The sequence below is a fragment of the Triticum aestivum genome, chromosome 2D (assembly GCF_018294505.1).
Source record: "Triticum aestivum cultivar Chinese Spring chromosome 2D, IWGSC CS RefSeq v2.1, whole genome shotgun sequence".
Lineage (NCBI taxonomy): Eukaryota > Viridiplantae > Streptophyta > Magnoliopsida > Poales > Poaceae > Triticum > Triticum aestivum.
The window spans coordinates 35,214,288-35,284,744 of NC_057799.1; the positions used below are offsets into that span (position 1 = coordinate 35,214,288).

General features: G+C 46.1%; 5 protein-coding genes and 1 non-coding gene across 7 annotated transcripts; 3 read left to right on the top strand and 3 right to left on the bottom strand.

Annotated features, from left to right (window-relative positions):
• The first annotated feature begins 6,156 nt into the window (after positions 1-6,156).
• On the top strand, positions 6,157-9,532 carry LOC123051345 (uncharacterized). 2 transcript variants are annotated; one of them, XM_044474207.1, is made up of 5 exons: positions 6,157-6,489; positions 7,517-7,607; positions 7,688-7,955; positions 8,579-8,730; positions 9,204-9,532. In XM_044474207.1, exons 2-4 carry the CDS (start codon positions 7,524-7,526, stop codon positions 8,725-8,727), a joined length of 501 nt encoding a protein of 166 aa, XP_044330142.1. In that variant the 5' UTR covers positions 6,157-6,489; positions 7,517-7,523; the 3' UTR covers positions 8,728-8,730; positions 9,204-9,532. The 2 variants fall into 2 exon arrangements, with proteins under 2 accessions (XP_044330142.1, XP_044330141.1); XM_044474206.1 differs by lacking the exon at positions 9,204-9,532 and having other exon boundaries at positions 8,579-9,078.
• A 2,871-nt stretch (positions 9,533-12,403) lies between these two features.
• Positions 12,404-19,115, top strand: LOC123051347 (uncharacterized). The gene is made up of 6 exons (XM_044474208.1): positions 12,404-12,645; positions 13,835-13,890; positions 14,321-16,351; positions 16,509-16,695; positions 16,780-17,202; positions 18,963-19,115. The coding sequence occupies exons 1-6, from the start codon at positions 12,552-12,554 to the stop codon at positions 19,004-19,006; spliced, it is 2,835 nt and encodes a 944-aa protein (XP_044330143.1). The 5' UTR covers positions 12,404-12,551; the 3' UTR covers positions 19,007-19,115.
• TRNAR-UCG (transfer RNA arginine (anticodon UCG)) lies at positions 17,934-18,007 on the top strand. The gene has a single exon. It is a non-coding gene; the product is annotated as a tRNA-Arg (tRNA).
• Positions 18,597-20,578, bottom strand: LOC123051348 (probable pectate lyase 4). The gene is made up of 5 exons (XM_044474209.1): positions 20,154-20,578; positions 19,726-20,077; positions 19,369-19,579; positions 19,201-19,269; positions 18,597-19,115 (listed from the first exon to the last, which is right to left on the bottom strand). The coding sequence occupies exons 1-5, from the start codon at positions 20,467-20,469 to the stop codon at positions 18,891-18,893; spliced, it is 1,173 nt and encodes a 390-aa protein (XP_044330144.1). The 5' UTR covers positions 20,470-20,578; the 3' UTR covers positions 18,597-18,890.
• Positions 20,579-28,733: 8,155 nt separating this feature from the next.
• On the bottom strand, positions 28,734-31,820 carry LOC123051349 (GSH-induced LITAF domain protein). Its single transcript, XM_044474210.1, has 3 exons — positions 31,439-31,820; positions 29,123-29,249; positions 28,734-29,033 (listed from the first exon to the last, which is right to left on the bottom strand). The coding sequence occupies exons 1-3, from the start codon at positions 31,672-31,674 to the stop codon at positions 28,950-28,952; spliced, it is 447 nt and encodes a 148-aa protein (XP_044330145.1). The 5' UTR covers positions 31,675-31,820; the 3' UTR covers positions 28,734-28,949.
• A 3,497-nt stretch (positions 31,821-35,317) lies between these two features.
• LOC123048545 (uncharacterized) lies at positions 35,318-37,540 on the bottom strand. The gene is made up of 3 exons (XM_044471628.1): positions 36,845-37,540; positions 36,410-36,725; positions 35,318-35,666 (listed from the first exon to the last, which is right to left on the bottom strand). Exons 1-3 carry the CDS (start codon positions 37,358-37,360, stop codon positions 35,629-35,631), a joined length of 870 nt encoding a protein of 289 aa, XP_044327563.1. The 5' UTR covers positions 37,361-37,540; the 3' UTR covers positions 35,318-35,628.
• Positions 37,541-70,457: the final 32,917 nt, after the last annotated feature.

The following is a 70,457-nucleotide window of genomic DNA, read 5'->3' on the forward strand; positions in this document are numbered from 1 at the left end:
AAACGTCGCAACATAACTGGGTGATTACAAAGATGCTCTACAGGTGTCTCCGATGGTGTTTGTTGGGTTGTCATAGATCGAGATTAGGATTTGTCACTCCGTGTATCGGAGAGGTATCTCTGGGCCCTCTCGGTAATGCACATCACTATAAGCCTTGCAAGCAATGTGACTAATGAGTTAGTTGTGGGATGATGCACTACGGAACGAGTAAAGAGACTTGCCGGTAACGAGATTGAACTAGGTATTGAGATACCGACAATTGAATCTCGGACAAGTAACATACCGATGACAAAGGGAACAACGTATGTTGTTATGCGGTTTGACCGATAAAGACCTTCGTAGAATATGTAGGAGCCAATATGAGCATCCAGGTTCCGCTATTGGTTATTGACCGGAGATGTGTCTCGGTCATGTCTACATAGTTCTCGAACCCGTAGGGTTCGCACACTTAACGTTCGATGACGATTTGTATTATGAGTTATGTGATTTGATGTGCCGAAGGTTGTTCGGAGTCCCCGATGAGATCACGGACATGATGAGGAGTCTCGAAATGGTCGAGACGTAAATATCGATATATTGGAAGGCTATATTCGGACATCGGAAAGGTTCCGAGTGATTCGGGTATTTTTCGGAGTACCGGAAAGTTACGGGAATTCGCCGTGAGAAGTAATGGGCCTTATTGGGCTTTAGTGGAGAGAGGAGAGAAGGGCCAAGAGGTGGCCGCGCCTCCCCCCTGCCCAAACCGAATTGGACAAGGGGTGGGGGCGTGGCCCCCCTTTCCTTCTCCCTCTCCCTCTCTTTCCTTCTCTCCTACTCCGAATAGGAAAGAGGAGGGGAATCCTACTTGGACTGGGGAGTCCTAGTAGGATTCCCCACACCTGGCGCGCCCCCCTTTGGCCGGCCACCTCTTCCCTCCCCTCCTTTATATACGTGGCCAGGGGGCACCCCAAAGGCACTCAAGATTTGTCTTAGCCCTGTGCGGTGCCCCCCTCCACAGTTACACACCTCGATCATATCGTCGTAGTGCTTAGGCGAAGCCCTGCGCCGGTAACTTCATCATCACCGTCACCACGCCGTCGTGCTGACGGAACTCTCCCTCGGCCTCAACTGGATCAAGAGTTCAAGGGACGTCACCGAGCTGAACGTGTGCAGATCGCGGAGGTACCGTGCGTTCGGTACTTGGATCGGTTGGATCGCGAAGATGTTCGACTACATCAACCGCGTTACTAAACACTTCCGCTTTCGGTCTACGAGGGTACGTAGACACACTCTCCCCGCTCGTTGCTATGCATCACCTAGATAGATCTTGTGTGTTCGTAGGAAATTTTTGAAATTACTGCGTTCCCCAACAATAAGAACTAAACCAAAGATTCGAAGAAGAAATACGAGGCTATAAGTAATCATGCATATAAGAGATCAAAACTCAAATAACTTTCATTGATAAAATAGATCTAATCATAAATTCAAAGTAACAAACACACCGCAAAAAATAGTTACATCAAATAGATCTCCAAGAGACCATTGTATTGAGAATCAAAAGAGACAGAGGAAGCCATCTAGCTACTAACTACGGACCCGTAGGTCTACAATGAACTACTCACGCATCATCGGAGAGGCACCAATGAGGATGATGAACCCCTCCATGATGGTGTCTAGATTGGATTTGTGATTTCTGGAACTTGCGGCGGCTGGAATTGTGTTTCGTCGACTTCCCTAGGTTTTTTGGAATATTGGGGCATTTATAGAGCAAAGAGGTGGTGCGGGAGGCGGCCGAGGTGGGCATAACCCACCAGGGCGCGCCTGGTCCCCCAGGCGCGCCCAGGTGGGTTGTGCTCCCCTCGGAGCCCCCCTCTGGTACTTCCTTGGCCCAATTTGTGTCTTCTGGTCTAAAAAAATCTCCAAAAAGTTTCGTTGCGTTTGGACTCCGTTTGGTATTGATTTTCTGCGAAGTAAAAAACAAGCAAAAAAACAGCAACTGGCACTGGGCTCTATATCAGTAGGTTAGTCCCAAAAAATGATATAAAGTTGCTATAAAATGATTGTAAAACATCCAAGAATGATAATATAACAGCTTGGATCAATAAATAACTATAGATACGTCGGAGACGTATCACCAAGCATTACGCTTAATGGATCAATCGTTGTCTCATATTGTCTTCGGTCCTCATAGATGTCTCCACATGTCACGTCGGAGGTCTCTGATTTCCTAAACAATATGTGTTACCTATGTAGGTCTTGAGATCATGTTGCCTGGGCCCTTAAATTGGAAAACACGCATAGAGTTCACCACAAAATAAGAACTTACTAGACATATCATAAGACTACAAACACGAATGATGACATATAGAATATGCACAAATGAATCTTACCACTCACCTACATGTCCTACGCTTAGGGGGAAATACTCACACATCTCAGAGAATAACCAATCATCTTAGAGAATGAACCAATGAAAATCATATCAATAATACTGTGAAGATCCACAATAAGATGAATAATCAAACAAGTCTCAATCTCCAGATGAGTATGAATAGAGTTTACAACCCAATCTTACAACTTGGAGTTCCTCTTACAATAGTGACGGTGGAATTGATGATTGAGATAAAAGGACCAAAACTAAGAAGATCTGGTGGTTCTCTGAATCTCTTCTCTTTATGTTCTGGATGTGGTGGCGGCGGCTAGGGTTCTCTTCTGGTCCCCGCCCTTCACGAAAGTGTCTTGTACTGGTAAGGTGGAGGCCCAAGCACTTCATACCACCATCCATAAGAGCATGCCCGCTCATATGGAAGGCCGCCTTTTACTCGGGTGCGCCTCGTGGTCGAGCCTCCAATACAGAAGTTGCTGCATTTGGCTTGATTTTGCAGTAATTCTCCTTGGTTTTCTTCCACATATGACATTTCCTGCCACGCAATGAAAAACAGTTTTTATTCTCGCTTGAAAGGTTAACGTTAGAAATTACCGAGAAGTGATATAATTCCGGTGAAAACCAAATGAAAACCCCTTGCAAACAATCTTAAATTCTTGAGCCATCATGAATGTGTAAGACCATATCTACGCATTACGTCCAAATATAATGAAACCGAGATCCTATATGCATCTAAATAGCGTGTCCACAGATCGAGATCCTCTCTGCACTATCTAGACTTTAAGTGTAAACAAGTGTAATTGCACTTAGCAAGATGACATACGGTTATGAAATGGGGACTATGAATTGTCTACTAAACCATAATCCTTAGTGGCAACAATTCAATGCAAGCCTTCTTCACTTTCTGCCACTGCGGTAGATTAATTGCAAGATTGAACCCAACTAATGCACATCTCTACCACTATTGATTTACCAAAAAAAACTTTTGTGATGATACGTGTTTGTCACAGTAGGTCATGTTTTCTGTCATGCATGTACATCCGTGACGATTTTATAACAGAATCAAGATAGTCATACATGTGCTGTCGCGGAAGTGTTCCATGATAATACTCCATTTATTGTCACGTAAGTGATGATAAATGGTGCATCATGGAAGTGTTTTTGTCAAGGGTAACTGGCATGTGGCATCCACCATAATGGGTCATCGTTAAGCTATTGGGTGCCGATTTTGGATCCGATACCCGTTAATAGCCCCGACCAATGATGATTTTCCACGTGTCAAATGTCATCCATCTAATGGACAGGACGCGCCAATGAAACGTCGACACGTGGAATGGCCCAACAATGGCCCATTTAGGTTAAAAGGGCTGGCCCAGCCAAAGGCCCACAAAATTTGGTCTGATACTAGTGGGCCGGCCCGTTAACAGTCTGCCATGTCTTTTGGCCAAATTACTTCCCATATGCAGATCTGGCCTGTTAACAGTCCATTATGTTTTTGGGCCTAATGAAGGCCTGGTTTGTCTTTCGTCCTGTGTAAAGGCTCATTGTACAGTTTGATCCAGTTTGGCCCAAGGTTTATTTCGGCCTCTTAGCGGCCCTTAGTACAATTGGGTCGTTGTCGGACCGGTTTCACTGTCGACCATTTCACAGGCCGTGCTGCAGTTGGGCCCATTTTCTGGTCTGAAGTGACTTTCGATCTCATAACGGACCATGGTCTTCATGGATAAAGTTCAGTCCAACCTGACTATCGGCCTGTTAAAGGCCCGTGGTATAATTGGGCCTAATTACGACCCGATTTTGCATCTGACCTGCTTACAGCCCATAATGTGATTGGGCCAACCAAGGCCCGAGATAAATTTTGGTCTGTTATCGGCCCGTCATGTAATTGGAAAAATCATGGGCCGAGGTATATTTCGGCTTGCTGTCGGCCTGCGAAATCTTCGTCACAATTCGGACCAAATCTACTTTTCAACGTGTTAAAATCCTATGGTACTTTCTGGCCCAACCAAGGCCCGCAGTTTAGTCAACCTATTAAAGGCCCGAAACTACATCGGGGCCAATATACGTTTAGGCCTGCTAATGGCCCGCGATGATTATGGGCCCATGTGAGGATCGGGGGCACATGCTGGCCCGATACTTGTACTTGTTTCGGCCCATATATGGCGAGTAGCGGGCTGGCCAGTTTGCGTGGCGTATTTTTTTACCGCTAACGGACCGTTAACATTTTGGCCCTTTGGCCTCCATCGGAGCTTTCAGCCTTTTCAGAGAGTGATGATAGCATATACAGTAAACATGAATTAACCTATACTATGTTTGTCGAATAAAATAGAAAAAATAGGAAATTGCACTGAACTAATATGTTTGTCCAATAAAATTCAATAAGTATATGCCCAAATTGTATGTAATTGACACCAATATAGCATGAATCATGCAAAAAATTGTCGTTACATTTGTGACATATCAAGAACCCAATGGAGAGTTTCCTTCCTGCCCATGCTCGCTCACTCACTGTGCCGCTCACCACGCGTGTCTTGTCCCAAAGATCCATGGGCCAAGATGGGGGAGTCCGCCGTGGCGGTGGCATGAGCAGAGTCCACTCCCACCGCTGCCACCACCAACCTAGTCGCAATGCTCTACCACATCTTGCTGCCTATATTGCCCCCCTCACTCTTGACAGTGAGCGGAGGGACGAAAATGGCGATGTTGCAACCAGCAAAGGCGGATGCTGGGATGGCGACGAGCCCATGTCGTGACAGTTGTCACGTGGTGCTGGTACTTCAACGACTCTATACCATGGTGGGCGGCAGCCGGTGCTGCAACCGACAAAGGAGGATGTTGGAACCGCCACCTAGCGATGCCGTGACCGACGGCTAGAGATGCGTCGACTGACAAATGGAATGCGGGGACCACATATAAGGATGATGGAGCCGGGGCCCAGGTGCGAGGATGTTGGAACCGCGAGCCGTCGATGCTACAATTGGCAACCGGGGATGTAGCGACCGACAAATGGAATGCGAGGACCACAAATGAGGATGATGGAGCTAGCTGTGAGGATGTTGTGACTATGACTCACAGTGTTGCTACCACGGCTGACATGACTGCGAGGGGAGCACGTGGTACTGGAGAAGGGGGACATCGAGCTGCTGCCTACAGTGACTACCAAAGTTGGGTGCGGCGAATATTACGAGGACGATGACCCTTGTTGACCCCAAATACCCTCAAACAGTTTAAGGTGGGTGAAATTGAACACTTTAAGGTAAGTGGAAATGTCAAATTCTGCAAATACCCCCAAACCAACCGTTATCTCTGAGTTGGTATGTGCGCGACCCTTCCTTCCATCCTCTACTACGCAATCCCCTCCCACATGTTTTTTTACGATTTTCCCCTAAACCACACGCACATTAACTCAACCCCCTTCCCTTGATCTCCCATGTTCTGCATTAACTTAAATCTTACCAAAACCTCAACTAAATCAAAAAAAATCTTGTCTTTCTTACCCGTATCTAAATCAAATCAAATTTTACCAAAGACTAAACTAAATCAAAGCTTTTATTGCTTTTCTTCTATTCATCTATTCATACTCAAAACAAATCAAATCATATCAAAGCCTGAAATATAATGTACCTGTAAAGAAATATAAGAGCGTTTAGAACACTACTTTAGTGATCTAAACACTCTTATATTGCTTTACGGAGGGAGCACTGTATAAGGTTACATCGAACATGATTCATGAGCAACTAAAATATGTATATTTTCGTTGCAACACATGAGCAATTAGATAGTACGCTTCGACCCGACTGTACAGTGGACCTCAAACAGAACACTTCGATCCCGACTCGCCGCGCTAGGACTGTCTCGACCCACCGCCGCCGCCAGCCCGCCCAGCGCCGCCGCGGGCAGTTCCTCCATGGGAAGCACCGGCTAGCCGCCTCCCGTTCCCCCGCCAGCTGCTCCGCCTGCGCCTGCCCCTGCTCTGCTCCGCCGCCCGCTCCTCCCTACCCCCAGCCGGTGCCGCCTGCTCCTCCCTACCTCCCGACGCCGCATTCGACCGTCCCCCACGCCCCGACGCCCCCAGTCCCCGGCGCCGGCAGGCAGACGCGGTCGCCAACGCCAACCGGTTGCAGGTAGCGCGGTGTTCTTCTCCATCCTCTACGTGTTACAGTTCAATTCGTTGTCAAAACTGCATCATGCCCCAGCCCCACACATAGTCCGCATGTATGATTTGTTAATTTGGTTATATCGGCACAATTCCTGATGAACATAGATACAACCCAACCCTTTGCGCATATAGGGAGAGATGAGAAGGCTGTCCTATTTTTTTCTGTTTCCTGACTAGTATTGTTCAGTAACAAAGATACATTTTTTAGTATGTTGTGCTTGTGCCCGTGTTGTTGTATGTACCTAATTATTCAATTTCCTAGTGCCATTTTGCTAGTATGCTGTAGAGACGAGAACATCATGTCATGTGAAATGCCTTTTCAGCGGACGGGGACGTCATAATGCAGACGCCAGATATACATCATTTGCCATGTCTATGTACCCATCAGGATGCTTCTCCACACCATATAGCCAGCTGCGTTTGAACTAGTTCACTTTTCCCTCTTATGTAAATTCTTCTTGCTCTACTCTATTCTGAGCCACATATATGCATAAATTCTTTTTTTAGGGGATATATACATAAATTCGTTATGGTCCATTGCAACATTGATAATTGCCTCAACTTCTTTATGATCCATTGTTAACATTGATAATTGTATTCCCTAAAAAAATTGATAATTCTATTTAATTCTCTTAGATATTTAACTATTTCATTTATCAACCAGCTTATATACTTGTGGAAGATTTCCTTGGTAAGATATACTAATTCACCCTGCAGTTAGTATATTGATAGTAGGAACTGACACTAAACGTTTAAATAGGAGAATATGAACTGCAGCCTGGGGTAATTAGAGCTATTTATGAGAGACAGAGTCTCCTACTTTGTGTATTTAGTGTTTGCACTTTGTGCTTCTATCACATAACTTGGATCACCCTTGAAATCAAAACCTTCGAAGATTTTGTGGGTATCTTGTTATTGTATGTTACATGTATTTTTTTAAGTAATTTTGTATAATAAATTAATAATGAAAACCAATTGACATTATTTTGCAGTTTTAACATGGATCCCAACATGAAGCAGCTTCAAGGGACTCTGATTGACATAGAAACAGACGCAGAGCAACTTCTTCTGGCAAGGCATCAGGTCTGTTGGTGCTACTGGCTTGCTATTCATGCTAAAAGTCTCAGAATTGATTTGTTTTGATCTGTTCTGTATATGATCAGCTGGTGGAGAACGATAGAATGAGGAATGCTAACAGGGAGGCCCTAACTGCCCTCCGGAAAAGAGCCAAGACAACTAAAACCAGTGTCCCATCTCCATTTGAGATCGTAATGAAAGAGATGGAAGGAACTTCTGCCAAACAGCTAGTAAAGGAGATATGCTCAACTTGCGGGAATCACGACCCCAAAGAACATACCTGGCTAATGTTTCCAGGCTCAGATATTTTTGCTCGTGTTCCATTTCATGTAGCGCACACTGTTCTGGACAAAGGTATTTACCTTCTTGGATCTTGATCCATGCAATCTGATTTATTTCAATTTACTATTGAAGTAGGGTTGATACTAGTTTGTACCAACGACTCTGCCATCGATTTCAATATTCCGGTTGATCATGCTTTCAAATTTATTCATGTGTGTTGTTAATCCACTATGAGGTTTAAATTAGTTATTGTGTTTTGTTGTATTACTTGTATTCACCAAAAAAAATCATGTTGAGCTTAAGTATGTGAGCTTTCGATGCCATCGACATGTGAAGTAGTGATTGGAGTCCCTGTCTGTTCTGTTCTAAGCTTGCATTTTATCTGCAACCTCTTCTGAACGCAAACTGTTACCATGATATGTTGCAAAAGCTTTGTTTAGCCGAATGCATGATTTATCTTCAAAAAATTATGTCTCTGATGCTCATGGTCTTGATTATCACTGTTTTTGCTAAACTTTTGGGGATTTTTGTTTCCAAGTATATCTTGTTGAAGGAGCGTTTCCACTTTAATGTTCAAAATTGGATCTCTTTCTGTTTGAACCCTTCAATTGTATATATGCTTGTCTAAACGATGCAGATTGTGATATATGTCTGTTCAAGATTGGGCTGATGATTGTGATATCCAAACGATGCAGATCAAGAGCATCTGGACTACGACACCAAGAAGCTGCAAAGCTTTGTCAAGGAGAAATCGTTTGCGATCTCCGAGAAAGGCGCCCTTGCGGACAAAATCAGCCCGGGCATCGTGAGATCCCTCGTCAGCCTTGCAGATAAACCTAAGTAGTAGGTACACGCCGCAAGGGGCAAATGAATCATGTCTGTCGGTCCCAGTCCTCAACAGCTCGAACATCTCCTAAGATGAAGCTTCTGCCGGGTTCACCAATTGTGTTTACTAACAGCCCTGATGTTTTACCCGCATCTCGGTTTGGTTTCGCCGCGCTGTGAGATTAGGCCGTTGCTACGAACGAGAGAATTGTAGTCGGCCGACATTTAACCCTTGTTACCTATCATCACTAGGTGTGGTGTGTTGGCAAACCTGAGTCCTGAGCCTGAACCTGTTCCTGTACCCTGTTATCTTCATTCAAATGAAGTCATAACAGTATCATGCCGGGAAAGTTTTATCTATTTATCCGTGTACCGTCCTTGAGTGAGGACATGTTTTATACGGCGGTTGGGAAAATTCCCTTTTTCTCTTGGATGACACGTTTTATCTTTGGTTTGTGGTGAATCTAAAATTCAAACCATGGTTTCCATGCGCAGGTAGATATGAAGTCAGGTTGAGAAACATGGGGAGGCACTGACGATGAATGTAATGTGCCTGGACATGGAGAGCCATGCTGTTGGCGGATATTGCCGGCACCTCACCTGTAGGAGGCCTATGCATGTACTGTATATAGAGCGGCAATGAGGTTGGCAACCTTCAATGGTGCGAAGGGCAAGAGATACCTTGGCCTTTTGGTGCGAGGGTGAGGGGGACTGGGGAGCCCAGCACAGCACCTTTTGTTGTACAGGGAGATGTGGGCTATCTATCTCTGGTGACCATGATCGACTGTTCTCTGCAAGTAATTAACTGATGAGCTTTGCGATGATGATGATGGCTGGCCGGCTGGCTGTAGCTTGGGACTGTGCCATTCTTCTTCTGTCTGCAATTCTGCATCGTTCTTGTGCATATTGTGAGTAGTATCTTTTCTTTGTCGTTAAATGCGACTGATGCCAAGTCATCTTCTTCTTTTGTTCTTTTGGGAGGGCCATTACCAGGCAGACGTCTGCGTCTGGCGGGTGGGCCGGTGTCGGTGCGGCGGATTAGCTGATCAGATCCAACCCACCTCTCTGACTTAACACAAATGCATACACCTTAACTAAGTGCTCAGTGCTGGTTAAGGTTAAGCATGAGAAAGGGACGGCGATGGCCGGCACGCATCACATGACGACAGAGAGAGAGAGAGAGAGAGAGAGCCGAGGACGCATGTGATCCATACGTTGACGTCTCCGTCCGCTTGCTCGCTCCTCCCGGTAGTTAGCTGTACCAAACCCCAACGGTCCAGATCGTCCGTGCATCCCGGCATTAACGTACGTGCACGCCGCGGAAACAAAAACAAAATAGTAGTACTAATCAATGAATCTGGATGCAAACAAACTTTGGATTTGATTTTCCGCTCGGCACACGAGTTCGCGCAATGAACGTGCTGTACGGCCTTTCGCGGCTCGTCTCATGATGCTGCCGTGGCGCCGCTTTACATCTTTTTCTACGTGGGATTACAGAAGTGGATTTATGATTGCTGGTTATGGGTGGGGATGATGGAGGAACAAAAGGGAATGGGGTCGTTTTGGATGGGAAAACCGCAAAGAGCGCCGTGTAGGGCCTCCTTTTGATTCAAGGAATTTCATATGAGTTTTAGAGGATCTCAATCCATAGTTTCTTATGGAAGCCCAGGAATCGGGTGATCAAATTCCTATGGAATATATTTCAAAAAAAAAAATTCCTATGGAATATATTTCAAAAAAAAAAATTCCTATGGAATACATTCTTTGCCCTTCATTCAGTAGGAATCTTACGAAATCTCTCCCTCTCCCTCTCTCTATCTCTCTCTGGATCAACCCAAAAAATTCTGAAATAACAATATAAGCGTTTGTGGCACTCTTATATTATGAGACAGGGGGAATACCTATGCGGTATGTTCAAAACAGATAATGAGTGAATACTATTTACACTGTTCCCATTCGATTATGTCTTTTCTAGTTCTCTAACTGTGGTTGAATTAGGAACTGGAACTTTCCGAGTCTGTACAAAATACATGGATGTGCGTCTATAGATATTTTGAATTTGTTTGAACATGTTAGTATTTTTCAGAAAAATTGGTCTCGCCAAGCCAGATCGTATACTAGTTGAAAAAAAGAGAGTAAAAGATGGCTCGAGGAGTACTGAAAACGGGTGCAAAGAACTTAGGGCATCTTCAACGGCAACTCGTAAATTTTCCTCCCGCGTCACAAACCATATGAAACTCATGCAAAGACAACAGGTTTCATAGAAACCGGACAAATTTCATTACATTTTGGACATATTTTAACTAAAATAGCTAAAACTATGTGCACGTCCGGCCGCGCGGAGCTCCACTCCCACGACACGGATACACTACTGCCGGTCATGGCGGATCCCATTGTCTTTCCCATGTCCGGCAATCCGCTCGTGAACTAGCGTGAGCCCCAGAGGTATATCCCCCCCCCCCCCCCGGTATCTTCCTTATGTCCGGCTACGCCGCTCATCGGAGTGGCAAAATGGGGTGCTTCAGCCGGGAGGGGGGGATTGGGGGCTCCGCATCCGTGAAGCCTAGGCGGGGGTCGACGCTGGTTTGCACTGAACTGGGCAAGACACCGGCTGTGTATGGCGGCATCGCCTCGGCGGAGGCCTTCATGGGACCCAAGCGGTGGAGGCCTCCGGTGTTCTACTTCTAGATGATGGCGGGGGGCGCGGATGTGCTGGACATCGCGTCGTCAACCTCCACCGACAGGGCGCGATCACGGACATGTTGATGACGGATAGCGCGAGCAGCAAAAGCACGGGAGGAGCGGTGTGACACAGCGTCATCCACGGCAGGCACGATACCTGTGCTGCCGTGGTCCACTACGTGCCGGCCTGGAGCAACACGCCACTCCTCGGCGAGCTGGCTTGGAGTGGCGAGTTGCTAAATGACGCGCCGACTTGGAGCTTCTGCCTCCGTGAGCTAGCCGTTTGAATGCGGGCAGTCTGTGGTCGTTTGAATGCGGTGAGGAGGCGTGTTCATCCAGGCGAGCAGCGGACGACACTCTCTCGGCCGGCGTGTCGCTTCAATGCCCGCAGTGAAAGGTCGCTTCTGTCTGCCGCCGCCCTCTCATCCAGTCAAATCGCGGGCATCAATGTTGCGTACTGCATGCTTGGCGACCGACATGAATGCGCCACGGCAAGCAGTGCGGCATGTAGGATGAAAAGCGTGGGAGGGGCGGGTGGGGGGTTTGGATGGGCCAGGGCGGTCAGAAGCGGGCGTGGCAACGGTCCGGACGGCCTCAAAGCCCTCATGTTTGTCTCCGGTTTGCGGGGAAGACACGTCCGGACCGCCCCGTAGAACGATACGGATCCACGTCAGACAGCACGATCCGAACGTATGCACGTGATTTGAGAGTCCCAGTCGGAGATGCCCTTTTTGGCATTATTTTGCTTGCCCCACCCACTTTTGCCTAACTTTTAACAGTTACTCGTAATTATAAAAGAAAACACATCACAACATAGTTCAGCAACCGCAAATTGAGGCTTACCCTGGACGTTCTACCCCGTGCCATGTGCAATTTACTCCAACAAATTTATTTACTAGGCTTCTGGAGAGCCAACTGCCGATAAAAGACAAAAGCACGAGGGCTTGACTGCAAAAAGAACAGTCCCCCTACCTCTTCCCTACAGGCCAGGGCCACGGGTTCAACAGAGAGAGAGAGAGAGAGAGAGAGAGAGAGAGAGAGGGGAGAAGCAGAGTTTCCTTGCTCAGCCTCCTGCCCGTGCTCACTCACTGCTCACCTCACCTCCCCCGTCTTGTCCAAAAGATCCCCGGCCCATCCCCCCTACCCTCAGCGCCCGCCGAGATGGGGGGACTCCGCCGCGGCGGAGGCACGGACGGACTCCACTCCCACCGCCGCCGCCACCCCAGTCCCAATGCTCCGCCCCATCTCGCCGCCGGTACGCCTCATCCATGCACTCTTCTTCCCCCTCTGCTCATTTTATCTCCGAATCCTTATCTTGGATTTGCTCATGGGCGCTTCAATGTCGAGCCGGTCCCTTCCAGAGATTTCGTTTTTCCTTACCCGCTTTTGGAGCGGCAGCTTGGGGTTCATGTGACCGGCCATCGGCATTAGCTCCTGGTCTAAAAAGTTTTGCTTTTCCTCTTCCCGTTTTGCTCCTTACCCCCATCCTCTCCCCCCTTCTCCTCCAAGCAATGCGTTCCCCATGAGTACAGAGTTCTGGTTCCAGGGCCTTCATCCATCCTCACCGGGGAAGGGACAAGAGAGAGAAAGAAAGGAAGATTCATGGTGATGCCCGCCTTGTCTTTTCGGAGACACCATCGAATCACTTCTCCTGTAGTTAAATCATCCCGCCCACGACATTTTCGCGCGAATTCATGGCGATGTGCTTTGGATTCTTTCCTGGTCGCCACTCGCCGCTTAGTAAATTATTCCCAGTCCCGCCAGATCACGCGAAACAGGCCGTATTTCCCGGAACATGGCGCCATTCTCAAGGTCAGAAACTGTGCCAACAAACGTATACTATCCCAGTGACGCGCCCACATGTTCACGGAGCACCATGAAGCTTCGTTGACAATAGGGATTCGGTATTCCAATCAGCACTAATTTTTTTTAATATGTCAGCTTAAGCAAACTCGGGTTGTTTAACATCTGACAGGTACATTTTACTGTGCTCGCTAGCTGGGCTAAACAGTGTGTTGGGAGTAGTAAATCTGTACTAAAAGTAAGCCTTGTCTGGCCATTGTGTCGGATCCAAGTTAACAGTACTACGTACTCGTATATGTACCTACGCACTATCCGTTGGATGGTTGGTCGTACATAGCTTAGCTTGTTAGGAGTATTTATGTATATCTTGCATCGTTGCTGATTCCGGATCTATCTATCACTGTCCTGCGCCCACCCACCATTCATCAGCTCTGAAAGTTTACTGGCACAGAGTGGTTTCAGAGATATCTGCCATTCTCACCACAATCCTAGCTTAGCAACTACTCTAAACATATTGGTAATAACATATCGGTTCTCCCTTTCCTTCTGTGTTACCTCTGATCGCGATGCGCCTTGTTACTTTTGCCACCCTGAACTGTCCCTGTGGAGTTTATTCATCGGTGTCTTTATCTTTGATTCAGGAGTTGGATCCTCGAGCAAACAAGGAGGTGGACCTGGGATGCATTCCAATTCTTTGGTGAGTGGCCTAGTTTTCATCTTTTAACCTTTTTACCATGATGTAGGTAAAGCAAAGTTCCTAAGATAAGCCTATGAAAACCATATAGCAAGTTAGCAGTGGACTTAACTGAGGCAACCACTTGCACAGCTTAAAGTAAAAGCGGAATTAGTTAATACTTTGTTGTAGTAATTAGTTTGAGCATGTAAAAAAGGGTTAAGCATGTCAAATGCTCTATTGTTTTATAGCTTTTGTCTGCACGAAATTTTATTAGAGAACCAATTTCTTGTAATGTGCAGATTTTAGCCAAGTGCTTCATGGTTCAATTCTCTGTTCTCTTTTGCTACTAAAGCTATATCTTCATTTCTTACTACGCAGTTCAGTGTGTGATATCATTTCAAGAGCAAACCAGCAATCTCCGATCTAATGTTTTTTTTTTTCCTTTTCTCAGTTTGATGGGAGCAGGCTTTGTACACCCAAAAGAGCTGGTCGCACCCCAATGAAAATGCTAATAGATGACGACGTCTATAGAGATGTCACTGCTAGGCACACATCGCCTGGTGTTGTGGGAAGGCTCATGGGCCTTGACATAATGCCTTCACTTGGAGTGCACAACCAAGATACATGTAACGGGGACCGTTCACAGGGCAGGTCACCAGGGAGTTGCAGTGATAAATCAGGGAATTATAGTGACAGACATGCCTTCTCGGGAGACGTTCCACGTAGGGCAAGCACTGATGAGATTCCGGAATTCAAAGATGTTTTCGAAGTAATGGAGACCACCAGAATGAAGAACCGAAACCGTAACACTTGTTCTGGACATGACAGGGTTAACAGTGCTGACCTCAATTTTGTAAGGCAGAAATTTATGGATGCAAAACGTCTTTCTGCTGATGAATCTTTTCAGAGATCGAAAGAGTTCAATAGTGCGCTAGAGGCATTGGTATCAAATAAAGATGCTCTCATGGAAATTCTTCAAGAATCCAACAATGTTGCCGCGAGTGATCTGTCCGGCCTCGGTTGTCCTCCATCCTCTGGCGTAAACCGGATCACGCTGTTGAAACCATCCAGAAGAAGTAAGTTTATTGACGCAGATATTGTCTATCCACCAGAAGATGACACTGAACGGTGCTTTCACTCACCAAAAGAAGCAAAGCATTCTCCAAGGAAGCCTCACAGTAACTTTTCTAGTGAAGCTCCCAAAGTAGAAACTGGCTCTTTCAGACAAAAGTTGTCTAGGTCAAGCTACAGGGAGAGCATCGATAAGCGTGTTTCTCCCACTCGGATTGTTGTCTTGAAACCATGCCTCGATAAAAATCTGAACATGGAAGGGGCATTTCCAATAACCAATGACATGTTCTGCTCCAGTTACAGAAGGACTGAAGCATGCCTAGATGATGGCATTCAAAGGCAGCATGCAGAAGAATCCATGCCTCAGATCTCCACAGCATATCCCGATGCACGGCGCCAAAGAGCACAGGGGTCCAGAGAAATTGCCCGAGAGGTTTCGACACAAATGAAGACAGCTGCTGTCAGGGGAGTTGCAAATGGAAAACAGAAACTCAGTCCAGATATTGGGACGTCCAACCGGGATGAGCAGGTGTCTTTGTTGACATCCATGGCTAAGCTAAAAAGTTCGGCAGCATTGCAAAGATCTTCTGGTGTACGTGATGCTCCGGATGGTTCTTGCGCAGGGACTTCACCGACACATTCAGCTAAGAGATCAATTAGGAAGGAAGCAAGGAGACGCCTAGCTGACAGATGGAAGACGACCCAGCAACATCAACATCCATCACCAGATGGTAATGCTACATTCAGCACACTTGGGGACATGCTTGCTCTCTCTGACAAAGAGACCTCAAAGTTTACTTCAGGGGCAGCAGCTAGCCGGCCATGGCCAGAGGGTGAGTCACTTAGGGATGTGATGCCAGGATCATGTGGTTATCCTCTTGGTATCAGCAGCAATGATGGCTGGAAAGATGAGAACATATGTGGCTTAACAAGGTTGGAGTCTGTTTCTACATCATCCATCAACCGAGGCAGTCCAAAATCGAGCAGCAGAAAAGCAAGTAACAGGCATGGTGAATATTCTATGGCAGAGAACGTCATCGGATCAGGGCCTTATAATTCTGAAGATATGCATCAGGACAGACCAAGGAGATTGTTAGTCAGAAGTTCGACGCATCGCTCTGATGAAAGCGATGTGCAGTCTCTGGATGAAGTGCAAAGTGTGGTGACCGAGCGCGAGATCCATGTGAATTTTGAAGAACCAACTTACACCGGTGCAGTGCCAGAGCTATCTGAAACTGGAGGAAGACTTGTGCACGGTGGAAATTCTGACCATTTGGATAGCAGCCATGCAGTTCCAGAATGGCAGGGGGAGGCTCAGGCTTCTGCACAGAACATGATGCTGGACCAAGAGCACGCATTCGCAACAGATGACCATTTTATTGTACCTAGTCCTAGATATTCAGCGTCTCAGGTATGTTTATTTTATGCTGAGTCAAGTTTCTTCGAAGTATGGCTAAGCATTATTTGCATATACTATATGAGTTTATGATTTCCCACCCATCTGTTCAGTAAACTGAAGGTTTTTGGTTGGTCTATGAATTACTAATCTATAGTTCTGCTGCACTCAGATTGAGGGGAATGGGCAAGATCGATGTGATGACAATGAAGCTCCATCCGATCATCTGACAGAATTAGTATCCGTCGTGAGCTCCAACGAAGACGAACAGCCGAGTCCGGTGTCTGTCCTCGGATCGTCGGTGGACGCCGAGGACTGTTGTTCAGGAGGTTTTGAGAAAATAAGTGCAGACCTTCAAGGCAAGTGCAGAAACATGCACACTGCCAAACCACCTTCCTGTCACTGTCCATATCACTCACTTGACTTGCTTTTGTCTGTTACAGGGCTGAGGATGCAACTTCGGCTGCTCAAGATGGAGGCGACGGGCAACGCAGATGACGAAACCGACCTCGCTTTGTTCAGCGACGACGATGAAACCGCCGCGAGCTGCGAGCTAGCCAACGAAGGCGTGCCGACAGTGTCCCGTACTTTCCGGGATGAAGACGAGAGGGACTTCTCTTATGTGGCTGACATGCTCACATTTCTAGCCAACCAGAGTTCTGAGCATGATCTCCTGCTCGGCGTGCGCTATCTGTCACCGGGGTCTCCGGCGCGCGGCGACGCGTACGATGAGCTCGAGAGGAAGTACGGCGAGCTCGTCCCGTGGGCGCGGCCCGAGAGGCGGCTCCTCTTCGACCTGGCGAAGGATGTGCTCGTCGACGTGGTCGCCTGTCTGACGCAGTGCGGCGGTCAGCAGGGGCTGGCGGGGAAGTGTCGGCAGGGCATGGAATGGGACAGGGAGAGGGTCGTGGAGGAGGTGTGGGAGAGGGTGCGCCGGCAGCGGCGCGAGACGGAGTGCTTCCAGGAGGAGAAGCTGATGGGCGTGGGGTGGCTGGACTGCGAGGATGTCACTGATGAGATCGTGGAAGACATTGGGAGCATGCTGGGTGAGGATCTCCTGGAGGAAGCCATAGCTGATCTCTATCTGCTGGACCTTTTTGGTTAAGGGATGAGCTTTCATGCTGCATTTTTGCGATAAATAATAAAAGCGCCCTTTATCGAGAAAAGGAAGGAGGTTCATTTCGGCGATTTCGTGCACCAGGAAATATCAAGATTTGTGAAAGAAATGCTAGTGTTTTGGGTCTTGCTCGGTTTAAGCAAAACTCTGTAGCTTGTTTATGCCAGCCCAGGTAGACAGGTGGCTGATGCAAATGTAATATCCCAGTTCCATGTATCTAGTAATATATTCTATATATAGCGACGATAATTGACGGCGATGAATGTAATTATTTATAATTTCATATATATGGCAGCAGTCATTTTTCTTCCTTCTGGTTAATGTGCATTTTCGAGTATGGATTCAGTAGTCAGCTGGTGATATGTTGATGCCATGAGCAAGGTTTTTCGTTTGTTTGTTGTATTGGTGAGCCGTTGCTCTCATCAGTTTTCTCCTTTCTGCTGGGATATCCAGCGAGGAGGGATGGTGAGTACATCAAGTGACCGCATAGCGCAGTGGATTAGCGCGTCTGACTTCGGATCAGAAGGTCGTGGGTTCGACTCCCACTGTGGTCGCCACTATTTTTCCTTTTTTTTGGTACTGCATACTAAAAATTCCATTAGACATGACCAGGTCGTAATTATTTTTCGTACTGCATACTAAAAATTCCATTAGAAATGACCACTCAACTCCTTCACGCTCTGTTGTTTTGCTATCGATTTGCATTAAAAATCGCTACTTAATTCCTCTTCTGTGAATTCTGTCTAGATTAGAAATGACCAGTTGCTCCCTCTCACCACTGTGAATTCTCTCTTCTACAGATTAACGTTTTCACCACCATTAGAAATCACCTCTTACTCTCTGCAAATTCTCTTTTTTTTTCATGCTCTGTTTTTTCTGTTATTGATTTGCATTAGAAATCACCACTTAATTCCTCTACTGTGGTCGCAATTATTTTTGTAGCCAATGCTAACATTTCCATTAGAAACCACCTCTTAATCCCTCTACTGCAAATTGTCTGTTTTTTAGTTCACACTGTTTTTTTGTTATTGATTTGTATTAGAGATCACCACTCAATCCCTCTACTGTGAATTCTATTAATTTATGTTAATAATCTGCATTAGAAATGACTGCTTGCTTCCTCTCACCACTGTGAATTCTCTCTTCTGCAGAATAACTTTTTCATGCTCTAATTTTCTCCATTGTTCTTAATAATTTGCATCAGAATCAGCAGTCACTTCCTCTATTATCCACTAAATTCTGACCTCTACGCGACAACTGTTCCATGCTCTCTAATCGTTGAAGATCAATCGTATCACACGCTAATCGCTTATTACAATTCTAGCAGAGAACTACTGAATAGAAGCTCAAACACTTTTACTTGAATGAATCAATGGCCGATCAGGCTTGCAGTTCTCGGGTCTGAACTCTGAACCTGAACTTCCATGATTTACAGCGCTAGCAGTCTGGGGGCCTGGGCACAGGCTGCCACCCAGCGCAGAGCTGAATGACCTCCTTGAGAGCCGGCGACGCCGCCTCCATCGTCCACCTGTCGTAGTACTCCTCCGGCCTGAAGACGCACTCGGCACCCGGACCGTCGACCAGGCACGGCAGCGCCCCATGCAGGAACGCGTCGCCCTCCGACCGGATCCACCCAGCCACCGTCTCTTCTCTGTCAGCAGCCTGCAGCAGCATTCATCAGTATCTGTAACCAAGATGTATGCAAATGCTCAGCCTCGTATCATCTTGTCTGAAGATGCAGGTATACCTTCTCCGGCATGTACTTGAAGACCGTCTTCTTATGCCCTCCTTCGTATATGTTGCACTGGGACACAATCTGCAAATGGAGGTATTGACTGATTCATTAGAAACTGATGATCTCCAAGTAAGTGTTGCCGGTTGCAAGCATTTGGAACAGTGCATTGAAATGAGCCACCTGAGCTTCGACACCGGCGCAGACGGCGTATATGCCCCAGTCCCTGGTGTAGTTGTTGTAGAGGTGGACCTTGCCGAAGCGCAGGCGCGGGTGCCTCTGCCGCGTGCCGTCGAAGAAGCAATGGTGGATGGTCACCCTGATGCACCTGTCGTCGACGTGCGTCGGGTCCGCGCCGATGAGCATCGTCTTGTCATGCCTTGCAAAGTGGCATCTGTGCAAAAATGCAGTCACATACAGGCACATGTTCATCAGCACAATTGTCAAAGGAAATTAGTGGAGAACTGAAGATTGCGTGATGTTGTACACAGAAATTTACTCTAGTTGGTGTTAGGAGGGGCGGTAAAAAAAAGGAACTACCTGGAGACGGTGATGTCGGTGCTCTGGCGGGTGATGTCGATGAGGCCGTCGTCGTAGTCGGCGAGGGAGCAGCGGTCGATCCAGATGTTGGTGGAGCCGGGCTTGATCTGGATGCCGTCGACGTCGTGGCCCCGGCCAGCCTCGAACTGGAGGTTGCAGACGATGACGTGGTGGCAGTCCTTGAGCTGGAGCCCCTTGCCGGTGAGCCGGACCCGCTGGCCCCGCCCGTCGATGGTCTTGTGGGAGGAGACCCGGAGGTAGGTGTGGAGGTGGATGTCGCCGGACACCTCGAAGACGATCCACAGCGGCTCCTTGGCCCGGCACGCCTCCCGCAGCGTCCCGTGCCCGTCGTCTGCGCGCCGATCGATCAATCGGTCAGTTCCTGACAGGGTTCCGGAGCAAGATTGAAGGCGGGTAAAAAGGGGGACCTTGGAGGGAGGTGACGTGGTAGAGGGCGCCGTGGAGGCCCCCGATGGCGCGGCGGCCGAAGCCCTCGGCGGCGGCGGCGAGGGCGCGGAGGGTGCGGTCCGCATCGGCGTAGGGCGTCCGCGGCTGCGGGGGGCGGTGGGCCTCCGTCGTCACCGTCCCCGGCCCCGTCTCGGCGTCCATGCCGGGGCAGGGGAGGTAGGCTGCGGCGGCGGCGGCGGCTGGAGTCGGAGGAGGACGCGGGGGCCGGGGGTCGGGGGAGGGGAAGGAGATCCAGCAACAGCAGAGGCGGGAGAAACAGGAGGCACGGGCGCCCATGAAATTCGGCCGTGTCGGTGGAATTTCCGCCAAATGTGGTGAGGAATCCACACACTCACTCGCTCAGGACTCAAACGTCTCGACCCAAGTCTTCTTTTCCTCTCTTCCAATAAAAGAAGAAAAGTCTTATTTATCCCTTGTGAAACACGGACGCAGACGCACCGTTAAAGCCCACACCCACTCCACACCCTATATGAGCACCTCGAGAGAGTGAGCCACTCAAAAAATAACAACAAAGAACCTCAAATAAATTCAGAAAATACGCAAGCAGCTATATCTACAACTTGAATCCGAGAAGGTTCCCTAATCATTTAAGTTATTCTTAGTTCACATTTTTTTCTCTCTTTTGAAAGGCAATGGAGTGCATCTTTCTTTGCTTTGCCTTTTTGTTTTCTCTTTGCAGACAAGTAGTTCTTCTTTTGCCCTTCTATTTGTTCTCTTCAATGTTCGTCCCCTTCACTTCCATCGGTATTCAAAAAGTATCGGGCCGTTGAAAGTGTTACTCTGTTCCTGATCTCATACGGACTCATCGTGAACAGTAAAATCGGGAACACAATAAGGGGGGAATTTTTTTTGCAATTGACATTGCTTAGTGTTTACCTACGTGTGAATTTCCATGAATGATGAATGAACTGCACTAGTGCTAGCCTGGATACAAATAAAACAAAATCAGTGCTTCAAGATGCTTTTGGAAATAACCTTTTTGGAGTATTGATTTTATTTTTTATACGGAGCGTGCCGATTGTTTTTTCATCACGAAAATTTGCACATGAGCAACACATCCAACCATGATTGTTCTAAAAAAACATCAGATATTATGAATTCTTTTACTTTTTTGGATTTTATACTATTTCGTGTATATGTGCTCGAGGAACAAAATCCGTTGTCTTTGGAAATAAAGAGACATGCCACACAAGACCCCTCTATCATTCAACGTAGCTTTCATTCCTACAGGTCCAGTATTTAATGATCTAACTGTTTCTTCGAGCTGACCCACTGCCATTTAATGTTTCATGATTCTTTTTAGAGGAAAAGAATAGCAGACCCCGGGATATTCAATTATGTTTTCGATCTCACATGCGCCCGGGCAAACAGTAATGTTGCAGAATAGCAAAAAAAAAGATGGTTTCCCCGGCAAAATGTTTGAATGTTCTAACAGCATGCAGCAATTCCATAAAAAATTGACACTCATGGTGCTCTAAATAAAGAAACAAAATCAGTGCTTCAAAAAGGTTGAAAAAACATGTTCAAGATGCTTTGAACTTGCGGAAGGATGGATGATAGAGGGCTCCCGTATTCAGGCATGTTTGGTTCATATGTTCAAGATGCTCTGACACATTGCTAAATTCAGGCATGTTTGGTTCGTATCCACACATTGCTAAATTCTCGTCACAAGTGTGGCAGCTGTTTGTTGCCACGCTTCCTTAGATACGAAGCAAACAAATTCGGTCCCAGTTTTATTATAGGGTCCTGATAACGCCCACACGTGTGGCATACTAGACATTCGCCCACACACCGTATGTGGCGTGAGCACAAGGTAGCCCACACGGGCTGTGTGAGGGCGAACATTAGAATTGCCCACACGTGTGGGCGCAGCTACTTCGTGCCACACGTCCAACAAGTACTACACATCCCCACCCCACGCGTGTGCCACGAGGCAAATATGCCCACACGTCCTAGCGCAGCTACGTTAGGTACCCGTGGGATGACGATTTAGTTGCCATCCAGGATGGCAGATGTAGTTATCCGAGATGGCAAATGTTGTTGTAAAAGCATGGCAACTCTCTCTGTTTTGGTTAACTATAGTTGCCATGTCTAATTTATGGTAGTTGCCGCGTGTAATCAAACCATAGTTGCCGTGCGTGATTAACTACTTGTCACCTATGGTCAAACAATAGTTGCCATATGCGTTTACCTAGTTGCCACGTGTGGTCCAACCATAGTTGCCATGTATGGTTAATCACAGTTGCCATGTGTGTTCATCTGGTTGCCACGTACGCGCAACTGCAGTTTGCCGTCTAGCAACGAATCATAGTTGTCATGTGTGTTTACATAGTTGCCATGTATGCGCAACTGCAGTTGCCAGCCAACAACGTACGGGTGTCGTGTGGGTGAAAAGCAGTTCGCTCACACACGCGTGGACTAGGTGGTTGTTTGGTTAGAAACTAGTTCGCCCACACAGCGCAGCTGGCAAACCGCGTGTTGCAGGGCGTGTGGGCGAACTCTCTAACACCCACACACCAGCCCCGTCATGCGTGGCACGTAAATTCTGTCTCAATGTGTTAAGATTCATGCAAACTGCACTGGACGATGACCCACGCGTGTGGGCGAGTTGCAAAACTACCACACGTGTGGCAGTTATCATTTGGGTTATTATATATATGCACATATTTTTGCCAAAACTTGCCACAGTTGCGATGATCAGCATGTTCACCACACTTTCTTTCTGTCTTGCCACAACTTAGGAAAAATATCTCTACTATTAAAGGAGAATCGAACGTCGTGATGGTTCGATCTCCCACAACCCTCCTACTATTCCCACTTACCCCGCACGATAAAAACGATTTCCACTTCCCCCGTACGAAAAAAAGAAACCCACGTACAATAGAGCAGCCACGATCGGGCACACGTCCTTCTCCCCATCTCTCACCGGGATAATCCCCTCCCGATCCCATCTGTCTACCTAGAAAAATCCCTCGACCGTCCAGCCCGAACTGCCGCGCCGGTGAAGGAGCCCACAACGAGGAGTCCCTCGATCCAATCCTCGCCCTCCCCATCGCCGTCGGCCCCGTTCCTTTTCCCTCTGTTGGCCAGCCCGAACCGTCGCGGCCCTCGCCGTCATCGCCGGCGACCCCGCCCCTCTTCCCTCCGCCGTCCAGCCCGAACCGTCGCTGCCCTCGCCCTCTCCTCCATCGCCGGTGGCCCCGCCCCTCTTCCCTCCGCCGTCCAGCCCGAACCATCGTGCTGGTGCAGGGGCCCAGGGGACCCACGTGAAGACAATGGCGTAAGCCGCGTCATCGAGGTCGAGGGGTCCCTCAAGCCAATCCTGGCCCTCGCCGGCATCAGCGGTCCCGCCCTTCTCCAGGGGGTCAGTTACTCAATCTCGGTCATCCGATTCATCTCCGTCGAGTATGTCACTGGTGCGGACGCTGCGTCAGACAACAACAACGCAAGCTCATCGCTAGCTCATATGAGTCTTTGGTCGAAGCCCTCCTGCCGCCGCTCTCCGCATGTTTCTTAGACAAAGGGAAAGACGAACACCGGCGTCAGCAAGGTTGTTATCCCATCTCTCTCTCTCTCTCTCTCTAACTTTCTTATTTTTTTACATCGTTGTCACAATATTGATCTGTGTTGCTATTGTTGTCTGAGTGAAGTGACCGCTGTTGTTGTAAGAATAGAAGTGAGCTGCTGATTTTGAATAAAATTGACTTGCTTGCAGATTCTTGTACGGGCAGAAGAAAGGTAGAATTGACTTGTGTACGGACTATTGTATGGATGTCAATGGCCGTCACCCGTCAAAGGAAGGTGACGCCAGATGTTGTGGAGGTGACGCACTCTGCCGATGAGGAGCTCCGTGTCAAAGACGGTGGTGGCTGACGAGCAGAGTCTGCTTGTTGAGGAGGTCATCCACCGTCATGCACATTCCTGGCTTTGGAACAACTTGGACTTATTTGATTTGGTTCAGTTCGATTTGATTTGATAGTTGTGGTGGTGTTAAATTATCAGCCGCCGCATTTTTTTGGCAGATCTTTACTCCAATGGAGTCCCTGAGGTTGAAGTAGGAGAGGAAGAAAAAACACATCATTGCATATTTGGGTTTAGTGATAATGCTTCCATATGTTCTTGATCCCCGAGATACGACTTACCTCTATATGTACTTTTCTTGCTGGTGGGACATAACTAGAACTAATATTTTGTGTGGAACATAACTAGAACTAATTTTTTGTGTGGTTTTACCATGTTTTAATTGTTGAAAAAAAATTATAATTTGATGCCCCTTTTTTCCTTAACAATTATAAGTTGGAGTAAATCCTTGTGTTTGGCTTCAATTTTTTGGTTTGGATATCTACCCAACATTAAAACTGCCTGTTGTACAAGGGAAGTTCCATATTTGCGAGATAATTTTCTATAATGCAGAACTGTAAGAATAACCCTAAGAACCATCTTTACAACCTGATGTTACTTAATAATAAATAATGAGTTACCTATACAAGAAGATTTAAATGCTTAGCTTTTCATGCCTTAGTTAGAAATAGATGTGTGATTTCAAGGCTCGTACTGACTTTTCGTTATCCTGCTTTTCCTCTCAAAGGCTAGAGAGAAATCATTCAAGAAAGCTTCATAGTTATGTAAGTGTTCAGAATTTTGTTGCTAATGATTATTTACCTCTGTTTGCATGATGTTATGTAAGTGATTCTCTCTCTTTTTCTTTCTTTTCCACGTCTAAAAACTGCACATATTGACTGTGAGATGAAATTGTCATTGTTCATAATTTAAATGTTTGACACAAGGCCGGAGCCTAGAATGCTAGCTTCTTAATGCTACTTCACGGGTTGCCATGTCGATGTTTCCCCTTTTAGACGGAGATGGTCGTGTCAAAGGTGTCAATGGCAAGGTTCTTCGCCATGTCAGGCCTCTCCTGTGCCTACCTCATGAAGATACACCACCAATACATTGAGTTTCCACTGGTTATACTTCTTTACCGATGTAAAGTAGTTAACTGATGGTTTTGTTGTATACTCTTTGGGAAGCCATTGATCTGGTACTATAGACTGAGGACGAGCTGAAGAAAATGTGAGCCATGGGAGGAGAGATTTACTGGAGCAAGGTGAACAACGGTGGCAGCGACCAGATAGGAGACGTCGGGAATGAATGTTTTCTCGTTCTTGGTGCTTTGGCTGTTGTACACTAAAGTGGATGGGAGATCTGCAAGTTAAAGTAAATATCATGGTATTCCTCTCACGCACCTTGTTGCATATACCCTCATAACCTCTGTAGCTCTGCCTTTACCGTTCGTTGTCTTCTCTGTTCCTGACAAGTATTGACTTCTCTTTCACTTCCTTGCTTGTATATACATGCTATGATGTATTGTAATATAGATTGGATTTCATATACATGTACTATATTGATTTTAAGTGTTACACACATGGCTCTTGGTCGTGTTCTTCTGATCTAACGGCTCTGCATCTAATTGATACGACAACATTTCTTGTTCATGCTGTAACTATGATCATGCTTTAAGTAATTTTATTTACTGATGTGAATGCACTCATGATCTGTGTGGCTTTGTGTTAAAGTGTTCCAATATTATTTTTGTGTTGTTATCAAGTAGGTAGTTCTGTGTATTTTTGTATTTTTTTATGGCAATTTCTTTGACCTGGTGGATGATTCAAATCCATATAGCTTGTGAGGTGATGGCAGTCTTCGGCGGCATTTTCATCTGTATAAGTTTAAATGTCTTTCCTATAGAGAAATAAAATGCAGTCCACTTAATTTTCAGAATAACAACTCTTGGTGACTACTATTTGTGAATTGCATATAATCCTTTGCAATTTTTGAATAGTTAACACAAGGTATTCGTTCATATCCTTAATTGTTCCATTGTGATGGTACTTGCATTACTCTCTGTTTGCAGATATATTCTTTTATGATTTGTTCATAATAATTTCTTGAGGACAACAATTTAGGTGGAAGATATGCTACAGACTAGGTGGTAATAATGCCCATCATTTACAATTGCAAAACTCTTAATAAATGTCTTGATAATCTCAAATAATAAACTACTGATTATTTTTCCCGACATTCAGAAATGCATAGTGAGCTATATGTCTTCACCCCAAGTAGTCTCAGCCATAAGGCTTGGCTACTAAAAGCAAGGGCCCCAACTCAAAAAAAAAAGCAAGGGCTCCGATCAACAGTATGGATCTCTAACCATAAAAGAACATTAAGGATTTGCACATATGTCCTCACATTGATTATGAGATTATGAAGGGAATTGAACTATAAAAGGACATTTTAACTTGTTTCTTTTCTCGTTTGATTTTTTTCCGGGAGTTTTTAACTTACAAGAATCATGCCATCTACAATGGTATGTGTGAAACTATGTCTTCTCGTAAAGATAGCGTATGTATTCTTTTTATCCTTTGAATAAAGAAAAATAAGATTCATATTATGTACTCACTCCGTACTTGTTGCTCAAGCGGATGTATCTAGCACTACTATTTAGTGCTAGATATACCCGTTTGAGTGCCAAGTAAGTATCTAGCACTATTTAGTGATAGATATATTCGTTTGAGCGACAAATAATTCCAAACAAGAGGGAGTAGGTTTTAACAGCTATGTCATATAATTATTGTTGGTAAGATTGGTGGTTACCTTTTAATTTTGAAAAACAAGCATGGTATGTAAATTGTTATGGAGATTAACATGATTTTCCCGTGTTAAAGGACAACTCTTCATCCCCAAGAGAATATTATTCTCTTCATTGTATTATGCCAACCCTTGTGGAAGGCCATGGGAAGGTAGCTTAGAGCAACTCAACCGCAGCGACCCAAATCGTCTGCCTTACATCCGCGCGGATAAAATACAACGCCCAATGCACGAACCCATTTCTATTTTCTGTCCGTTTTGTGTCCACTCAGACCTATTTTCGGCTCAAATTTGGGTCCAAAGCAGACACAAAGCGGACGTTTGACCCACTTGTCATTCACCCACCCATCCTTTCTCTCTCTCACTGGCCCACTGAGTTGCTCCACCGAATGCCAATCACGGTGGTGCCGCGCGCCACAGACGTGCACGACCGCGCCGCCTAGCCGCCTTGCTGAAGACGTGCACCACCGCGCCGCCCGGCCGCCTCGCCGGAGACGTGCACCATCGCACGCTGGAGCATCTAGGCCGACGGAGCGTTGTAGCTACCTCCACGGGACACCCGCTCCGACGCCGAGGCGGCTGCCCTTCGGCGAGACCCACGGTGGCACCAAGGGCGAGGAGGTCGATGCCACCCCTTCGGATTTTGTGACTGCGTCGTCGCGCCCAATGTGCCGCGCCGCCATCTCGCTCCCGCACCCGTCTCTTCCCGTGCGCCTACACTGTCGCCGTGATGCCGCTGGACGCGAGGAGCAGCACCGCAGTGCCTGCGCAAGGCGATGGCGGACGCCGCGGGGACACGCGGGTGGTTGCGAGAGGACGCGGACGAGCGGCATCACGAAGGCGAGCGGGTGCGGCGGGCACTGCGGGAGGTCGAGGCGGACTGCGCGGGTGGGCGCTACGGGCGACTGCGCAGGCAGCGGCGGGCGCGGGGACACGACACTGCAGGACGCGGGCCCGCGAGCGAGGCGCGGTGAGCGAGCGCAGCTGGGCGGGGCGGGACCTGCAGGCGCGGGGCGCAGCCGAGCTGGAGGGTGTGGCGGGGAGGGAGCTATGGGGTGGGGCACGGCCGAGCAACATGGCATGGCGGGGCGAGCTGCGGGGCGGGACGGCGCCGCGGGAGCTCGCCGTCTAGGTGTTCGACCGAATGTCGGGGCCGACATGCCATAAAATGCATCCGGGCCCGTTGGGCGCACCGGCCGATCCAGACAAAAAAGCAAACACGAACAGGCGGACGAGCAACCCAAACGGATGAAAAACAAACAAAACATACGTCCGTTGGAGTCACCACGTTGGAATTGCTTTTAAATGATTCAAGAATATCATCAATCCTGATAGTAGAGGGGATCGGAGTTAGGGAGGCGTTTTTTTTTACATTTACATCTAATTTTTATTTATTAGTAAATAGGGGCGGGTTGACATTATTCTTTTTTGTTAAAGCATTTTTTAACCCGTGGCAACGCACGGGCACTCAACTAGTACATATAAGCTATGAACCAAACATGCCCATATGTTCCCCCAAATGCATGAATGAGAACTTTTGGTTACAATATATTATACTCCCTCTGTCCAGAAATACTTGTCATCAAGATGAATAAAAAGGGATGTATCTAGATGTATTTTAGATTTAGATACACCCCTTTTTATTCATTTTGATGACAAGTATTTTCGGACGGAGGGAGTATATGTGAGCGCTACACATATGTGAGCACAAGCTAATCAATCCCCAAAATGTCATCAAATGTCCAGTTGCGAGAATAGCTAATCCGGCCTGGTCACGCTCGTGGTATTTCCGCAGTAAATTGTCAATGTAGGACAGTCATGATCAACAAGTCAGATAAATATAATACGTACGTAATAATAACTAAAAGGAAAATATCTAAGACAAAGACGCAAGAGAAAGAATCCCACTAGGTGGAGGGATACACATCCGTGGCAATCCAAACAGAACAAAGTCAAGCATTACCCAGCAGACGGTGGACACAGACTAAGAAACAACAGACCACATGATATAATGACAAAGTAGCCATTTTATTTATGTACAGGTCACACAAGAACAACACACAGTTGCAAACTATATCATATATTCATATCAGGCAGTTCATGTGAGCGCTCTAAGCAGGCACGGCAAAACTTGGCTCGGTCCAGCTGGTTGGGTCGACGACGATGCACGGGTCGTCCTTCTTGAACTCAGCCACCTGCAGAGTTCATCAGAGGAAAAGGAGGATTACACATAGAAGCAGAAGCTCAAGAAAACAACATGCTTGACAGGGATATGATGCCAAACCATTTCTCCACAGCTGGGGCAGTAGTGCTGTTTGTGCCAGAGGCAGTCCATGGAGGGGCACAGGAAGCACACGCCCAGAAAGAAGGGCATCATGCAAGCCACAACTGATGCGACGCTCGGCTTCGACCTGTTCAATGTGTAACGAAAAAGGCTTAGCATCAATGATTTCAATTACATTTCACTATCATGGCAAGTACTCCAAGGAATATTGCGTTCACGTCTCCCTCGCCTATCTATTCACACTTCCGCACGCAAAACTACAAGACTGGTTATTACTCCCTCCGCAAACTAATATAAGAGCGTTTAGATCACTACTTTAGTGATCTAAACACTCTTATATTAGTGATCTAAACACTCTTATATTAGTTTACATAGGGAGTAGCAATCAAATATACAAGTAGGATAGACAAGCCAAACTGAACTATAACAAAATATTGTTTTTCCACAAAAAAGATAATGAAAGTAGCTCCTCGCTCTTTTCATGGCTATATGCTGGAGTTGAGGTAGAAGTGGCTGACATCAAGCAATGTATGGACAGAAATACACGATACTACCAGAAAATGGTACTAAGCCGGACTCCTCAACACAGGATAATGCTCATTTAAGTTTGCCAGTCAACCAAAATCCCCAGAGAACGCACTAATGGTATCCCCAAAAGGTGTTACAGCATTGAGATAAATGACACTAGGAAATGCGAATAGAATAATAAGATGCTATCAGGCTGCAGGTAATGTATTACTTGGAAGGTCTTTGCATAACAGAGAAATGCTAGATTAAGGTTTGGTTTGCTAATTAATAAAAACATCTTTCCAACATATCTGCTACTAGCATTCCTAAAAAAAACCCTGCAGAATACAAGATAACAAATAATATAAATACATACATTAGATGTCATGGTATATGTCTTGAGGCTAATGCTATTTCAAGGAATCATTGGTCTCACCAAGCAGGGTTCAACATCAATTCAAAGTCAAAGCTGAACTTGGGATCACGTTTGGATAAAGCTCATATAGTCTTGAGCTATGTGTTTGGTTTGAAGGGCTAAATAATATTAAAATAAAATAAAGAACACAACTAGAATTGGAATGATGGTGTGTCCAACTAGAATTGGAAAACAGAAGCTACAAGTTAGAGATTCCGTTTGCTGCTTGGTTCTATTTCGGATGTTCTGTTTGGAATGGTATAAGAAATGTGATCAGGCATGAACTATATGGAGTTCAAACTGTTTCATGTATCCCTCACAATATCACTAGCCAGCATCTCTAATGATTTTATCCCGTTGCCCGCTAAAACTGGAGAACTATAATGTTTCTATGTTAGAGTCAGGTCTTTTGACTTTTAGCATTCAGAAATCATCCATACGTTCTAGTGATAAGAGGAGCACAGGATGGTGGCATAGAAGGTTGATGATTGTGTGGCACCCTTGACAGCAGACTCTTTGATGGTCATCCGGATATATCTTCAACACATAATTTTGTTCACAAAATTAAACTTGAATCCATCTAAGCTAAATATTACTCAAATGTTAGTCAGAATCATGGGTACAAAGAATGTAACCAGAATGAAACTCCACTTTAATAGTTAACATATCCTCTAACTCAGCATCATAATAAGTGTCAATCCTCATGGGTCTCCCACTAAACAATTTTGAAGAGTATTAACAATCTTATGATTTTGACTATTGACAATCATATTGCACCATCAACCAGGACATCAATGCAGAATATAAACAAAAACTCGGGGGCTCTAACATGCTGGGGCAAAGAAGTTGCAGAACTACTAATGTTACCTAGCACCAGAAAAACAGAATAAGGAAGTACGATCTTCACAGAAAATTTTGTTCACCAAATCAACTTGAATCCATCTAAGCTAAATATTACCCAAATGGAAGTCAAAATCATAAGATTACAAAGAATGCGACCAGAATGAAACTCGCTTTAATAGTTAAGATATTCTCTAACTCAACTTGACAATAAGCGTCAATCCTCATCACCTCTGCTGCTCTTCCATAGGCCGCACTAGACTTCCGGATAACCATCATCTCTATCTTTCACGCCTATCTATCACTAGAACATCACTATTCTGAACCCTTTCACTCGAATCAAGCTAGCCATCAGAACGCACGAAGGAAGAGGGACAGCTAAAACAAAATTCGGTCAGCATCAATTCACAAATCACTAGGTCTCATCCTCGAATCGCACCTAAACCTCATAGATGTCACATAAATTCCCCAGACAAACGGCGCAAGATAAGCAACACGGGAGGGGAAAAGGGGGGGAAGGGGAAGGAGGGGGAGATTAGGGGTTGGTCCCTGACCGGACGGAGGTGACGGCGGCGTCGCCGCAGGACTGGCAGTGGAAGGGGGCGGGCGTGTCGCGGAACATGGTGTGCTGCAGCGGCACCCCCTTGGGCGCGCCGGCGTAGATCGCGTTCGGCGGCACCCGCCCCGCCGCGTAGGGGTCCGGCGGGTAGTAGTAGCTGCCCTGGGCCTGCGCCGGGTTGTACGGGATGCCGAGGGCCGGCTCCTCGCCGGCGGCCTTGGTCGTCGCCATGGTCGCTGCCGGCGGGCGGGGATCTGGGCCGGGCGGTGCGCGGTCGCCGGTCGTGGCTGGGGGTTCTGCCTTCTGTGCCGTGCGATGACAGGCAGGCGCGTCGAGGCTTGAAACGGACGGCCGGGATGATTTATATCCCGTCGTTATGAAAGTCCTTTCTTCTCCGTGTTGAAAAAGGATACGCGATCGGTTCGGCCACCTTCCATGAAGGAGCCTCCCGCCTTCCACTTTCCGTGTCTGACATGCTCTAGGCTTGTGAGCCGTTTGCTACATACGTACGCTTGTGAACATGTTGCAATTACCGTAGAGCAATTCTAGAAGATCTCCACATAACATTGATCGCCTTATGTCACATGGAGCGTGCTTCGTGATAATTTGGAGGCTGCCGATGTCGTCGCGCAAAATTTTCAGTCGCCATAAGCGTGGCCTCCAGAAAATGTTTCCATGCGGGACCCGTAATTTGGTCATTGAGAATACGATCTCTTCCTTCTCCACCTCAACGATGTCGGTTTTCTCAAACTAGGTTTCAACAAGGATCTCAAAAAGGATTTGAAAAACCATTTAAACTACGTTTTCTGCTAGAATTTGAACTACGGGATCTTCTACCGTTTGGAAGTGGCCTCGCATGCGCGGGGGGGGGGGGGGGGGGGCTTGGCTGATGTGACTTCAGCGGACACGTGGTGGACGAAAGCCTATGTGATGTGGGATAATGCCATGTTTTTAAGGCAGAGTGTGGCGTCCATTTTTGTCTAGGCGGTCGTCAGCATGGGGGCAAACTAGTCGTGGGCGGCGGGGAGGCGCGTGCATCCGACAACTGATTCAGCCTTATGATGACCGTCCTTCTCGACCCACTTGGAGTAGTCCCACACCCTCTCCACATAATTTTCTCTCGGCGCGGTCCCTCTTCGGTCTCACCACCGAAAGGTCCGCGACAAGGGCGCAGTCCCGACATTATTGATAAGGGTGAGTGTGAAGATGATGGGGAAGGAGATTGGGGTGGGCTCACAACCAACAAAGTGCACGATAGGGGTGTGGTAGACTGGCAGCGACGGGGTTGAGGGGAGATAGAGCTTGGGTGATGCCAAGGAAGGAGAGCAATGAAGGTTTATATACCTGCGGATGGTCGCGCCGCGACGACAAACAAGGACGAATTACGCACGTGCAGGGGGATACGGGTGCGTAACACGACGACTGCTATTAATTGGCACCGTTTCCTGGTGGAAAAGCGTAGGTGCGGAAACGACAATCGTACGACAACACCATTGACCGGGCTACGCGTAGGGAGGAGGCTACAAAAAAGAAAACCTTCCCGCGCAAACGATTGCAGACGAGGGCCGCTACATATTAGTGCCACAACCTCTAAAATATGAAGGCACATGAGTTTGATTTTGGAGCGTTCTCCATACATTATACAGGTCGAGGGGGTGTATGATTCTCCTAGAGCGGCTTTTTAGACCATGATTGCCATATGAACGGTTATTATGGCGACGAGGTCAATATGGCGCACAAATTGCCTATGCGCCACAAATGCACCAGGTCAATAAGGCGCACAAATTGCCTATGCGCCACAAATGCACCACTGGCAATCCATCGGCTACCCGCGCTCACTAACGGGCCGACCCATCATGGCCGGCAGAGCGTTCCCCTCGAGCAATTTTAGAAAGGATCGGGAAACTTCTGAGCCGGTTTTTTCTGTTTTTTGGTTATGTTGCGATTTATATTGTAATTATTTTTTTCAAAATCACGATTTTTTCAATTGTTTTGGTGAACATTTTTCAAAATCCACCGACCGTTTTTGAATCGCCTTCATTTTCCAGAATCCACGATATTGTTTTGAACCTGCTATCATTTTTCTGAATTCACGAATACTTTTGATTTTTTTTCAAATTCACCAATGTTTTTGAATTTGTGTGAACATATGATGTATTCAATTATTTATTATTTTTTACAAATTAAAAATAAACTCACCAAAAGTCAGTTTGTCTAATTCACATCTAGATGTTTTTTAAGGATGTCACATCTAAGTTTTCACAAATATATAGTGCAGCAACAAGAAACAAAAAAAACTAGGAAAAAAATAGACCACAAACAGAGTGAAAATCAACTTAGATGTAACATAACTATGTCACATCTAGATGTGTCCTAGACGGACCCATAAAGTAGACATGTGTTGTCGCTGTCTCTGCTCGGTGGGCAAGGCCCATGTCGCGCGCCCGAAATCCTCCCAATTCTTATTCGGCGCCTTCTGCGCCAGTTAACGTGTATTTCGTTAACTGGCGCCTGGAGGCGTTCTGCATGGGCCGGTCAATCTAAGGTTTGCAGTGGGACAGATCTGTTCCCCTTTTTTTTCCGTTTAGTTTTTTCTGAACCTATTTTGTTCGTTTTTTCTATTCTTTTTCCTTTTTTCCTTTTCAAAATGCGTGAAATTTTTAAAAAATTGAAACTTACTTCAAATTCGTGAATTTTCCCCAAATTCCTGAATGATTTTATATTTCCTGTTTTTTCAAATTCGTGAACATTATTTTTTCAAAATGGATGAACTTTTTAAAATTTACAAACTCTTTGTCAATATATCACAATTTGTGTTTTCTAAATCTATGAAAAATTTCCAAATTCATTTTTTAATTTCAATATTGATGAACTTTTTTCAAATCCACTTTGTTTTTTTCGAACTTATTTCAAATACGTGAACTTTTTTTCAAAATCCGGGAACATGTTCTGTTTTTGCTTATAAGTTAATTTACAATGCCTGTGCTAGCAAGACTTCCTGCAAATGTCTCTTTGCTAGTCTTTGCTCCTGGACATATACTGCCGAAAGATAGTCTTTGTATTTTGGTTGTGGAATTTTGTATACTGGCTGGAACTGTACCACCGGACATATTTTCTGGATGTTATGGTGACACACACTTCATTTCGTTGAGATAGCAAATTTTTCCCCAAGTTCTCATGTTTGGGGTGCAGTGTTCATGAACATTAGTACTAACTCAGTAGAATATGGGCAACACGTTCATCGCCAACTGTTGCTGCTCATGAGTACGATAAACCTGGTGAAAAAAAATACTATGTGTCAGTTATGAGTTATGACCATATAAGCAGTTCATGACATTTTTTTCTTTTTCACTTTGCCTAGCAGAGAAGATGTACGCTGTTGGAGCAGCAAACTGAAGTTATGAGCCTGCAAATGTTGAAATCCCCCCACTGTGCTTTGGTGATGTGTCAGTCGATACAAAATTCCCTTCTCCTAATTATCTAGGTTCAGATGATCCGACAGTGTTTACTCATTTGTTTACGGGTCCAAAATTGTCTTTGCGAAAGAGCCAGGCCAATCTGGCACTAGGTGTTTGACAGATTTCGCAAGGATTCAGGTTATTTATTTTTGAAGCTTTGTACTATTCTATCATAAGGCCTTTTCTGCTTTAAGGCCAGGAGTTAAGGCCTCTAAAAACACAGAAAACAGCAAAACGAAAAATATGATCATTACTCCCTCCGTTCCAAATTACTCGTCGTAACTAAAACCACGACGAGTAATTTGGAACGGAGGGAGTAGCTCACAGGAAGAACCCACTGCATTCTGCATTCTTCATTTCTAAAAGGAATGAAGGACCATCAGCTCATTGCAAAAACTACTGCATTTTCCGTTACGTGAAATGCACGATCAAAAAATATTGCAGGACCATCAACTCATTGCAAGTACCCTACGGTGAAACGGTTTGTCTATGAAGCCGTGGCAATCATATCACACGATGAATGTTAGAGCAGCTACTACATTCCAGCACCACTACAAAATTGTTCAGCCAATGGTCGCAACACTTTCAGTAGTTCTGAATCAAGACCTGCTGAGTTTTCTGAATCTGTATCTATCCATCTATAGGCAAAAGTTGACGCCATCAAATCCGAGGCAGCGAAACTTGTCAAAAAGTGAACTGTCAGGACTCCCGCTCTGATCTTCCTCTACTATGCATCGACATCCGGGTATCGCAGCGCATTGTAGGCTGAATTAGCAGAAATTATGAGCGAGTTAGGCGGCAGACCAATAATCAATAACAAGATCAAGAAGAAAAAACCTGAAACAATGTAATGTGCAAGGAACTAAAGATTGTAAGGTGCTACCTGAATTTTATTCACAGGTTAAAAAATTAGTATCTTCTCTGCAAAGGTGAAATGAGATGACCGAAATTGAGTTGGCCTTTTAGCTTCCATAATTTCTACTAGCGGCAAACATATGGAATGGACGAACGGAGTTATCTGAATCAAGAAGAGAAATGGCCAACTAGCTTTGATAAATCCACATGGCACCTACTTTTTCCATCCAACTACTTCAACTTTTCTACAGGACTACACCCAGGTTCTAACAGAATGTATCGTGCAGAAACAAGATTTGATTTACCACTGTTGGAACCTGAAATTTGTTCACAAGTTATTCAAGACTAGTAAAATGGGCTAAATCAAACGGATATCATCACCATCTTCTCTGCCAAGGCTGAAAAGAGATGAATCAACTGATTTACGGTTTCAATTTCAGATCATCTTTTACTTATCTACTAGTAAAAGATTACAGCAGTTGCAGACACCTAACAGTTTCAGTTAACTGTTTTTCAGACTAAAACAGCAGTTTCAGTAAATGAATCTAAAAACAAACAATTTCAATAACTGTTTTTCAGACTACAACAGATTACCGGTTTTCACTTGTTGCCACCATTAGGAGATATGTAGGGGCATGAAGAGAGGCTCTCACCAGGTGTCCCGGCCAGGAAAACGACAATCTCGAGGGTCTCGCCCTCGCCGTAGCCGCCATGGGGCAGGTCGACGACGAGCGGGGTCAGTCTCCCGTAGCGGCCCGCTCGGACGCACATGGCGATGTTCGGGTCGTCCACGCCGGCAGCGACGCGGAACGCCAGGTCGTCCCTCAGGCGGAACACGGACCTCCCCTTGAACAAGAACAGGCGCCAGCCGTCGACCTCCTCGGGGTAGAACCCGTCCTCGAGCGCCCGCACGAACAGGATCCGCCGTCCGGGAGAACCGAATATGGCGGAGAGGCATCTTGGGCGAGTCTGCAGTTGAACCATTAACCATCTCACTCATCCAGGAAGCACAAATTTGGCAAGAAGCTGAAAGAAACTACTCATAACACAATCGCAATCGCCGAAAGCAATTCAAGAAGCGAGCTCACCGGAAGCGGACCAGGAATGGCAGGCATGCCCGCCTCTCTGAAAGGGATGGGCTCGACGACCCAGTACATCATGGGGCTGGCGTCGTCGTCGACGCTGACGCCGGAGGAGTTCCAGGGGAGGTACTTGCCGTTGGCGCGGAGGTAGCGGCCGCCGAGGTGGCGGAGCAGGACGACGTCGTCCTCGAAGCCCGACCCGACGGCCCGCCACACGATGGCCTCCACCTCCGGAAGGTCGTAGTCGCTCAGCTCCGCGCGGAGGCCTCTGTGGCCGAGCCGTGCCGGCCTGGCCGCGGCGGCAAGGTAGCGGCCGTAGGCGGCGCTGTGGAGGAGCAGGCTCTGGCCGTCGCCGTCTCCATCGCCGTCTCCGCCGTGGTAAATATGCACCGCCCACGCCGCGTTCATGGACGCGCGGCGCTCGTGGAGCGTGACGCCCACCCCGTCGTCGGCGGCGTGGAGGTAGGTGCGCTGCACGAGGTTCCGCAGCCGCACGTGGTGCCCGTCGTGGAACTGGTCCATCGGTCGCCGGCGCCGGAGAGCTGAGGCGGTGGGCGCTGCGCGGTGGAGAGAGGAGGGCGCCGGCGAGGAAAGCTGTTGGTTGAGGCGGTTGCGTTGGGCGCCAGGTATTTCAAGGCGCCGCAGGTGCGGGCTTGCGGGCCGTATCCTCTGCCCAGCTTACGGAGCTTGCGGGCCGTATCCTCTTCCTGCACAGGCCCGCGCGCGAGCCGCTTCATTCCTTCTATTTAACGAGCGCTCCTTCGGGAGGCTCACAACGATCAGTGCCACTTGGCGCGTTTTCGGCCGCCCGCCACGTGTCACGTTATGGACGTTCCCTCCGATTTTTTTTTATTTTTCCGTACGCGTTTTCTGCTTTTTAAAAGTTTTTTTTTCGGGTCTTTTTGACATTTCGATTTTTCACCGGTCTTCCTTAACTTTTAGAAAAAAAAAAAGAAAACAATTTGGGAAACGTTACCTTCCAACCGCCGGATGAGTCGCTCGTATCCACCACCTCCGTGGCCGTCCGATTTAATTTTAATCATACGACAGGTAACGCTACGTGGGACAGTTCAACAACTTTTGTAACATTGGGCATGTTGCACACACAAGTTTGTAACACAGGCTATGTTACAAACATATGAAGCACCAACAAGTGGCCCGCATGTATATAACTTTTTTTTTCATATTTTTTACCGCAACATCATGCTTGTTGCAAAAATCTTTCCACAATATCATCTATGTTGCAGAAATGTGAAAGACAGAAAAAAAACCCTGTAACACAATCTCTGTTATAAAATATTTTTCTGCAGCATGATCTTTGTTGCACAAATAACGCTTAAGAAAATAACGGGTCACGTTTAAAAAAACATAACGACTGAGAGCCATTCGTTTCCTTTTTCTTCTTTGTTCGTCTTTGCAACATGCTTTCTGTTGCAAAAATAATCTACAATATGACATCTGTTGCAAAAAAATCTACAAACATTTCCGCAACGTGATCTTTGTTGCAAAAAAATTCTGCAATATGACATTTTTGGCAGAAAAAACTCCACAAATGTTTCCGCAACACGATCTCAATTGCAGAAAATATTCTAACATAAACTCTATTGCAGAATAATTCTACAGAAATTTTCGCAACATGATCTTTGTTGCAAAAGCTAGCATGCTGACGTTGAAGACGCCAGATTTGGGGGCTAGCGAAGATCGGCCGGCGGATGCGTAGCTGTCCCCAAAAAATTTGCGCGAAAAAACACGTTTTTTTGCGAGAGTCACGGTTTTGCTTCCGCGAGAGGCACGGTTTTGCTTTCGCGAGAGTCACGACCGTGACTCTCGAAAACGAAAAAAACGCGTTTTCTATTTTTTTCCTTCCCGAGAGGCACGGTTTTGCTTTCGTGAGAGGCACGATTGTGCTTTCGCGAGAGGCATGGCCGTGCCTATTGGAAACGGAAAAAAAATGTGTTTTCTGTTTTTTTCATTCCGAGAGAGGCACGGGTTTGCTTCTGCGAGAGGCACGGTTGTGCTTTCGCAGAAATAAAAAGAAACATGTTTTTTTCTTTCGCGAGAGGCACGGTTTTGTTTCCGCGAGAGGCATGGTTTTGCTTTCACCAGAGGCATGGCCACGCCTCCTCGGAAACAGAAAAAAAGCGCGTTTCTCTTTTTTTTTGCTTCCGCGAGAGCCATGATTTTGCTTCCGCGAGAGGCACGGGTGTGCCTCTTTCAGAAAGGGAAAAAACCCGTGCTCCCGGTTCGGGTTTTTCGTCCGGTTGTTTTCCTGAATTTTTTTTCATCAAAACCTATCAACATGGGATCTAGTTTTGAAGATCTCGACGCGAGGAATCCAATAGTGAAAACGGTTCGAGATTTGAACGCACGGTTTAAGAGATAAAATGTTTTGGATAAACAAATCTATGAAAAAAGTGAAAACTCCTAGGTTGCGACAAGTGGCGCACATGCAGCGCGCCATTTGTTGCAACCTGGGAAAGTGGGAGTGATCTTTGCAACGAGTACTCCTTAACTAGTGATTTCGTTCTCTCCCGGTGTGGTGTTCTGCCGTCCTGCTTTGCGATCCACACTGTGTTAGTTTGATCTCATCTCATTTACTTTTTTTGCGGGGTGAAAGAGAGTTTTATTCCATGGAAATAGAGTTGCAATCAGCTGGCAAAAACTCAACGATACAAGGTGGGCAATTCTGTAGCCAACAAGCCGTGCTACATTCTAACCTCCCATAGTTCGCCACACGATCTGTTACTTTGTTCTGGTTTCTAGAAATTTTTGAAGGAAAAAACTCTACCAACTAAAAGAAACTTAATCTCCGAGATTAAATGACCATATGCAGACCGGTCCAAAATAGCTGAGGCCAATAAAGAAAGAACCATAGAGGAATCAGACTGGATTACCACCGGTAGCTTTGATCGCTCCATGGTGATTGCAAGACCTTCTCTCAATGCATGTAGTTCCGCTTCAAGCGCATCATTACAGAAGAAAAGGTATCGGTAGGCTGCAAAGATCAGTCCACTGTCAGAGTTTCTTAGGGCATGTATAATGCATAGCATCAAGGTGATGCCTCGCATGCCATGTAGGATCAGATATGACGTAAAGTAGGTTCGGATAGGGAAGCGGGATCCTTTTCAGGAGGCGGGTGCTTGAAGAGAAAAAGTGTGGTCCAGTGAGAAAAGTTGAAAAGGTTGGAGTGAAAAGTAAAGATGCATGTGTACTAGAGCATTTATTTTCTATTTCTTAATGAGCCCTACTAGTGGTAGCTTGCATTGGGGAGAAAAAAATAAATGTAGATGCCTTAAATTACTTTTTGTCATGGGACATATGTATCCATATACCACCATTGTACATGCCCTTAGTATCATTCCTGAACCCTCGGTTCCATCGGAGGAAAACGAGCCGTTGACCGATAAGGGGACATGCCCAGCAGCCGGAGCAGGCCATAGATTAGACTGTGAAGGCACTTTCTTCCCTAGTTTAGGCACGAACTCTTACTCCACTGTCTTGCCCTTTATCATCTCCTCTACGCTATACTTCTTTGCATGCCAAATAGAGTGCAAGTAGCTATTTAGAAAATCAACAGAAACATGAACCGGGACATGGTCTTTACCATGCAACACGGCCGTCCTCAAGTTCCAGATTCTTCATATTAAAATAAGGGCCATGTCTCATACTTTCTCATTGATGTTTGCCAGCACATTAAGGCTAATTTTTTTAAATAATACATTTTTTTTAAATTACAGAAATATTACGCGAAAGAAAGAAATTTCAAAAATAATACACCGTCGGCCCGCTGCAGGCCGATCGGCTAGCAGCAGGCCCAATCGGCCCACAGCAGGCCGATCGGCTAGCAGCAGGCCGACTGCAGGCCCGGCTGGCACGCGGCGGCCTGTGGTTGGTCGGGCCACGTCGCGCGAGGGGGAGGCAGTGGGCTGTCGGCTTGTGCGCCCCTGTCGGCCTACCGCCCGCCGATCGGCCAGCTGCTGGCCGACAGGGGGCTGTAGCCTGACACGCTGGCCGGCCCGGCCTTATCCTCTCCTTCCTCCATTCTTCTTCTCCCGTTGCTCATTTCTTCTGTGTTCTTCCTTCTCCTCTCTCTACAGAAAAATGGCACCCATTTGTGCACCTAAATGAGCTACATTTTTGCGATTTTGGCACCGTGAATGGGTTCAACTCATTTAGGGCAGCCAAAAGAGGTGTCGATCTACTGACGGGGTAGCTCGTGGTGGTCGTGGTGAGCATTTTGGTGGAGGTGGTGGTGGTGAAGTTGTGGCAGTGTGGTGGTGGTGAAGTTGGGTGGTCGTGGTGGTGACGGGGTAGCTCGTGGTGGTCGTGGCTGTTGTTCGTCGTGCTTCGTTGGAGCCGGAGCACCGGCAGTTTTTCGTTCGTCGTTCGTCGTTCGTCGTTCGCACGCACGCTTCAAGGGTATATTTCAGCCCACATTTTATTTTTTGTAGGTGCTCCGGTAGTATACGTAAATATTGTTATTTGCCCCGGTAGTATAAGTAAATATTTGTGTGCGATTATTGTTATTTGGCCCGGTAGTATACCGCAATATTTTTATTTGGCCCGGTAGTATACGTAAATATTGTTATTTGCCCCGGTAGTATACGTACATATTATTCGTTCGCACGCACGCTTCGTTCGATGTGAAATAAAATTTGTGTGCGATTATTGTTATTTGCCCCGGTAGTATACGTAAATATTTGTAGTTGCTACGGCAAATTTTCGTAATATAGTTTTAGGTGTGTGAATTGTATTAGTTGTTAGTGGGGATGATAAGTTGTTGGTTAATAGTTGACACGTACACAGGTGCGTGATAAGAAGTTTGAAACATGAATAAAAAGTTCGAAAGAAGAGACAAATATTTTTAAAATTGATTAAAATTAAAAATACATCAACATGGGCCATATAATTGAAATAAAATGAATTATCATATTTGTCGGTTATATTATTATTATTATTTGAGGCCTATTTATTATTAGTAAACATGGGCCTATTTATTATATTATTATTAAAACAAGAGTCAAGCAACTCATCATAATCGTCCACATAGATTAAATTATATTGATCGTGAAATTTACTATGGTCCTGGTAATATATAGACATGTCTAATACTTGTATTTCGTTGTTGAAAAAAATAGGTGAGTCGAGATGTCCGATGTAGTGAAGTTGAGATTTTACTATGGTCCTGGTACTGTCCAAACAAATGAGTTGGGAGCAGATCTGAATGAATTTACTCACATAGAGGTGGCAATCAGCGCACCACAAACATGGTCTGTTAGTCAGTTGAAAGAATGGATTGCGGCAAGTTTAGGTCTTGATACTGAAACACACACCGTCGGTGTTCATGCATTGTGGACACGGTCAAGTTCAAAAATTTACTTTTATTTGAGGCCAATAGAGGGAGACTCCGATTGGGTGCGGTGGTTACAAGGTTGTGAACGAAGGGGATGCAATCCTGTTGCTTTAGTGCTTCCCGTCGTGAAGGAGGTCACTGCACATGAAGACGAGGGTGGCTACGAAGGACAGAGCAGTCAGGTAGAAGGAGGAAATGCTTATGGTTACGAACAAGGATAGAGCAGTCAGGTACAAGGAGGAAATGCTTATGGTTATGAACCAGGGCAGAGTAGTCAGGTAGAAGGAGGAAATGCCGATGGTGATTACAATGGCGAGGTGGACGCTGACGAGGTAGATGGGCACATGCAGAACCAGATGGAAGAAGAAGACACCGATGTTGAAAGGGGTCATGCCGATGATTCTGACGAGTCAGATGAAGAAGAAAATGCAGAGGAGGTCCCGAATCCTGCATGGTGCAATCATGACTTATCATCTGCAATGACCGTGAATGATGGACATGATTCAGCCTGGCAATATCACCAGAACAATATTGCGACGGGTGCTATGTATCCGAACAAGCAAGCCCTGAAGGATGCAATAATTAATTGGGCAATGTCCACGCAAAGGGTTTCAAAGCTGAGGTGTCCAGTCAGAAATTCTTGACAATGGTATGCAAGAACGCAAATTGCCCCGCAAGGGTGCACGGCTTTCTCCCTAAGTATGGCACAAGTTGGGTGATAAGTGACTTAGTTAATCATGAAGGAAATATGCCCTAGAGGCAATAATAAAGTATTATATATTTCCTTATATCATGATAAATGTTTATTATTCATGCTAGAATTGTATTAACCGGAAACATAATACATGTGTGAATACATAGACAAACAGAGTGTCACTAGTATGCCTCTACTTGACTAGCTCGTTAATCAAAGATGGTTATGTTTCCTAGCCATAGACATGAGTTGTCATTTGATTAACGGGATCACCTCATTAGGAGAATGACGTGTTAGCACCCGATCGTTTAGTATGTTGCTATTGCTTTCTTCATGACTTATACATATTCCTATGACTATGAGATTATGCAACTCCCGTTTACCGGAGGAACACTTTGTGTGCTACCAAACGTCACAACGTAACTGGGTGATTATAAAGGTGCTCTACAGGTGTCTCCAAAGGTACTTGTTGGGTTGGCGTATTTCGAGATTAGGATTTGTCACTCCGATTGTCGGAGAGGTATCTCTGGGCCCACTCGGTAATGCACATCATTATAAGCCTTGCAAGCATTGTGACTAATGAGTTAGTTGCGGGATGATGTATTACGGAACGAGTAAAGAGACTTGCCAGTAACGAGATTGAACTAGGTATCGAGATACCGACGATCGAATCTCGGGCAAGTAACATACCGATGACAAAGGGAACAACGTATGTTGTTATGCGGTCTGACCGATAAAGATCTTCGTAGAATATGTGGGAGCCAATATGGGCATCCAGGTCCCGCTATTGGTTATTGACCGGCGAGGTGTCTCGGTCATGTCTACATAGTTCTCGAACCCAAAGGGTCCGCACGCTTAACGTTACGATGACAGTTTTATTATGAGTTTATGTATGTTGATGTACCGAAGGAGTTCGGAGTCCCGGATGAGATCGGGGACATGACGAGGAGTCTCGAAATGGCCGAGACGTAAAGATCGATATATTGGACGCTATATTCGGACTTCGGAAAGGTTCCGAGTGATTCGGGTATTTTTCGGAGTACCGGAGAGTTACGGGAATACGTATTGGGCCTTATTGGGCCATACGGGAAAGAAGGAAAAGGGCCTCAAGGGTGGCCGCACCCCTCCCCTTGGTCTGGTCCGAATTGGACTAGGGAAGGGGGGCGCCCCCTTCCTTGCTTCTCCTTTTCCCTTCCTCTTTTCCTATTCCATATGGGAGGTGGAATCCTACTAGGACTAGGGAGTCCTAGTAGGACTCCACACTTGGCGCGCCCCCTCCTAGGGCCGGCCTCCTCCTCCCTTGCTCCTTTATATACGGGGGCAGGGGGCACCCCATGGACACACTTGATATACGATATTTTAGCCGTGTGCGGTGCCCCCCTCCACCATATTACACCTCGATAATACCGTTGCGGAGCTTAGGCGAAGCCCTGCGTTGGTGGAACATCATCATCGTCACCACGCCGTCGTGCTGACGAAACTCTCCCTCAACAATCGGCTGGATCGGAGTTCGAGGGACGTCATCGAGCTAAACGTGTGTAGAACTTGGAGGTGCCGTACGTTCGGTACTTGATCGGTCGGATCGTGAAGACGTACGACTACATCAACCGCGTTGTGATAACACTTCCGCTGTCGGTCTACGAGGGTACTTGGACAACACTCTCCCCTCTCGTTGCTATGCATCACCATGATCTTGCGTGTGTGTAGGAATTTTTTTGAAATTACTACGTCCCCAACAGTGGCATCCGAGCCTGGTTTTATGCGTTGATGCTATGAACGAGTAGAACACAAGTGAGTTGTGGGCGATATAAGTCATACTGCTTACCAGCATGTCATACTTTGGTTCAGCGGTATTGTGAGATGAAGCGGCCCGGACCGACATTACGCGTACGCTTATGCGAGACTGGTTTCACCGTTCGGAGCACTCGTTGCTTAAAGGTGACTGGCGGGTGTCTGTCTCTCTCACTTTAGTTGAACCGAGTGTGGCTACGCCCGGTCCTTGCGAAGGTTAAAACAACACCAACTTGACAAACTATCGTTGTGGTTTTGATGCGTAGGTAAGAACGGTTCTTGCTAAGCCCGTAGCAGCCACGTAAAACTTGCAACAACAAAGTAGAGGACGTCTAACTTGTTTTTGCAGGGCATGTTGTGATGTGATATGGTCAAGACATGATGCTATATTTTATTGTATGAGATGATCATGTTTTGTAACCGAGTTATCGGCAACTGGCAGGAGCCATATGGTTGTCGCTTTATTGTATGAGATGCAATCGCCATGTAATAGTTTTACTTTATCACTAAGCGGCAACGATAGTCGTAAAAGCAATTAGTTGGCGAGACGACAACGATACTACGATGGAGATCAAGGTGTCGCGCCGGTGACGATGGTGATCATGACGGTGCTTCGGAGATGGAGATCACGAGCACGGTGCTTCGGAGATGGAGATCACAAGCACAAGATGATGATGGCCATATCATATCACTTATATTGATTGCATGTGATGTTAATCCTTTATGCATCTTATCTTGCTTTGATTGACGGTAGCATTATAAGATGATCTCTCACTAAAATTTCAAGATAAAAGTGTTCTCCCTGAGTATGCACCATTGCAAAAGTTCTTCGTGCTGAGACACCACGTGTTAATCGGGTGTGATAGGCTCTACGTTCAAATACAACGGGTGCAAAACAGTTGCACACGCGGAATACTCAGGTTAAACTTGACGAGCCTAGCATATACAAATATGGCCTCGGAACACAGAGACCGAAAGGTCGAGCGTGAATCATATAGTAGATATGATCAACATAGTGATGTTCACCATTGAAACTACTCCATCTCACGTGTTAATCGGACATGGTTTAGTTGATTTGGATCACGTAATCACTTAGATGATTAGAGGGATGTCTATCTAAGTGGGAGTTCTTAAGTAATATGATTAATTGAACTTAAATTTATCAGGAACTTAGTCCTGATAGTTTTTTGCAAATTATGTTGTAGATCAATAGCTCGCGTTGTTGCTTCCCTGTGTTTATTTTTGATATGTTCCTAGAGAAAAATTATGTTGAAAGATGTTAGTAGCAAAGATGCGGATTGGATCCATGATCTGAGGATTATCCTCATTGCTGCACAGAAAAATTATGTCCTTGATGCACCGCTAGGTGACAGACCTATTGCAGGAGCAGATGCAGACGTTATGAACGTTTGGCTAGCTCAATATGATGACTACTTGGTAGTTTAGTGCACCATGCTTAACGGCTTAGAATCGGGACTTCAAAGACGTTTTGAACGTCATGGACCATATGAGATGTTCCAGGAGTTGAAGTTAATATTTCAAGCAAATACCCGAGTTGAGAGATATGAAGTCTCCAACAAGTTCTATAGCTAAAAGATGGAGGAGAATCGCTCAACTAGTGAGCATGTGCTCAGATTGTCTGGGTACTACAATCGCTTGAATCAAGTGGGAGTTTATCTTCCAGATAAAATAGTGATTGACAGAATTCTCTAGTCACCATCACCAAGTTAGTAGAACTTCGTGATGAACTATAGTATGCAAGGGATGACGAAAGTAATTCCCGAGCTCTTCGTGATGCTGAAATCGACGAAGGTAGAAATCAAGAAAAACATCAAGTGTTGATAGTTGACGAGACCACTTCAAGTGTTGATGGTTGACGAGACCACTAGTTTCAAGAAAAGGGCAAAGGGAAGAAGGGGAACTTCAAAAAGAACGGCAAGCAAGTTGCTACTCAAGTGAAGAAGCCCAAGTCTGTACCTAAGCCTGAGACTAAGTGCTTCTACTGCAAAGGGACTGGTCAACTGGAAGCGGAACTACCCCAACTATTTGGTGGATAAGAAGGATGGCAAAGTGAACAAAGGTATATTGGATATACATGTTATTGATGTGTACTTACTAGTGTTTATAGCAACCCCTCAGTATTTGATACTGGTTCAGTTGCTAAAGAGTAGTAACTCGAAACGGGAGTTGCAGAATAAACAGAGACTAGTAAAAGGCGAGGTGACGATGTGTGTTGGAAGTAGTTCCAAGATTGATATGATCATCATCGCACACTCCCTGTACTTTCGGGATTGGTGTTGAAACTAAATAAGTGTTATTTGGTGTTTGCGTTGAGCATGAATATGATTTGATCATGTTTTTTGCAATACGGTTATTCATTTAAGTTAGAGAACAATTGTTGTTCTGTTTACATGAATAAAACCTTCTATGGTCATACACACCAACGAAAATGGTTCGTTGGATCTCGATCGTAGTGATACACATAATCATAATATTGAAGCCAAAAGATGCAAAGTTAATAATGATAGTGCAACTTATTTGTGACACTGCCGTTTAGGTCATATTGGTGTAAAGCGCATGAAGAAACTCCATACTGATGGGATTTTGAATCACTTGATTATGAATCACTTGATGCTTGCGAACCGTGCCTCATGGGCAAGATGACTAAAACGCCATTCTCCGGAACTATGGAGAGAGCAACAGATTTGTTGGAAATCATACATACAGATGTATGTGGTCCGATGAATATTGAGGCTCGTAGCAGGTATCATTATTTTCCGACCTTCACAAATGATTTGAGCAGATATGGGTATATCTACTTAATGAAACAGAAGTCTGAAAAATTTGAAAAGTTCATATAATTTCAGAGTGAAATGGAAAATCATCGTAACAAGAAAATAAAGTTTCTACGATCTGATCGTAGAGAAGAGTATTTGAGTTACGAGTTTGGCCTTCAGTTAAAACAATGTGAAATAAGTTTCACTACTCACGCCACCTGGAACACCACAGCATAATGGTGTGTCCGAACGTCATAACCGTACTTTATTGGATATAGTGCAATCTATGATGTCTCTTACCAATTTACCACTATCGTTTTGGGGTTATGCATTAGAGACAGCTACATTCACGTTAAATAGGGCACCATCAAAATCCATTGAGACGACGCCTTATGAACTGTGGTTTGGCAAGAAACCAAAGTTGTCGTTTCTTAAAGTTTGGGGTTGCGATGCTTATGTGAAAAGGTTTCATCCTGATAAGCTCAAACCCAAATCGGAGAAATGTGTCTTCATAGGATACCCAAAGGAGATAGTTGGGTACACCTTCTATCACATATCCGAAGGCAAGACATTCGTTGCTTAGTATGGATCCTTTCTAGAGAAGGAGTTTCTCTCGAAAGAAGTGAGTGGGAGGAAAGTAGAACTTGATGAGGTAATTGTACCTGCTCCCTTATTGGAAAGTAGTTCATCACAGAAATCTATTCCTGTGACTCCTACACCAATTAGTGAGGAAGTTAATGATGATGATCATGGAACTTCAGATCAAGTTATTACTGAACCTCGTAGGTCAACCAGAGTAAGATCCGCACCAGAGTGGTACGGTAATCCTGTTCTGGAGGTTATGTTACTAGACCATGACGAACCTACGAACTATGAAGAAGCGATGGTGAGCCCAGATTCCGCAAAATGGCTTGAGGCCATGAAATCTGAGATGAGATCCATGTATGAGAACAAAGTGTGGACTTTGGTTGACTTGCCCGATGATCGGCAAGCAATTGAGATTAAATGGATCTTCAAGAGGAAGATGGACACTGATAGTAGTGTTACTATCTACAAAGCTAGAATTGTCGCAAAAAGGTTTTCGACAAGTTCAAGATGTTGACTACGATGAGAGTTTCTCACTCGTATCTATGCTTAAGTCTGTCTGAATCATGTTAGCAATTGCCACATTTTATGAAATCTGGCAAAACAAAACTACATTCCTTAATGGATTTATTAAAGAAGAGTTGTATATGATGCAACCAGAAGGTTTTGTCAATCCTAAAGGTGCTAACAAAATATGCAAGCTCCAGCGATCCATCTATGGACTGGTGCAAGCATCTCGGAGTTGGAATATACACTTTGATAAGTTGATCAAAGGATATAGTGTTATACAGACTTGCGGTGAAGCCTGTATTTACAAGAAAGTGAGTGGGAGCACTACAACATTTCTGATAAGTATATGTGAATGACATATTGTTGATCAGAAATAATGTAAGATTATTCTGCAAAGCATAAAGGAGTGTTTGAAAGGAGTTTTTCAAAGAAAGACCTCGGTGAAGCTGCTTACATATTGAGCATCAAGATCTATAGAGATAGATCAAGACGCTTGATAAGTTTTTTCAATGAGTACATACCTTAATAAGATTTTGAAGTAGTTCAAAATAGAACAGTCAAAGAAAGAGTTCTTGCCTGTGTTACAAGGTGTGAAATTGAGTAAGACTCAAAGCCCGACCACGGCAGAAGATAGAAAGAGAATGAAAGTCATTCCCTATGCCTTGGCCATAGGTTCTATAAAGTATGCCATGCTGTGTACCAGATCTATTGTATACCCTACACTGATTTTGGCAAGGGAGTACAATAGTGATCTAGGAGTAGATCACTGGACAGCGGTCAAAATTATCCTTAGTGGAATAAGGATATGTTTCTCGATTATGGAAGTGACAAAAGGTTCGTCGTAAAGGGTTACGTCGATGCAAGTTTTGACACTAAATCTAGATGACTCTAAGTCTCGATCTAGATACATATTGAAAGTGGGAGCAATTAGCTAGAGTAGCTCCGTGCATAGCATTGTAGACATAGATATTTGCAAAATACTTACGGATCTGAATGTGACAGACCCGTTGACTAAAATTATCTCACAATCAAAACATGATCACACCTTAGTACTCTTTGGGTGTTAATCACATAGCGATGTGAACTAGATTATTGACTCTAGTAAACCCTTTGAGTGTTGGTCACATAGAGATGTGAACTATGGGTGTTAATCACATAGCGATGTGAACTAGATTATTGACTCTAGTAAACCCTTTGAGTGTTGGTCACATAGAGATGTGAACTATGGGTGTTAATCACATGGTGATGTGAATTATTGATGTTAAATCACATGGCGATGTGAACTAGATTATTGACTCTAGTGCAAGTGGGAGACTGAAGGAAATATGCCCTAGAGGCAATAATAAAGTATTATATATTTCCTTATATCATGATAAATGTTTATTATTCATGCTAGAATTGTATTAACCGGAAACATAATACATGTGTGAATACATAGACAAACAGAGTGTCACTAGTATGCCTCTACTTGACTAGCTCGTTAATCAAAGATGGTTATGTTTCCTAGCCATAGACATGAGTTGTCATTTGATTAACGGGATCACCTCATTAGGAGAATGACGTGTTAGCACCCGATCGTTTAGTATGTTGCTATTGCTTTCTTCATGACTTATACATGTTCCTATGACTATGAGATTATGCAACTCCCGTTTACCGGAGGAACACTTTGTGTGCTACCAAACGTCACAACGTAACTGGGTGATTATAAAGGTGCTCTACAGGTGTCTCCAAAGGTACTTGTTGGGTTGGCGTATTTCGAGATTAGGATTTGTCACTCCGATTGTCGGAGAGGTATCTCTGGGCCCACTCGGTAATGCACATCATTATAAGCCTTGCAAGCATTGTGACTAATGAGTTAGTTGCGGGATGATGTATTACGGAACGAGTAAAGAGACTTGCCAGTAACGAGATTGAACTAGGTATCGAGATACCGACGATCGAATCTCGGGCAAGTAACATACCGATGACAAAGGGAACAACGTATGTTGTTATGCGGTCTGACCGATAAAGATCTTCGTAGAATATGTGGGAGCCAATATGGGCATCCAGGTCCCGCTATTGGTTATTGACCGGAGAGGTGTCTCGGTCATGTCTACATAGTTCTCGAACCCAAAGGGTCCGCACGCTTAACGTTACGATGACAGTTTTATTATGAGTTTATGTATGTTGATGTACCGAAGGAGTTCGGAGTCCCGGATGAGATCGGGGACATGACAAGGAGTCTCGAAATGGCCGAGACGTAAAGATCGATATATTGGACGCTATATTCGGACTTCGGAAAGGTTCCGAGTGATTCGGGTATTTTTCGGAGTACCGGAGAGTTACGGGAATACGTATTGGGCCTTATTGGGCCATACGGGAAAGAAGGAAAAGGGCCTCAAGGGTGGCCGCACCCCTCCCCTTGGTCTGGTCCGAATTGGACTAGGGAAGGGGGGCGCCCCCTTCCTTGCTTCTCCTTTTCCCTTCCTCTTTTCCTATTCCATATGGGAGGTGGAATCCTACTAGGACTAGGGAGTCCTAGTAGGACTCCACACTTGGCGCGCCCCCTCCTAGGGCCGGCCTCCTCCTCCCTTGCTCCTTTATATACGGGGGCAGGGGGCACCCCATGGACACACTTGATATACGATATTTTAGCCGTGTGCGGTGCCCCCCTCCAACATATTACACCTCGATAATACCGTTGCGGAGCTTAGGCGAAGCCCTGCGTCGGTGGAACATCATCATCGTCACCACGCCGTCGTGCTGAAGAAACTCTCCCTAAACACTTCGCTGGATCGGAGTTCAAGGGACATCATCGAGCTGAACGTGTGTAGAACTTGGAGGTGCCGTACGTTCGGTACTTGACCGGTCGGATCGTGAAGACGTACGACTCCATCAACCGCGTTGTGATAACGCTTCCGCTTTCGGTCTACGAGGGTACATGGACAACACTCTCCCCTCTCGTTGCTATGCATCACCATGATCTTGCGTGTGCGTAGGAAATTTTTTGAAATTACTACGTTCCCCAACAAATCACACTTGTCTTATTTCGTGCATCCCTCAAGATCATGCCAACCTTTCATCCACACTTATTGCTCGATTGTTTTACGATGAGATAGTGCAAGGCAAAGCTATGGAAGTGAAGGCAGTCCAGACAAAAGTCTTCGCCAGGTTGAAGTACAGAATTTCTTATGGCAAGGCTTGGAGGGCTAAGCATGCAACGCTTGAGAGGAGATTTGGTTCTTATTTTGATGCATATGACTCTGTTGTCCACCTCCTCCACACCCTGCAGCAGCGGAATCCAGGCACCTATATCGATATCCAAGACATGTTCATGCCAGAGTTCCCAACTGTGAGGGTGTTGCATCGTCTCTTCTTCTCTTTCGGTGTATGCATCGAAGCTTTCAGGCATTGCCGACCGGTGATATGTGTTGACGGTACTTTTCTCACAGGCAAGTACAAGGGTCAGATCCTGACAGCCATAGGTCAAGACGGCCAAAATCAAGTCGTCCCACTGGCATTTGCTTTTGTGGAGAGTGAGAACATTGAAAGTTGGACATGGTTCTTCAGGCAGTTGAAAATATCAGTTGTGAAGGAGAAGCCCAATGTGTGCATCCTTCATGACAGGCATGCGGGTATACTCAGTGCAATAAGGACACTAACAAACCCAAGCCCTGAGGAACAAGTTCCATGGCAGGACTTGCAGAGCCATTGGTGCATGCGCCGTCTAGGGGCTAATTTCTTCTCGCAGTTTAGAAATAAGAACCTGATGAATCTGTTCAAAAAACTCTGCAAGCAGAACCAGTTATGGAAGTACAATTTGATATGCGACAGACTTAATGTGTGCACGCAGAGACACGTGAGGGACAGGAAAGCTGCAAGAGATGCAGCGGTGAGGGCACATGTTGAAGCAGTAGCTGCACAGTTGGCAACAGGAACAGCGGCCGTGGAGGAGGAGGCTGTTGGGCTATGTGACCTGCCAGGCTTTGACCCACCTGGTACTAGGAGAAGGCTCGGGAGGTCCATTAAAACCTTCGAGCAGTGGATAGAGCATGAGCCTCTGGAGAGGTGGTCCTTGCTACATGACACACATGGAGCAAGGTACGGTGTCATGACAACGAACCTCGCGGAAAAGATACAACTTTGTCCTCAGAGGAAACCATGCATTGCCACTTACAGCCATCGTTGAGGGTATTTTCTATGGCACCGTCAAGTATTTCAGAGACAGATGTCAAATAGCAGAGCAGCATATCTTGAACAACCCAAACACACGGTACTGTGAAAGAGTCACGAAGTACATGGACAACAAGATGCAAAAAGCTAGGTCACACACTGTAGTCGCCATCGGTAATCAAGAAAGAAGGTTTGAGGTCCGCTTAGCCAACAACAAATTCGGATGTGCAAATGAGTTGAGGACGCATGAGGTGAAAATTGGCAATGAAGCCTGGCCAACGTGTGAGTGCACATGCAATAAACCGAAATTGCTTCACCTACCTTGCTCACATGTACTTGCTGCTTGCGGGCAGCTTGGAATGGACGCAATATCGTTTGTGTCTCCATATTTTCTGAAAGAGGCTGTCCTCAATACCTGGACAGGTGAGCTGATGGGTTTTCGATCAATGGGTAATTTCAACAGCGTCAACCCCGCCGAAAGGCGTTACATTCCAAACCCAGAGCATATGCGTACAAGTAGAGGCAGACGGCAGTGTCAGCGCATCCGAAATGATATGGATGAATTTGAAGCAGGAGGTCCGACTAGGCAATGCATTCTATGCAATGAATTTGGCCATAGGGACACTAATTGTCCCACTTTCGTCACTGGGCGTGGAAGAGGCAACCGGGGAAGAAGAGAGGTAGAGGCAGTAGAGGAGTAAGGGCGAGAGGAAGAAGCTAAGCTAGCACTAGTTTGTTCTGAATTTGTATTAAGTGTGGTGTGGCACTATGTTCTGAATTTGTATTAAGTGTGGCACTATGTTCTGAATTTTTATTAAGTGTGGCACTATGTTCTGAATTTGTAATAAGTGTGACACTATGTTCTGAATTTTTATTAAGTGTGGCACTATGTTCTGAATTTTTATTAAGTGTGGCACTATGTTCTGAATTTTTATTAAGTGTGATACTATGTTCTGAATTTTTATTAAGTGTGGCACTATGTTCTGAATTTGTATTAAGTGTGGCACTATGTTCTGAATTTTTATTAAGTGTGGCACTATGTTCTGAATTTTTATTAAGTGTGACACTATGTTCTGAATTTTGTATGTGCAGGAATGTCGGGATTGTGGTTGCTGAATGGGGACATTGATAGGGGTCATCGTGCTGCGATATGGTATGAGCGCAAGCTTGAGCCTCTGGTCACTTGCACTCCTAAGGAAAACTGGAAGATACACTCAGGATGGCTTCAGCGGTACGTGATTTATTAATTTGCACACTGACATGCATATTAATGGTTGAAATGGGAGGCACTAACTGAAAAGTTCTCTGATGAAGGTTGAAATGGGCCGGCCTTTTACCTTTCGCGCGTCTGGTTGAGTCTATCCCGGGTGAGAAACGCCTCGCCATCGATGGGTCTTTGCTGAGCTGTTTAGTGGACCGTTGGAGGCCAGAGACCCACACGTTTCACTTCCGATGGGGAGAGATGGCTCCTACTCTGGAGGATGTGTCACTTTTGCTCGGACTACCGTTGGCAGGTCATGCCGTAGGACCGTTGGACGCACCGGCTGGTTTGGAGCGAGCTCTTACAAAATGTTTTCATGGTGTTTTTCCGGATGCTCCGGATCCGGTATGGGAGCATCACGGACCTAAGTATGAGTGGTTGCTAAATTTCCGGGTAATTTCCCCTACCTATTATCGTCAAGATATCGTGCATAAAGTTTTACAGAAAATAATTGCGGCTTACTAAAACTTTCTCTTCGCTTAATGCAGATCCAGAACTTCCGGGCGCCGTTGACTGCGGAACAGATCACTCGGAGCCTGGAGGCCTACTTACTGTGGCTTTTTGGCAAGGTGATGTTCACGGAGAACCATGTCACCACTATTAGCGCCCTCTACATCCCTATGGCACTCGAGATAGCGAGCGCTCAGACGGCGGATCAGATCAGACAGAGGAGTTGGGGTTCGGCGGTCTTAGCGGCTACATACCGAGGTATGTGCAACGGTTGCCAGCTTACATCGAGAAAGCCAGCCCTTCTTGGATGCCCTCTATTCCTACAGCTGTGGTCGTGGGAGAGGTTCTCTATAGGGCGACCAGATGTACGTGTTCATGAGCCTATAGACGCCATGTTTGATGTTGACGGCATCGACATGCCTACTTTCGGTCTGTGTTGGACTCGTCGCGAGGTATGCACCGTGTTGTAGTTTAATGCAACTTTTTCTGCAGAAGAGATAGTTCGATGCTAGCGGCTACTAACTTTTCTTCTCTGCAGAGACGCTTTGCTAGTGATCAGACCAGGAAGGCATACACAGCATTGAACGAGCAGTTCGATGCGTACACCGGGGTCATCTGGCAGCCCTACACGGAAGCAGCCATACAAGCGAGATACCCTGCTGGTATGTCTGTGCTATGCACAAGGGACCGAGATTACTGGATGACAAAATCTAAGATCATCTTCGATGTCTTCGTCGAGGAGATGGCACAACAGAGGGTTATGAGGCAATTTGGTCTTCTGCAGTTGGAGCTACCTCCCCCTATAGAGAACCCGCTGCCAGCACACATCCACAGGTATTAACCAGTTTTTCAATGTTGCATTATCTTTCATAGTACTCCATTCGAAGCTTTAGGTAATTGTTGAACACACACCACAATTTTAGGACGACAAGGAAGGGCATGAACAGGACAACTGCTGACTGGCTAGTTAGACTAGAGCCGTATGTTATAGAATGGGAGACAGCAAACACAAATCTATGGCACGAGAATCACAATTTCGATCTCGATGAATTCAATCTCTATTTGCGGCGCTACATGACCGGAACACGGTTACGCATTGTTGAGTACTCCCACCCAGAGGAGATACCGGATCCTACTCCGTCGGATATGTACCCAAGCTATGATACTTCCGGCTCTAGGCAGTACGCGGTAAGATATATTTTCTTTACGTAATGTTGTCACATACTTTGACGTGCAAGAGACAGACATTAATTAATCGTCATGGAAATTTGCAGGCTACCTTGACACGCGAACTCTACGACGACGTGACCACCTTTGGACGATCACTATCGTCTGGACCTCTTCTTCAGCATCGTCCAGTGGTACAACCCTTCTTGGAAAGAATTCAGAATAAGATACAGACTGTGTACGAGGCTATCACGTGCACCCGGAGAACCGATGTTGTTCAGCACCAGCAGGAGCAGCCGCGTCACTCCATGCACCGACATCAACCACGTCCACGTCTAGCACCTCAGCCGACAGCCAGGCCACCCCGTCCTGACCAACCTGGCAGTTCTACGTGGCACCCGCAGCACTATGGTCCCACGTCGAGCTTCGTGTTTTCTCCACAGCCACAACAACATGGTCCCTCGTCGAGCTTCGTGTTTTCTCCACAGCCACAGCAGCACGGTCCCTCGTCCAGTTTCATGTTTGAGCCAGAGCAGACGTCACACCCAGCAGGTATGTGTCTTCATATTTACTGTTTTCAATATTAATTGACGCGACCTCATTCTTCATGATGATACGTTCCATCGCGTAGGAGCCTATGGATATCAGGCGTCTATGTCGGCATCACATGATACGTGGGGGAGTGATCAACATCCCGAGGACAACATACAGGCTCAGATGTCGCAGCACACCCAGTGGATGAACATGTTTTCGACTCCTCCACCAGGCCCCACACAGGATACACAGCATGACCAGGGAGAGTCTGAGATTCCTCCTCGTCACGTTAGGGCACCCGACAGGTTGGGATGGTCCCCGATTCCAGATCCGCCTCCCCGCCAGGCCAGACGTCGTCACTGACGCTTCTATCTATCAGTAGAGACATTACCATCTATTTCTGTGTGAGACTTATGTCTATTCTATGTATGAGACAAATGATTATGTACTTATGTACGAGACATATGCCTACTCTATTTTAGTACTCTGTTATCGGAACTGCAAGATCAAATTTAGATAGAACATAATATTCATACAACGAGACATTACAAACAATTAGATAGAACTACAAATAAATTAAATGGTACGTAACTGAACTCACAACATACAGCATGAAAACTATATGAAGTCATCATCGTCATGCTCGATCGATGCAGAAACCTTGCCCTTCGATGATGAATAACCCTTTCCCGCCATATGTTCCCACCAACTTTTTCCCGCCACCCGTTTCCCGCCACCCGTTGCCCGCCACCCGTTTCCCGCCTTACCGCAGTCGTTCTTTCCCTCCATTTTCTCCTCTCTACCTACAAAACCCCCTTCAGACGGAGCTGGATAAGCATTGCAGTGTGGTGGTGAAGTTGGGGCAGTGTGGTCGGGGTGAAGCTGTTGTTCGTCATTCTTCGTTCGAGCCGGAGCACCGGCAGTTTGGTGGCCGCCGTTCATCGTTCTTCGTTCGCACGCACGCTTCAAGGGTATATTTCAGCCCACATTTTATTTTTCGTAGGTGCTCCGGTAGTATTTGTTAATGTATTTAGATGTCAACTAATTAGTTGTATTAGTTGCTCCGTTAATATTCTGTAATATATAGCTTGGTAATATATAGACATGTCTAATATTTGTTAGTGGGGATATTAAGGGGTAGGTTAGGTACTCAATGCGATTTGTGTGTTGCAGATGGCTAAGGGTACTCAGTGGGTGCTTAGCCCTATTGTTCATGTCCAAGGCTTTTCTCCAACTGTTGTGCAAGTTAGTGAAGTGGACATCACTTTTGATTGGTTGAAGACTACATTCATGTTGAAGCAAGGGTTGAAGGAAGACGATTTTGTGTACTACGTCAGCAGGAAGCAGTCAGATGGCCCTGGGGAAAGAAAATTGATTGACATAACTGATGATGGCAAGATTCAAGAAATGCTGAGCGAATGGGAATGGAAAAGGGTTGTTGAGTTGCATTGCTACAGGAAACCGAGTTATATGTGATGAATTTGTCATTCCAGATCCGCCTCCCCGCCAGGCCAGACGTCGTCACTGACGCTCCTATCTATCAGTAGAGACATTACCATCTATTTCTGTGTCAGAATTATGTCTATTCTATGTATGAGACAAATGACTATGTACTTATGTACGAGACATATGCCTACTCTATTTTAGTACTCTGTTATCGGAACTACAAGATCATATTTAGATAGAACATAATATTCATACAACGAGACATTACAAACAACTAGATAGAACTACATCTAAATTAAATGGCACGTAACTGAACTCACAACATACAGCATAAAAACTACATGAAGTCATCATCGTCATCCTCGATCGATGCAGAACTCTTGCCCTTCGACGATGAAGAACTCTTGCCCTTCGACGATGCAGAAACCTTGCCCTTCGATGATGAAGAACTCTTGCCCTTCGACGATGCAGAACCCGGAAGCGGCGGCATGAAGATATCATCTTCGTCCTCGCTCTCCTCAGTCCATAAACATGGATTATTTGCTGCAATCCTTCTGAAAGTTTCACTCTTCGGCACCACTACCTTCTTCCACCTGTCATGCAACCTAAGAAGTTCTTTACGTACCTCCTCATAGGTCCTTTCAGGCCACCCAGACCTACGTAATTGGTGAGCCAACTCATTCATTATGGTGTCACTACCGGTGAGTTCGTCCCATGGAACTATCCTATTATCCATCCTGAAATCGGTAGCTGACCTCAGAAGAGTCCTGCTCATCCCAGGGTGAAAACTACGATCGAAAGGATAATGGGACATCTCAACTACACTACACTGCAATGCTTATCCACCTCCGTCTGAAGGGGGTTTTATAGTTAGACAGGAGAAAATGGCGGGAAAGCGAGCTCCAGTATGGCGGGAAATGGGTGGCGGGAAAAGGGTGGCGGGAAAGAGTTGGCGGGAAATGGGTGGAGGGAAACGGGTGCCGGGAAACGAGAGGCGGGAAAGGGTTGGCGGGAAATGGGTGGCGGGAAAGGGGTGGCGGGAAATGGGTGGCGGGAAAGCGAGCTCCAGTATGGCGGGAAATGGGTGGCGGGAAACGGGTGGCGGGACAGAGTTGGCGGGAAATGGGTGGCGGGAAACGGGTGCCGGGAAACGGGTGGACGAGTGGCGGGAAAGGGTTGGCGGGAAATGGGTGGCGGGAAACGGGTGGCGGGAAATGGGTGGCGGGAAACGGGTGGCGGGAAAGGGTTCTGCGGAATACGTCAAAGTTTTACAAAATAAACAACCGATCGTTAAAAAAAATGCTAGCCATGCACCAGTCGGCCCACAGCAAGCCTAGTCGGCCAACTGCAGGCCTATCGGCCAACAGCAGGCCGACTGGGCCTGATCTGGTCGCGGACAGCCCAATCGGCCAGCAGCAAGCTGATGGGCCACCAGTCGGCCTGCTGTGGGCTGACTGGGCTCAGTCGGCCTGCAGCGGGCCGACGGTGTATTATTTTTGAAAATTCTTTTTTCAGCGTAATATTTCTGTAATTTACAAAAAAATGTATTATTTAAAAAAAATTAGCCACATTAAGCAGCCATTCCTGCCCTGAATCAATAAGATTGCATTACTTGGGAGCGGCCAGATAGTCTGCATTCCTTCCCATAGTTGCACTGCTGCTGTACACGACACCAACGCGTGGAAAGAACTCTCATCTTCGACCCCACAGTTAGTATTTTCATCATGCCTTGTGTAGCTAACTGTGTGATGTGTAGTTATTCAATTGTTTCATAACTGCGGGAGGTGGAGTTATCATGTTCCGGTGGCCCTCGTTGTCGACACCAAGGAGCCATCCGTGTTTTGGCACGGTGAATTAAAGACTTGTGTCAACGGCTGGTCATAGGGTGCCTTGGACTATTGGCGGTGATACCATTATTGCTGATGCGAACATTGTCATGGTGTGCATGGTGATCTCGTTTTGCCATTTTTGTGCTTTGAGTCATCTTCCTCGACAGCCCGGTCACCATCGTGGGGTCCCTCTGCCTGTCTTTGCAGTGATAAAATCATTGGTGGTGCCAACATTATCATGGTGTCTAGTGCTCTTGCTTCGTTATTCTCATGCTTTGGATCATCCTCGACACAGGGGAGCAATTTGTCCCGTTCTCGCATTACAAGCCCGAGGAGTTTCCTAACAATCTTGGGATTCCAGGGTGGGTGACTCACGTAGGCTCTTCAAAATAGTTTAGTTAAATTCAACACATGTGTACCGTTCTTCTTCTTCTGTACCGAAGCATTGTAGGAATGTCTGATATGCGAAAAGTTCGGGTAGAGAGATTGTGCCTCAGGTTTATTTATCTTCCAGTTTGATGGTAACTTAAGTGAGCTCGTATTATTTTACTGCAAACACGAATAATAATGGGATTCATGAGCATGGAAACTAGAAAATGCATGAACATAAGTGATGGCTGAGTTGTTGTGTATCCAAATGCTTCATGTGGTGAGTGCACCAAACTTCCCTATCCTATTAAACCTTGAGAACTTACTTTTTTGAAACAAATGCCTCCGATTGCATTACTCTATGGACGAAGCTGACTCGCTCGCCACTAACACTCGTACATCAAGGGTTGCATTTTGTATGTTCAACACCTCATACATAATCATGGAATGTCCCTTACTTGCTAATACACAGGCTACTCTATTACAATTCCTACTTGCAAGGCTAAAAAAAACCAATCAAAGTTTTGGTTCAGGAACTCTTTCAGCTCCGCTAGCGCCATGCAAACACCTGATCGATCTCATTCCTTTTTTTCTCTACCCCCTCTTTTAAATTTAATACCATGGAGTCACTTTCAAAGTAGATACCAGTGATTCGATTCCTCTCGACATGGTAGCTAGGCAGTGGCGGAGCTACACCAGAATTTCTTGGGGGGGGGGGGGCAAAACACAAACTATGAAACTTTGAGAGAGGGCAAAGTACTAATTTTATTCCCAACTAAGCCATGTATTTATTTTTCCCTTCACAAAATTGTTCAAGGCTGGGGGGGGGGGGCACAGCCCCCCTGGAGTACACTAAGCTCCGCCGGTGCAGCTAGGCACCACGAGTAGCAACCAATATTTCAGGGTGAAAAGGATCTATTAGATTCTACCGCCTTCACACGCCTGAATTGCTCCTTATGATCATGGATTACAGCACCCCAGCCACCATTATTCGTTTGAGCATGAAAGGCCCCATCAATGTTCATCTCCAGCGCTCTGTGTTGAGGTGGTTTCCACTGTTCTTGACATGTTTTCTTGAGATTTTTTCCTTCAAGAAACCATGGCAGTATTCATTACCTGTTTAATAATAGTGTAATTATGTATCATCATTACTTCATACATTACCTTCCTCTCTGATATTATTCCTTTCATTCCACCACTGCCACAAGAGTACTATCACCTTATTGTTTTCTTCCTTTTCTAGCGGTGGAACTTTATTTATAAATTCCACAACCCATTGTTTCATTACCAGATTCCTTCTTATGTTTTCTATTTGAAGCATTTCCCATATTTGAGATACTTCTCTTTACATTTGGGAAAGAGTTGGCCACTATCTTCAAAGGTTTGTTTACAAACCAGTTAATCCTTCTCTACTTTAGCTCCTATATTTCTCAAATAATTGCTCAATATCAAGGAATTGTGGCCTAATCTCTATATGAAGTGCTTTAAATGTTTTGGGCATCATGCTATCCATATCTTTCTCCAATTCACTTCTTGCTCTGCATTCTGCCTTGGCGATCCAACTATCCCTCTTTGGCTTCTCCTCTTCCTTCCTCGACAGAGACATGGTACGTTCTTTTTAATGAAAACAAACCTTTTGTTGAACCGGTATGGGCCCAAGCCCATCTTCTTATCTCTTAGGGCCCAAGCCCATGTGGAGGTGCTGACCTAGAAAGGGGAATCCAGCCCTCCCGTTCCCAGGGGAGCCGCCACACACAAGAGAAACCTTACGCGAGTCACCAAACACCACGAGCTCTCCTCTCTGTAGGTACTTCCCTCTCGTCTCAACATGGTATCAGAGGCCAGCGATGACGGGGCCTAAGGAGACGGCGGTGACGTCCGGCGAGGAGGCGGCGGATCTGGCACGCGCGTGGGAGGCTATGGTGAGCTGCACGCACGAGAGACGCGGGGAGCGGCCAGGCAGAGCTGCGCGGGCTGCTGCTGCTGCTTCTTGGACCGGAGGCAGAGCCCCTGCTCGAGCTCTTCCTCGTCCTCGGGCGGCTACAGAGGAAGAGGAGCTGCTCGGGGTGGTTGCTGGCGTGCGTGTGCTGAGCGGAAGCAGGCAGAGGAGGAGCACTAATGGAGAGAAGGAGTGCGTGCGTGCTGCGTGCGCTGTGGTGCTGCTGAGCGGAGAGTAGAAAGGGGAGAGATCGAGCGGAGAGGAGCTGCTGCTGGGCGCTGTTGTCCTGGAGGCTGCGTGTTTGCTGCTGCTGACTCTGTTGCTGCTACTGCTGGTGCTGCTGAGGGGGAGAAGGAAGAGGAGGTGCTGGAGCTTGTTCCTGCGAGGAGCTGCTGCTGGTTGGAAAGAGAAGAAGAGGTGTTGCTGAGGGTTGCTGTTGTTCATTACCGGATCAGAGATGAGTGAACCAACTGGTCTTGCTGAGGCTTTCGAGAAGCTTGCTAAGTTCCTCGCTGAGTCCAACTCGAAATGTCACCCCTGGACATGAAGCTGGAGGGGGCCACAAATTATTTGAGTTGGTCCAGGAGGGCATTGCTGGCTGTGGAACAAAAGGAACTTGATGGGCACTTATTGGGTGCGGTTGATGAACCAGGAGACAAGACTACCATGGAGGGAAAGAGGTGGAAGGTCATAAACTCCGTGCTCGTTGGCTGGTTGTTGAACTCAGTGGTGCCCCCCATTGGACGCTCTGTGGAGGGACTATCCACGTCCGCCGAGATATGGAAGACTTTATCCGCCCAATACTCAGGCAAGGGTAATTTCATGCTAATTGCTCAGATTGAGGGGAAGATCAGTCGGCTGCGCCAAGGTGACGACATGTCAGTAATGGCATATGTGGCAGAGCTGCAGGCTTTGTGGGCGGAGCAGGATAACTGCGATCCTCTGGAACTCTATGATGCTGCTTGCATCGAGTCCGGGCGCAATTGGATTGCACGCAGGCGTGTGTTGAAACTATTGGAAGGGCTCAGAGGTTGCTTTCATGGAAGGGGGGCATCCCTGTTGCACCAGCCTCTCCTGTCAATTATTGAGGAGACTATTGCAGCAATGTCTCAAGAGGAGGTGAGGCTATCTCTTGAGCATGCAGACATGAAGGCTGTGCCGGCTTCGACATTTGCTGTCACTGAGCGCATGGAGTGGGGAGATCCCAACAAATGTCATGTTTGTGGGGAGATAGGTCACTGGAAGAGGGAATGTCCAACTCGTGGCAGAGGAAGGGGATACAACAGAGGGGGGACTGGCAGAGGTAGGCATGCTAGAGGCAGAGGTGGATACCTAGGGAACTCACGGGGTCAACTTTCTAGGGGCAGAGGTGGTTACTCAAGAAACTCAGGGGGTGAGAGGGCACATATGGTAGTTGAAGGGGACACTGGGACGTCAAAGGGCAAGGAAGTTGACGAGGCTGCCTATGGAGACTTTTCTCATTGGGCCTCCACTGATGAAGGTAATCCGACAAAGGCATCTCTTACTCCTAATGAGAATGCTTCAGAGTGGGTCCTAGACTCTGGAGCATCTAAGCATGTTGCGGGTAATTCCTGTGTGTTTGAGTCTTACAGTAAGCATCCTCCTACTCACAAGGGCACTATACAAACTGCTGATGGGACAAATCAGCCTGTCGTAGGGGTTGGCACAGTCAAGTGCACTTCAAACATCTCCTTATCGTCAGTTTTACATGTGCCAGCTTTTCCTGTCAATTTGGTCTCTTTCAGTGCTCTCATTGATGAAATAGACTGTCGTGTGATCCTTGACAAGTTCGGATGCTTGATTCAGGTACGACAGACGAGCCAGACGGTTGGGACTGGCACCAGGCGTAGGGGGCTTTGGTACATGGACCAGGAGGTGCAGCCAGACTTGGTGTGTGCTGTGACCATGGAGGACAAGGAGAAGGAGGCGACGATCCATCACTGTAGGATGGGGCATGTATCTTTTGATAAGATGAGTAGAATATTTCCGGATGTTATGTGTGGAATAGGCAAGGGCAAGTTAACATGTGATGCTTGCGAATATGCAAAACACACACGAGCCTCATATGTGAGTAAGGGCCTTAGGAGCATATCTCCTTTTATGCTTATTCATTCGGATGTATGGACTAGCCCGGTAGTGTCAATGAATGGAAAGAAGTACTTTGCTACCTTTATTGACTGCTATTCTCGTATGACTTGGATTTACTTGATGCGTCACAAGGATGAGGTGTTTAGCTGTTTTCAGAACTTCCATGCTCTTGTAAAGAACCAGTTTCAGGTACAGGTCAAGGTGCTCAGGGCTGACAATGGCACAGAGTATGTGAACAACATTTTTGGGGCTTTCATGGCTGAGCAAGGGATTCTTCATCAAACTTCATGCCCGGACACCCCACCTCAGAATGGAGTGGCCGAAAGGAAAAATCATCATATTCTTGAGGTTGCTCGGTCGTTGATGTTTACCATGAATGTGCCCAAGTTCTTATGGGATGAAGCAGTTATGACAGCCACATACTTGATAAACCGGACACCTTCCAGGATACTAGGTATGAAATCTCCATCTGAGTTGCTCGTTGGAGATAATAAGTTTGTTGTTTCATCGAAGTTGTTTGGTAGTACCTGCTTTGTTCGTGATCATAGACCATCTGTTGGAAAGCTTGATCCTCGAGCAGTGAAGTGTGTCTTTCTGGGATACTCTTCTAGTCAGCAGGGGTATAAATGTTGGTGTCCCTCTGAAAAACGCAGGTTTGTAAGTATGGATGTTACCTTTAGGGAGTCTGAGCCATTCTATGGTGAGCCAACTGATCTCAGTCTGTTGTTTGCAGAGCTAGACCACTTACACCCTGTGCAAGATGGTCAAGAGGGGGAGAAGGATGCGTCTCATACTCACGGTGATTCTGTGGGCATTAACACTGATAATGATGTGCAAGTTCAGGTCCAACCAATTGTGGGTACAATTCCAGTTAGTACTCTCACCGACGATGATGTGCAGGTTAATGTCGAGCCAACTGTCGATACACTTAAGATTGGTGCTCTCCAGGTTCCTATTCGGGATCGATGGCAGACGAATACCTTGGTGTACTCTCGACGGCAACCACACATGCAGGGGGAGCAGCAAGGCAGTGAGGCAAGAGTGTAGGGTGAGCAGCAAGGCAGTGAGGCAAGCTCATCTGACACAGTGGAGCTTCCCATTGCGTTGCGAAAGGCTACACGTGAAGCGGCAAGGAAGGGTGAAGTAGCAAGGAAGGCTCTACCAAAGGATGATGCTTATGATGACCTTGATATTGGAAATTTTGTGTCTTATAAGGCTTTGTCACCTTCATATAAGGCGTTTGTTGCCTCTCTTCAAACTGTGTCAATCCTAAAGGATTGGAAGGCTGCAAAGCAAGATCCGAAGTGGTGTGAAGCAATGATAGAAGAGTTAGAAGCACTGAGGAAAAACAAGACGTGGGTGCTAACCACATTGCCAGCAGAAAAGAAAGCAGTGAGTTGTAAGTGGATCTATACAGTGAAGCAGAATCCCGGGGGGAAGGTGGAACGGTACAAGGCCAGATTGGTCGCCAGAGGATATAGTCAAACTTATGGAATTGACTATGATGAGACGTTTGCTCCCGTGGCAAAGATGAGCACAGTAAGGATATTGGTCTCATGTGCTGCAAACTTTGGGTGGAAGTTGCATCAATTAGATGTCAAGAATGCCTTCTTGCATGGTGAGTTGCAGGAAGAAGTGTACATGGAGATACCACCAGGTTTTGGTACTTCAGAGACCACGGGGAAGGTATGTAGGTTGAAGAAATCCTTGTATGGACTGAAGCAATCACCAAGGGCATGGTTTGATAGGTTCAGACGCGCGGTCCGTGGTATGGGGTATGGTCAGTGTAACGGTGACCACACCATGTTCTACAGGCACTCCGATCGAAAGATCACGATCCTTGCTGTTTATGTGGATGACATTATCATCACTGGAGATGATAAGGAGGAAATAGAGAGATTGAAGGGCTGTCTGAGCAAGGAGTTTGAGGTAAAGGGTTTGGGAAATCTAAAATACTTCCTTGGCATTGAAGTGGCTCGGACAGAGAAGGGAATCTCTATGTGCCAACGAAAATACACCTTGGATCTCTTGAGTGACATGGGCATGATGGGGTGTCGTGCTGCCCCTACTCCGATTGAACAAAATCATCAAGTGACAGCACAATCAGGAGAGCTAGTGAATAAGGAAGATTATCAGAGGAGATTATTGTACTTGTGTCATACCAGGCCTGACATTACGTATGCCGTGGGGGTGGTGAGCAGATACATGCATGAACCAAGGAGTGGGCATCTTGATATTGTGCAGAGAATCCTGAGATACTTGAAGGGGACTCCGGGTAAAGGGTTGTGGTTTGAGAAGAGTGGACATCTTGAGGTGGATGGCTATAGTGACTCTGACTGGGCCAGTTGTCAAGATGATAGAAGATCCACTTCTGGCTACTGCGTGTTTGTGGGAGGAAATTTGGTGTCATGGAGAAGCAAGAAACAACCGGTTGTGTCTAGATCAACAGCAGAAGCTGAGTATAGAGCATTATCTCAAGGGTTGTGTGAGATGCTTTGGGAGTACCTTCTGAGTGAGTTGAAACTTCTGAGGAAGGGACCCTTAAAGGTGTGGTGTGACAATCAGTCAGCTATAGCCATTGCTAATAACCCAGTTCAACATGATAGGACAAAGCATGTGGAAATTGATCGCTTCTTCATTAAGGAGAAACTTGATGCTGGGATCATCAGCCTTACTCATGTCAGCTCTGGATAGCAGTTTGCAGATTGCTTGACAAAGGGACTGGGAACAAAGGACTGTAATTTGGCATGTGACAAGATGGGAATGATAGATATCTACCACCCATCTTGAGGGGGAGTGTTGAACCGGTATGAGCCCAAGCCCATCTTCTTATCTCTTAGGGCCCAAGCCCATGTGGAGGTGCTGACCTAGAAAGGGGCATCTAGCCCTCCCGTTCCCAGGGGAGCCGCCACACACAAGAGAAACCTTACGCGAGTCACCAGACACCACGAGCTCTCCTCTCTGTAGGTACTTCCCTCTCGTCTCAACACCTTTTGTATGTTTTTTCAAGGCTTGAAGGGGTTGGAGCTTGGAACGGCCTGCTGGGATGATATACATCCCGTTCTTATGAAAGACATTTCTTCTCCGTGTTGAAAAAGTATGCGATCAGTTCGGCCACCTTCCATGAAAGAGCCTCCCCCTCATTTCCCTAAAAAAAGAGCCTCCCCCTTCCACTTTTCATGTCTGCATGTTGTAGGCTCGTGCATCGTTTGGTACACACGCATGAGACATGTTGCGATTACCGTAGAGCAACTCTAGAAGATTTTGACCTAACCTCTAAATATGAAGGCTTATGGGCTTGATTTAGATCGTCTTCTATACATTATACAGTTCAAGGGGTGTATGAGGATTCTCCTAGAGCAACCTTTTAGATCATGATTGCCATATGGACATATGGACAGTTATTATGGCGACAAAGTCAATATGGTGCACAAATCGCCTACGTGCTACAAATACTATGTGTCGCCCTCTGCGAGCACTCGCGAGCCATCGCCTACGCGCGCTCGCTAGCGGGTCGGCCCATCATGTGCAACCGAGCATTCCCTGTGAGCGATTTTCGAAAGGATTGGGAAACTTCTAAGCCGGTTAAGATGCGGTTCAATTTAATTGTTTTTCTTTTTAAATTCATCATTTTTTTGAATTCATGAATGTTTTATACTCGCAAATATCTTTTGAATTTGTGAACTATTTTTAAAATTTATGAACTTTTCAAAACCTCAAACACTATTGAATTGACAAACTTTTTTGAAATCCATGAAATTTGTTGAATTTCGTGAACATTTTTTGAAATCCACTGACCATTTTTGAATTTTCACAATCATTTTACTGAATCCACGACCACTTTTTGATACCGCTATCATTTTTCTGAATTCACGAATACTAGAAGGGTTAGGCGGGCTTTGCTGTGCCGTTGATGTTGTTGAGATTCTTAAATTTTTTTGCTCACGTTATTTCAAAATATATGGTGTATTACTTTTTAAAAAAGTTAAACCTCTTTAAGTTCGATCAAATTTGTTCATAAATATTTCAAAATCCATAATATGAAATTAGTGTTATTAGATCCATCATGAAATGAATTTTCATATATTTTTGTTTAATATTGTGGATGTCGATATTTTTTGGCTCTAAACTTGATGGAAGTTAAAGAAATTTGGCTTTCTAAAAAACTAATACCCCTTATTTGTTGAAACCGATGGAATATTTAGTTAGCTAGTGGGAGAGATGATGGAGTGTGTTTATGTTTTTTATAATGCGGTTATTTGGTGGGCCTTTCGCGGTGTGATTCTGTTGAAGGAAATATGCCCTAGAGGCAATAATAAAGTTATTATTTATTTCCTCATATCATGATAAATGTTTATTATTCATGCTAGAATTGTATTAACCGGAAACATAATACATGTGTGGATACATAGACAAACAAAGTGTCACTAGTATGCCTCTACTTGACTAGCTCGTTGATCAAATATGGCTATGTTTCCTAGCCATAGACATGAGTTGTCATTTGATTAACGGGATCACATCATTAGGAGAATGATGTGATTGACTTGATCCATTCCATTAGCTTAGCACTTGATCGTTTAGTATGTTGCTATTGCTTTCTTCATGACTTATACATGTTCCTATGACTATGAGATTATGCAACCCCCGTTTACCGGAGGAACACTTTGTGTGCTACCAAACGTCACAACGTAACTGGGTGATTATAAAGGTGCTCTACAGGTGTCTCCGAAGGTACTTGTTGGGTTGGCGTATTTCGAGATTAGGATTTGTCACTCCGATTGTCGGAGAGGTATCTCTGGGCCCACTCGGTAATGCACATCACCATAAGCCTTGCAAGCATTGTAACTAATGAGTTAGTTGCGGGATGATGTATTACAGAACGAGTAAAGAGACTTGCCGGTAACGAGATTGAACTAGGTATTGAGATACCGACGATCGAATCTCGGGCAAGTAACATACCGATGACAAAGGGAACAAACATATGTTGTTATGCGGTTTGACCGATAAAGATCCTCGTAGAATATGTAGGAGCCAATATGGGCATCCAGGTTCCGCTATTGGTTATTGACCAGAGAAGTGTCTCGGTCATGTCTACATAGTTCTCGAACCTGTAGGGTCCGCACGCTTAACGTTCGTTGACGATATAGTATTATATGAGTTATGTATGTTGGTGACCGAATGTTGTTCGGAGTCCCGGATGAGATCACGGACATGACGAGGAGCTCCGGAATGGTCCAGAGGTAAAGATTCATATATTGGATGATATGGTTAGGCCAAGGGGTCAGGCCCATGGGGCTATAAGTCGGTGCAAAAAGGAGTTTTGCGGAGGCCAGGGGGCCAAACGCTGGAGACCCTGGCGTCTGGCCCTGGGCCAGACGCCGAGGCCCATGGCGTCTGGGCCAGACGCCAAGGATTGTGGCGTTTGGTCCTGGAGTCCGAGTGGGACTCTTGCCTTTCGGGCAAAACCGACTTTGAGGAGGCTTTTGCTCCAAGTTTCGACCCCAGGGCTCAACATATAAATAGAGGGGCAGAGCTAGCACCCAAGACACATCAAGAAACACCAAGCCGTGTGCCGGCAACCCTGTCCCCTCTAGTTTATCCTCTATCATAGTTTCTGTAGTGCTTGGCGAAGCCCTGCGGAAATTGTTCTTCACCAACACCGACACCACGCCGTCGTGCTGTCGGAACTCATCTACTACTTCGCCCGTCTTGCTGGATCAAGAAGGCGAGGACGCCATCGAGCTGAACGTGTGTAGAACTCGGAGGTGCTGTGCGTTCGGTACTTGGATCGGTCGGATCGTGAAGACGTACGACTACATCAACCGCGTTGATAAACGCTTCCGCTTACGGTCTACGAGGGTACGTAGACAACACTCTCCCCTCTCGTTGCTGTGCATCACCATGATCTTGCGTGTGCGTAGGAAATTTTTGAAATTACTACGTTCCCCAACATATGTGTTATCCACTATTCAACCCATATTTATGGGGGCAATTTTTTATGTCGGTGGTTGCATGTACTATACTCATGCTATAGTATCACATGGTGGCGCTTTTTTCTGAGTGATGGGAGTCTGGCAGGGGTTGATGTGTTTTTATAGGCCGGTTACTGTTGATTGGCCCGATCAAAATGGTAAACCAACTTCTATTGAGTACCTCAATCAAATGAAAGAGCTTTAAAATTAGGTAACATAGAGAATTAAAATAATTAATTAAGAGGGGGGCTCCTTAAGAAATTGTTGACCCGGTCAAAATTAGGTAAGCAAATTCCAATTGAAGACCTCAATTGATTGTGAGGCCTCCGATCCTAGGGAGCTTAGAGCATTGTGTTTTGTTGCCTCTAAGAGCATCTCCAGCCGCGCCCCAGGAAGACCTCCCCAGGCGATTTTTTAGCGCCGGCGCTGAAAAAACGGCCCAGTCGCGCCCCCAGGAGCTCGATTTTCGCCTGCCTGGGCCGAAATCAGCGCCGGCGGACCCAGGCCGAACCCGGCGCACTGGGGGGCGCCGGGGCGAGTGGTTTTGGCGCGAAAAAGCCGCGGGCCAGCCGCGTCAGCGACACCGCGCCTCGCCTTCCCCCAACGCCTCGGTTCCCGCGGGGAATCAATGGCAAGGCTGCCGCCGCCGGTCAGCCTTGCCATTGAGGGGGTGTTTGGTTC

Bases quoted from the DNA above. Each gene is read 5' to 3' on its own strand.
- LOC123051348 (XM_044474209.1), bottom strand. From the start codon at position 20,469: ATGGGCGCCCGTGCCTCCTGTTTCTCCCGCCTCTGCTGTTGCTGGATC. The intron at 19,270-19,368 runs GTGGCTCATTTC...CTCCATTTGCAG, and splicing joins GCGCCGGTGTCGAAGCTCAG to ATTGTGTCCCAGTGCAACAT. The intron at 19,116-19,200 runs GTATACCTGCAT...ATGCTGCTGCAG, and splicing joins TCAAGTACATGCCGGAGAAG to GCTGCTGACAGAGAAGAGAC.
- LOC123048545 (XM_044471628.1), bottom strand. From the start codon at position 37,360: ATGGACCAGTTCCACGACGGGCACCACGTGCGGCTGCGGAACCTCGTG. The intron at 36,726-36,844 runs GTGAGCTCGCTT...GTTCAACTGCAG, and splicing joins CCATTCCTGGTCCGCTTCCG to ACTCGCCCAAGATGCCTCTC. The intron at 35,667-36,409 runs GTGAGAGCCTCT...CTGCTAATTCAG, and splicing joins TTTCCTGGCCGGGACACCTG to CCTACAATGCGCTGCGATAC.
- LOC123051345 (XM_044474207.1), top strand. From the start codon at position 7,524: ATGGATCCCAACATGAAGCAGCTTCAAGGGACTCTGATTGACATAGAA. The intron at 7,608-7,687 runs GTCTGTTGGTGC...GTATATGATCAG, and splicing joins TTCTTCTGGCAAGGCATCAG to CTGGTGGAGAACGATAGAAT. The intron at 7,956-8,578 runs GTATTTACCTTC...CAAACGATGCAG, and splicing joins GCACACTGTTCTGGACAAAG to ATCAAGAGCATCTGGACTAC.
- LOC123051347 (XM_044474208.1), top strand. From the start codon at position 12,552: ATGGGGGGACTCCGCCGCGGCGGAGGCACGGACGGACTCCACTCCCAC. The intron at 13,891-14,320 runs GTGAGTGGCCTA...TCCTTTTCTCAG, and splicing joins GGATGCATTCCAATTCTTTG to TTTGATGGGAGCAGGCTTTG. The intron at 16,352-16,508 runs GTATGTTTATTT...TGCTGCACTCAG, and splicing joins CTAGATATTCAGCGTCTCAG to ATTGAGGGGAATGGGCAAGA.
- LOC123051349 (XM_044474210.1), bottom strand. From the start codon at position 31,674: ATGGCGACGACCAAGGCCGCCGGCGAGGAGCCGGCCCTCGGCATCCCG. The intron at 29,250-31,438 runs GTCAGGGACCAA...CACATTGAACAG, and splicing joins GCCGCCGTCACCTCCGTCCG to GTCGAAGCCGAGCGTCGCAT. The intron at 29,034-29,122 runs GTTTGGCATCAT...TGAACTCTGCAG, and splicing joins GCCCCAGCTGTGGAGAAATG to GTGGCTGAGTTCAAGAAGGA.